Below are 72,089 nucleotides of genomic sequence, written 5' to 3'. Positions count from 1 at the left end.
AAAGTCAGGTGAGCTTAGCTTAAACTTTGTCTGCATGAGCAAGGTCACAGAAGCATGATGGGTAGGAATTTCTAGTGCAGATCTGTTGGTCCTTAGTAAAGGAGGAAGGGCACTGGGAATGAGGAAGTACATGAGATGAGGCAGTTCTCTGCTGAGTTTCTTGTACATTTCATGATAATATTTGGTTTTCTCTTCTCAAACTGCCCTCCTCAGGGGAATTTCAAATGACAACAGGTTCACCCAAAGTTAATGGTTTTCAGCAGACTTCCCATATGCAGATAACACAATTTGCTTGCTGAAAGTGAGGAGGACTTGAAGCAAATTGCTGATGAAGTTGAAGGACTTATTGCAGCTTTCAGTATGTATTACAACTCAATTTCAAGAAGACCAAAATTCTCACAACTGGATCAATAGCTGACATCATGATAAATGGAGAAAACCCTGAAGTTCTCGAGAATGTTTTCCTTGTTTGGATCAATAATAGATGATCATGGAAGCAGCAATCAAGAGATCAAAAGACTAGGTAAATCTGCTGCACAAGATCACTCTAAACTATCAAAGGGCAAAGATGTTAATTTGAGGACTAAGGTGGGCCTAACCCAACCCATGGTATTCTCCATTGTATCATACGCATGTGAAAGTTGGACATTGAATAAGGAAGACATTACAAGAATTGATGCATTTGAATCGAAAGCACTATGGACTGCTAGACACAAACCGAGCTGTATTAGAAGAAGTAAGGACAGAATGCTTCTAGAAGCCAGGATGGCAAGACTTATTCTTACATACTTTGAATATGTTGTCAGGAGAGACAAGTCTCAGGAGAAGACATCATGTTTGGTAAAGTGGAGGGTGGTGAAAAAGAGGAAGGCCTTCGGTTAGATGGGTTGACATAGTGGCTGAAATAATAGACTCAGGCACTGGAACAATTGTGAGCCTGGTGCAGGACCATGCAGTGTTTCTTTATGTTGTATATAAGGTCACTATGGGTCAGAACCAACTCAATGGAATTTAACAACAACAACAACAACAACACTATGTTCTGATCAGTTTTGCTTTTCAATGATTTTATCACTTTTATTTAGTGATTGAAGGATCCCTGGTGGTGTAGTGGTTTCGTGTTGGTTTGTCATCTGCATGGCTGGCCGCTCAAAATCACCAGCAGCTCCTTGGGGAAAGATAGGGCTTTCTACTCCTGTAAGCAGTTACAGTCTCAGAAACCCACAGAGAATTGCTGTGAGTCAGCATTGACTTGATGGCAGTGGGTTTGGTTTGGGGTTTGGATTTAGTTAATGAGGAATCAATGAGTTGCAAAGTCAGAAAGAGCCCTGGTAGTATAGTGATTACAAGTTGGGCTGAGATCCACAAGGTGTATAGTTGAAAACCACCAACTACTCTTGGGGAGAAAGATGGGGCTTTCTTCTCCTGTAACCAGATGGAGTGCAGTCAGATACATCCTTACCAGTTCAGCTGCCGGTGTAAGTGAATCACTATGGGTGCTTCTGCAAATTGGAGCTGTCCACGTCATAGGATGGCTCTGATTAGTTAGATGTGAGTAAACAAACATTCAAAGTCCTGCAGTGTCAGCGGGGCTTTGAATGAACAGCCAGAGAAATGACAATCACTAGCGAGATAAGGGGTGCTCGTTCTGTTACCTGGGGGGGGCAGCAAGATGTTACACCTCACTGGGGTACCACTCACCCATGTATAAGCCGAACCCCAGTTTTTAGCACATTTTTTTGTGCTGAAAAACTCGGCTTATACATGAATATATAAGGTATATGCTCATTGATTATGCTTTCCTCTTTCATTTGGCGTTATTATGTGTGGTTTGCGAATTTGAGGAGGACTTTGTAGATCATTGTTGGACATATGGGCTAATGTTGGACTTGTGGGCATCGACTGGACTGGGTTTGGATGCTTTCTTTCTTTTTTTGGGGGGGGGGAATGCTCTCTTAATGTACACTTACCTTTTATATAAAATTCTCTTATAAAACATGAGTGTTTATGAATTTTGTTTCTCTAGTCTATCCATACCAACACACTTTCTAATTAATGAGGATATGTGCTTGAAAAAGTTGTGTGGATGTCTGAAACCAGGACTTATATTGTGGTAATTATTTCTTTTAGGAGAATTACCACCAAATGAGTTCTAGACTAATTGGACATTGAACACTGAAGACTGAAGAAGAATCAATGCATTTAAAATGTGGAGCTGGAGAAGAATATTGAAAGTGCCACGGACAGTCAAAAGAACAGATAGATCTGTTTTTGAAAAAGTAAGGTCAGAGTGTTCACATAATCTTGTGTCAACTTGAAAGTATTAAGAGTGAAGGAGCAGAGCCATGACCTTCTCATAAGGAGAATTCTGGGTATATCCTCTCTGTGTTTCACCTTCCTGTTGATGAGTCACATTGAGCCATGCTGATGGCAGCCAAAGCACTGGAGATGCATCCACTACCATTGGATCTATAAGACTTTGCACACACTGGCCTATGATCTTTCTGCATTCTGCATTAAGACTACCTGAGTCTGAAGATGGATTTACGGGCTAATATCAGACTTATCAACTTTATCTGTACTGTGCTGGTCAGTCAGAACCCGAGACACAAATTTTGCAGTGACTCTCCTCATTCCCAAATTTTCCATTAAAATCACTTCCCCGTCTTTTCAATGGTCCCGTGTTGGTCTTCAAGCACAGGTGCATGAATTTTTTAAACATTTTCATTAGTTCAGGAAGTTGACGGATGTCCAAAATAAGGTTTGTCATCAAACGACATTTCACATTTTTTTAAAATGAGAAATCCACTCTTACACTTCAGCATTTCCCATAGTGCTATCCTTGTAAGCTGTGTTCAACATCACAAGAGGTTATGCAGCACTATTCCCCACATAGGAAACAAAATTTCATAGCCACACTCTGTTCTCTTAAATTGGCCATCACACAAAAAAAATGAGATTTGAATGAAACTTCTTTTACAAAAAAAATCACTGTCACCAGAGAACCTTCCCAGGTGGGTGCACTAACTCAGAGCAAATTGCTGGATGCTCACCTGGCAGGAAAAATGCATACTACTATGAAAGTTCCACTCAGCAGAGTTTTTTTCCCCATTTTTTGTGTGGGGCAGGCTACCCCCTTGAGTAACTCTCCACCTTTTCAATGATACCCAAATATAATAATCTATCTCCCACCCCTGGACTGTATATTAGTTATACAACTATGACCTGTGGCCTCTAGCAGGATGTTTCCAGTAGGCATTGCCCTCTTACTAATCTCAATCTGCCAGGCTTTACCCTAGGCCACTCCAGAAACAGTCATTCTCCTCTCAGTGAAAGCATATCATTCCTAACATCCATTACAAGTAGCAGAAACCAAGATTACCATTAAACAAAACATGTGGCTGATTTGCACCCTCTACTAAGATCAGGCCTTAGTCTCATCATATTTCTGTTCATTGATGGATTATGCCCTCCAAAATGAGACCATAGCCACAGGTATATGAGTCCAAAATTATAATATATTATGTAAGGGTTTATGGCTGGAAGGCGTATATTAATTAACTATATTTCATGGATCATCTCCAAACCCTTCAGGTTCTCAGAGTCAGCATGAAAATAGTGAGGAATGAATTCGTGTCATATAAATACTTTCAGGAAATCATTTTGTGTCATATAAATACTTTCAGGAAATCATTTCCATTTTTACTTAATCTGAAGATAGACTGAAGCAAAGAACCAAACCTCTACCCTCATTATATTGTTCTATTAGCATATAAAGACAATTTAATTTGATTTTCTTGTGCAAAAAGTTCCTAAAGCTTTTCAGAGTCCTTTTGAAAATACTATCTACTGAAAATTAGAATAATATTTTAGGGGGAAAAAGACTTAAAGTTCAAATATAATTTATAAATACAAATTTGTTACTCTTAGACAAGACAAATCATTCAGATGAGGGATACCATCTGCATGAGGCTCTAATGGTGACCTAGGAATCACAAAAATGTGACTGCTTAAATAGGACATGGAGAATGAAGTAGACTGCCACAAAATTGTGGTTGGCAGCAGATTAGTTCATCACAGTTTTAAGCAGGACTAGACATGGGGAAAGAGACTGTGATTGGGATCATGCACTATTGCAGATTTTAGAAATTTGCTATATTGGTTCAGGGCCGTCTGACCAAGGCAATCCAGTATGACATGAGAAGGCCCCTCTCTGGACTGGTTAGGGTGTGGTAGTAAACACACTGCCTGAGGACAAAGCTTTTCACAATGCTGGTCAATAGTCAGATAGAACTCATGGAGCCTGAATTTGTGTGGGGACTCAAAAATGCATGTAGACCTCTTCTTGCTGGAAAGCACAGCCTACAAAGACCTGGTGCTCAGAATTTAAACCCTAATCCTGCAATAAACTGGAACTCAGACTATACAATGAAACTGGTTAATACTGCTTCTCATTTAGACATCAAAAATGCCAACTTTCCCATCAGAGAGGGAAAGAGAGAGAGAGAGAGAGAGAGAGAGAGAGAGAGAGAGAGAGAGAGAGAGAGAGAGAGAGAGAGAGAGAAAGAGTATGTGGTGAAAAACAGAGTTTGTTGTCATATATACATGAGTTTACACCTTAACCCTATCACTTACAGCTGTGTAATGTTGGTCATGTCAGTTACTTTATCTGCTTTTGGCCTTGTTCTCTGTAATATTAACACAACATTACTTATCTTGTATGTTATGAAAAGGAGCCCTGGTGATATAGTTGATGCTCTGAGCTCTGATCCCCATGAACAGTAACAGTCTGGAAACTCACAGAGAGGTCACTGTGAGTCACCACTGACTCAATGGCAGTGAGAATGTTATGAAGTTTAATGAGATAGGCTTTTTTTTGTAAAATAGAAACTTAATGTCTGACAAATATTTAATTCTCTTTGAGTTGGTCCTTTCCTCATGGACACCTGATACACACTAGAAAAAAAATGCTGCCCAGTCCTTTGCCATCCTCACGAACAGTTATAGAACAGACTTTTGAGACCTGCTGCTTTGGTTAGTTGTCATAGATCCCAACTCATAATGACCCTACCCATGCACAGGAGAACTGCTCCATAGGGTTTTCAATGCTGAGAGATTTTGGGAGACAGATTGTCAGGCTTATCATGTTAGTCTGGGTAGACTAGAGAAACAAATTCATAAACATGCATATATGTATAAGAGAGAGTGTTATATAAAGGGTAACTGTACATTAAGAAAGCATCCCAACTCAGTATAGTCCAAGCCCATAAGTCCAATATTAGATCATATATCCAATACCAATCTCTTCAGACTCATGAAACACATGCAATGATACCGAATGCAGGCCGATTACAGGCCAGTGGGTAAGAAGTCTTAGGATCCAGTGGCCTTGTAAGCATCTCAGTGCTGGCAGGGGTCTCTATGTGGCTTCTCTGGCTTCAGAGGTCTGGTTGTATCAGGGTAGGTCCATGTGGCTTCTCCATCTCAGGGCACTAGAGTAATTCCATGTGTCTTGTCAGCTGCAACGTCTCCCAGGGAGTGAGCACAGAGAGGGAAGTGGCTCTTGCCTCAAAGAAAGAAATACAGGATTCCCCAGAATTCTCAGAAGGCCATCCCCACACAGAGGCCTCATTGGCTATGATCTATCTGATTGACAGGCTAGACTCCACCCCTACATTCTTAATCCTCAAAATGACAAATGAGTATATGACTACTACAGCATTCTAGGTGAGTTTGGACTATCAACCCTTCAGTTAGTAGTCAAGAACTTAACTATTTCTGCTACCCAGGGACTCCTACTATGAAACAGAACCAAACCCAAACCAAACCCACTGTCATTGAGTTATCAGACTCCTAGTGATCGTATATTTCTGAGAATGTTCAGGAGCAGACAGCTTCACCTTTCTTCCTTGGAGTGTCTGGTAGGTTTGAACCACTAACTTTTGAGATTAATAGCCAACACAGTGCCACCAGAATGCCTTATGATATTTAGTATATATTTAATAGATATTCATCTCTACTTACTGCTTTTCTTCTTGATAATGGGAAAGCAAAGATGCTGATGATATCGCAACCTCCCTGGCTAGTCCTTTCTTCCTGACCTGTGAGTAGATGATGATAATAAGCAATAAACCATTTCTGCAATCTGTCTGATTAGTCCCAGCCACTCAACATCCTTGCTTCTATATTAGATATCTATGTTATTGGCCAAAGGTTGGCCTTCAAATTCTAGTCTTCTAACAGCAGAGTTGTGAGAGAAGTTGGAGAATTATTCTCCCCTCTTAGAATAAAACGAATTGAAGGATCATAATGTGATTTGCCAAAGCAGCACTATGAATTTAGCATTAGTATCATCTGAACTTCTTCCAAGGAAAAACATCTAATCAGAGTGATTGAGCAAAGTGCTTTCCCCTGCTATGAAGATGAATTTAACCAGAAAGCATTAGGAAGCACTTAATAACATATATCGCTGTGATCGGTGCTCATAAGAGAAATATGTGTACCTGGCCCCTCCTCTTCCAACACTTGAAACATAGAGAAGTGTGTGTGTGTGTGTGTGTGTGTGTGTGTGTGTGCGCGCGCGCGCGCAGGGGCGGGCAGTGGGGGGGCGGGGCGGTGTGCGCGCAGGGAGCTGAAGAAGTAACAGGAAGGAAGCTAAGATTTCAAGAGTTCCTTATCTCACATAGGGACACTACATGTAATGTAATATTTATCATCATCCAGTGACATAGGTAACAAATGGTCAATTTTATAGATCAGGAAAGTGAGGCTGAGAGGAGAAAATGGCGGGGTAGGCGGGGTGGGGGGGGGGGAGGGCGGGGGGGACGGCAACTGGAATTCAACCTGGACTTTCTGACTTCAAGACTCTTCTATACCAGAGGCCCCAGGGACATCCTTAAGTAAGTTAAAAATAACCCCTGAGCTCAAACCAAACCCAGTGCCATTGAATCACAGCTGACTCACTGGTACCCTGTATAGGGTTTCTGAGGCTATAAAACTTTCCAGCAACAGATAGCCTCAACTCTTTCCCATGGAGTGCCTCATGGATTTGAAGCACTGAGCTTAGAGTTAACAGTCTAACACTTATCTGGCAGTACCATCAGGACACATTGTTGAAATGAAAAGAACTCTTAAAACAATAAAGCAACTCGGGGGCGGGGTAGGGAGGGAGAGGAAAATATGAGGAGTTGATACCCAGGGCTCAAATAGAAAGCAAATGTTTGAGCATGATGATGGCAACAAAGGTACAAATGTGCTTGACACAATGGATGTCTGTGTGGATTGTGGTAACAGTTGTATGAGCCCCCAATAAATGATTTAAAAGAACCAATAAAGCAACGAATTTTTATGGACAGAGGTAAAGATATGTATATCATACCATATGGTCAAGTAATCTAGCTTATCTGAGTTTTAGCTTTGTTTTCTGTAAAATGATCCTAAAACTAATCAAGTCATGAAGTGTTTTTTCACAAGCTCAAGGGAGGGAGAGGCTTCCTATACCTGGAGGCTGAGACACCATAAAACTGAGTTGGAACAATCAGAGGTGCAGTGGGTTCCTTCCTTTCTGGTGGGATTCAAAAGGTGGTACAAACCTGGGAGAGACCCTGGAAGGTCGGGCATTGGGTTGCTCACGTGCATGAATAGACATGCACTAGGCCAGTGGCAGGGCTGTTAGTGGTATCTGTCAGTCATGGGGAAGGATCCTATAGAATGTACTTGCCACTCTTTAGTGCCGGGTTCTGCACTTGGTATTTTGCCTAGTTGACAGAAGACAGGCCTTTACCTCTCCAGTGGGCATCAGGGGCAATCCCGGCTATACTCTGTCATTTGCTTCGTTCAGAGAGACAGTTCTATCTCTTTGGCCAAAGGGTCCACTGTCTTTGGTAGAACTACTGTGCCACCTGTCAGATGAGTGCCTGCTGTTCAGTGCTCAGTGGGCTAGGTCACCTGCGTGGGCATTTCCTGCTGGAGTGTGTGGGCTGTGATGGTGCATGGAATGTGACAATGTCCAGATGTCTTTCAAGAAATCTCCCTCCTACAGCACCCACTGACCCACAAGGCAGGTCTGTACTTTTCATGGTGTTAACCGCAGTATGAGTTCTTTATGTAACACCCAGCTACTCGTGTATTCTGGGGCTATAGGGCTGGGTTCATTTCATGCTCAAGACCATCCAGCAGCAGTAAGCCCAGCCTTTTGGCTGCTCCACCCCTCCCCATCATTGTAATGTAGGCTGGTTAGAAAGCCTCTGCTCTCTACCAGCGAAGGTTGCCTTTGGGCGGAGCTATCTGTATACCAGGCTTCCTCAGGTTTGGATCCTTTGCCATTGAGTATGAGGCATTACAGCATGGGCAGTTCTGCCCTTTGTGAATTATCTGCCAACTTGGTTACTGGCCCAAGGATCTAGTGTAGCTCAGCACTCAAGATCAAGTTCAGGGGACTAGTTGACAGGGTGCTTCTCTGCTGCAAGTGCACATGCCACTTTGTCAGGATACTGATCTGCTCCCCCCTGACTGTGACTTGGTGAAGTCTTTAACCCAGCTGTTTGGGTTATGCGCACTGTCACTGAGGCTCCCTCGGTGGTGTCTAGACAACACAGTTATTTGTTGACAGAACTGTACCTTGTTTTTGAATTCTCCCACAGTTTGGACCAAAACTCTAGGGAACATATTGTCCCTGTTGCCATTACAGACAGTTTCCAGACAGACCCATCAGCTGAGCTTAGCGACCAAACATGGTAGCCCCTAGCCATCCTGGAATTCCCCCAGCTGATTCTCATTCCCTCATCCCACCTCTGAGGCTCAGGGGCTTTTTCAGTTTCCTGGCTGCCTTGCCAATTGTTTGGGTGGAATGAATCTGAGAGATATTTATTTGTATTGGGGAATGTACAGGCCAAGCAAACAGTGCTGTATCCAGTGATGGCAGGCTGGCTAGGAATGGATTTGCTATGGGGGTAGTAGCTGTTGGTGCTTTTGAAATACCAGATAGTAAACAATTCTGCCTGATGTGGGTTACTGAAATTTTTTGCACTATGACATTAGGTGTCTGAAACTATTCGTTGGATTACTGAGAAGATGTGCACCTGATTGTTCCTTGTGAGAAGAAGAAAGGAGAAATCAGACTGGGAATGATGGCTTAGCTTAAGTGTGGCCATTTTCAGGCATCAGCCAACCTGCCTTCATGAGGTTAGGATCCCTGTTGGGTGGTACAGTGGGTTATATACTGGGCTGCATGGAAAACAGTTCAAACCCACAGGCTCCTCTATGGGAGACAGATGAGACTCTTTGCAGATGACACAACCTTTTTTGCTGAAAATGAGGAGGACTTGAAGCAGTTTCTGATGAGAAGCAAGGGTTGCAGCCTTCTGTATGGATACAATTCAATGTCAAGAAGACTTAAATCATTGTAATCAGTTCCCCCGTTCTCCTTCCTCTCCCCTCCACCCTCCCCATATTGCCACTCTTACCCCTGGCCCTGAGGCGTTCATCTGTCCTGGATTCCCTGTGTTTCCAGTTCCTATCTGTACCAGTGTACAGCCTCCGGTCCAGCCAGATTTGTAAGGTAGAATTTGGGATCATGATAATGGGGGGATGGGGAAGAAAGCATTCAAGAACTATAGGAAACACCCGATCTGATCCCACTACACCAAGGCAAAACACTAAGGGTGTGCAACAGAATAGCAAGGGGAACAGAGCAATGACGTTCCCAAGGAATACCAAAAATAGACTTTGGGGCTAGGGCTTGGCGCCCCATCAGACTCGACCGGAAAACACTCCTAAAGACCAACAAACAGTACTTGAACTAACTACAAGCTTTTCTTTCTTGTTGTTTTGTTTTGTTTCGTTACTTGGATTTACTCTGTCTTGTTTTTGTGCATGTTATTATCTCTGCAGGTCCATTTAAATAAGATGCGCTGGATGAACAATCTGGAGGAGAAAACAATAGGACTGACAGTTCCAAGGGGACATGGGAGATGGGGAGGTGGGGGAAAAGGAAGAGGTGTGAACAAACCCAGGGACAAAGGAACAAGTGATCCAAATCGGTGGTGAGGAGGGTGTAGAAGGCCTGGTAGGGCATGACCAAGGGTAATGTAACTGAGGGGAATTACTGTAACCCAAATGGAGGCTGAACATGATAGTGGGACAAGAGGAAAGTCAAAGGAAACAGAGGAAAGAGCTAGGAGGCCAAGGGCATTTATAGAGGTCTAAATACAGGCATGTACATATCAAATATATTTATATATGAGGATGTGAAAATAGATCTATGTGCATATATTTATAGGTTTGGTATTAAGGTAGCAGATGGACATTGATGGCCTCCACTCAAGTACTCCCTCAATGCAAGAACACTTTGTTCTATTAAACTGGCATCTCATGATGCTCACCTTCCCAACACAATCACTGAAGACAAATGGATGCATAAGCAAATGTGTTGAAGAAAGCTGATGGTGCCCAGTTATCAAAAGATGTAGCGTCTGGGATCTTAAATGTTTGAAGGTAAACAAGTGGCCATCTAGCTCAGAAGCAACAAAGCCCACATGGAAGAAGCACACCCACTTGTGCGATCACAAGGTGTTGAAGGGATCAGGTATCATCAGAACAAAAAATCATATCATTGTGAATAAGGGGGAGTGCGGAGTAGAGACCCAAAGCCCATATATAGGCAATTGGACATCCCCTTACAGAAGGGTGGTGGGGAGGAGAAGAGCCAGTCAGAGTGTGATGTAGCAAAGATGAAACAGAACTTTCCTCTAGTTCCTAAATGCTTCCCCCCATCCCACTGTCATGATCCCAATTATACCCTACAAATCTGGGTAGACCAGAGGATGCACACTGGTACAGATAGGAATTGGAAACACAGGGAATCCAGGATGGATGATCCCTTCAGAACCAGTGGTGGGAGTGGTGATACTGGGAGGGTGGGGTGAGGGTGGGGTGGAAAGGGGGAACCAAATTCAAAGATCTACATATAACCTCCTCCCTGGGGCTGGACAAGAGAAAAGTGGGTCAAGGGAGACATTGGACAGTGGAAGATATGACAAAATAATAATAATTTATTAGTTATCAAGGGTTCATGGGTGATGGGGGAGCAGGAAGCGAGGGGAAAAATGAGGAGCTGATACCAAGGGCTCAAGTAGAAAGCAAATGTTTTGAGAATGATGAGGGAAACAAATGTACAAAAGTGCTTGACACAATAGATGTATGTGTGGATTGTGATAAGAGTTGTACAAGCCCCCACTAAAATTATTTATTTTAAAAAGGGACCATCATGTAGGCATGGATTGTGATAAGAGTTGTATGAGCCCCCAATAAAGTGAAAAAATATATAAAAAGAAGACTAAAATCCTCAAAGCTAGACCCACAGGTAACATCATGATAAATGGAGAAAAGGTTGAATTTGTAAACGATTTTGTCTTATTTGGATTCACAAACAATGTTTGTGGAAACAGTAGTAAAAACAAAAAACTGGTAAATCTGCTGCACATTACCACTTTAGAGTATTGAAAAGCAAGGATGCTTCTTTGAGGAATAAAGTGTTCCTGATCCAAGCCATGGCATTTTCCATTGCCTCAAACACATGTGAAAGTTGGATATTGAATAAAGATGATGGAAGAGGAATTGATGCTTTTGAATTGTGGTGCTGGAGAAGAATATTAAAAGTACCATGGACTGTTAAAAGGACAAGCAAATCTGTGTTGGAAGAAGGCCAGAGCGCTTCTTATCGGCAAAGAAACCATCTTACATATTTTATATGTAAAGAAATCTCTCTAAAATAATAAGAAATTAAAAAACTAAAATCCAAACTAACTGTCATGAGCTGATTCTGGCTCATAGTAGCTCTATAGGACAGGGTAGAATGGTCTTTGTGGGTTTCCAATACTGTAACTCGACGTAGAAAGCTTGTTTTTTCCAAGGAGCAACTGATGGTTTTGAACTGCTCGACTCGTGGGAAACAGCCCAATGTGTACACACTATGCCATTAGGGCACCGAATTAAGCAAACGATGTCTGAACAACATATGACACTAGGTATTGTAGGCCAAAACAATGCAAGTGACAAGGAATTAAGGACATTTTACTTTGATGTTGGAAAAATCAGTGCCATATTATAACATTTTAGTATCTGTGATCAGAGCTCAAGCACTGTGCAGAGAACAGTGCTGACAGTAACACTTCGAGAAAAAGACTGAGGCTCAAAGTGGGGACTTCTCTTGGGGAACTGTTTGGTAGTAAAACAGATTGACCATTTCACTCCTTACTCCTATGTGTTTTGACCCAAGAATCTTGGTAAAAAAATCCTTCAATCTTGGGGAAAATAAAAGTGAAACCCTCATAATTTCATTACAAGGCTACGTTGATCTAAATTTATTTGAAAATCATTCAAATATTATTATGGATACCTATATAAATTTGAATACTTTTTCATTCTCCTCACATGTGGCTACAATCCCTGAGGTCTGCAGCCTGAAACCGCCTCTCGGGAGAAAGATGGGGCTTTCTACTGGTGTAAACGGTTTCGTCTTGAAAGCCCACAGGACAGTCAGCATTGACTCGATGCATGGCAGTGATGGCAGCGAGTGGCGCAGGATTCACCTGTTGGTTCTACCCATGCATCAGTAAAAATAAGACGAAGAAAATAAAAAAAGTCAACGTTTTAAAACACACCAGTATTGGCTCCGCCTGCTACCCCACGTCTCCAGGTCAGGAAAGAGCACACCCCTTCCTCTACGTCGCCCAATCGGGAGCTAGAGGGCGGGGCCATAGACAAGGCGGCGCAGGGGGTGTATCTGGGGAGGGGCCCACAGGTCCTCGAAGGTGACGTTTTTATTCTCGCGGTTCGCCCGGTGCCGGTGAAGAGGCCCCACGGGCCGGGGTTTCGGCTTCTGGCGTCGAGGACGACTGAACCCGGCAGGATGGAGGACGTGAGTGCACGGAAATGGCGGTGGTTGCCCCCGGGAACCCCCTTCCTGTGCTGCGGGGAGGGGTGCGGCGGCCGGCGGGGCGCCGCGCACGGAGAGCCGGGCCCGCCTCCGCGCCCGGGTACGGGGAGAAGCCGGCCGGCGACCGGGGACCGGGGACCCGGGACCCGGGACCCGGGACCCGTTCGCGCCGACTCGGCTGCTCTTGCGCGGAAGCTCGGCCTGTGCGCGCCCCTGGTCTGTGACCAGCCCACTTGCGGCGCGCGTGCGCGTTCCCGGAGCCGGGCGCTTCACGTGACGTGCGTGTGACTGGAGGGCGCCACGGTGGGGCGCGCCCCGCGACCGAGCCTCACGGAGCCGCGCGGGAGCCTGGGGAAGTCGCGGGCCAGGTCTCCCGCGCTGCCTACCCCCAGCCCGGCCCCGAGAACTGGAGCTGAGTTGGCACCTGGGGCCCCCCGCGGAGCCCTGTGACTCTCACCTTGGCTCACATGAAAGAAAATCTCGCCAAGTGCTGTTTTTAAATTTAGGTATGGTAGGATTGGGAAGATCACAGCTGGAACCCACCAACAGCTTCTTCGGAGAAAGCAGAACCTGTCTGTTGCCGTAAATATTTACAGCCTTCAACCCCTATATAAGGTCGCTGAGTCTTAATGACTTAATGGTATTGGTTTTTGGTACTTGAATTTGTGCCCAGAATCAATTAGGTTGGAAGGAAGAAATGTTTTTGTAGTATAAGGTGGAATCTTATACTAGATCATTGAGGGACCAAACCCGCTAGCGTAAGATAACTAAATTAGGGTTTTGTTTTCAGCTTTGTGCCCTAGAATGAAGGAGCATGACAGGGCTGTGCCTGTGTGGCGTGAAAGGTTGGGAGGTTCGAACCCTGAAGGAGAAAGATGAGTTGGTCTGCTTCTTGAAAGACTATACAGAGCCTTAGAAACCCTATATTTTTGGGTTGCTTTGAGTCAGTATTAACTGGATGACAAATGACAAACATAGGATGCTTGGGAGGTGCACATGGTTAATAGACTTGGCCACTAACTGAAAGGTTGGGGTTTGGAGTCTACTCATGGACTCTTAGAAAGAAAAGCTTTAGGGTTTGCTTTAGAAAATCCAGCTATTGAAAATTAAGCAGAGTCCTGTTCTATTCTGACACACATGGTCACAATGAGTTGGAATCAACTTGATGGCAACAGGTTGTGCTACATTTTGTAGGAATTCTCAGGTAGAAAAAAAATGCACTTTGACTTAGTATTGCAGAGTTACTTAAAAGACCTAACAGAGGGACTTCCACTCTTAATACTTCAAGATGGAGTTTGAAGAAACATGAAAAAACACATGACAAATAGGGTGTAAATCTGTTGGACATCAGGTAGTGATGCAGAGAGGAAAAAGGAGCCCCACAATCGCAGGACAAAGCCTCTGGGAGGTGAGCTGCAATGAGGGATAACTGCAGATTTGCCAAGTTCCCCCAAACTACTCAGCATAGATCAGGGTCTGTGCATTTGAGGAAACTCTACCAAGCCTGGAGAAGAACCACCTGGAACAGTTAAGGGGAACAGTACTGAGTGCCCACACAGAACCAGATTTAGTAGCCTGTCCCACCAACCTCAGGAGGTCTTACATCAGAAGTGGGAGTAAATATGACTTTGGTCTCACCTTGTAAGTCTTAAGAGCAAGACCAAAAGGACCAAACTCTTTTCAGGTAGTTCCAACTACACCCCAAGATTATGAAGTAGTAGTGTTATTTTACTGTATGTACAAAAAGTTAGGGACATGGAATGTATAAAATAGACCAATGGCAAACATGCAGCAGTGAAAACTAAAATGAACACAGGATGAAAGGTCCAGGAGGAACAGTGTTGGGGCTGGGGTGGGGGATGCTAGGAAGATGCAGTCTTGCTGAGGGGCTAGGCTGGGGAGGCATTGTAAGAGAGAGCAGTGAGCGGCATTCCCAGTTTGGCAGTCAGAGAAGGGTGAGAGGCCAATCTTGTAAAGCAGATAGCCAGACTAAGAATTTGAGCTTTGTCCTGGCATAATGGAGAAGTGCTTCAGGTTTATAAGGAGAAAGATGTTTGTTTTAGAATTCTGACAGAAGCAAGGGAGGTAGCTAAGGTCTGGAGACCAGGAGGCCAAAGGACATGAGAAATGACGAAGGCCTAAACTAAGAACACAAAGTAAAGGACAGGTTTAAGAGAGTGGTGATTCTTTTTATGGGGAAGGTCAGAGAAAGCAGGAGGTAGAGATAGTAGTGGCCAGGATTTATGGATTTTTTATTTGCAAGCATTATTCTAAGCACTAGAAGTACAATTTCGATCCAGATTCGGAGAGGGTGGGGTAATTCCTAAAATGGTATTTGGTTCTACTCTGCAACTCATTTTATTCAATGCCTAAATTTCCCGATTAGCTTGCCCTTTCACAATTTATAGTACTATGATAAATTCCTTTATTCTTCCCAACAAAGCTTTGCAACAGGTGCTATTATAATTTCTCTTAAAAAATGAAATTGAGGCACAAATAGGTGAGTTATTTGTATAACTCATCTTTGAATCCAGGTGATTTGCTTTTGAAGTGGTCAGCCCTTAACCATGGTGTTTGCTGCCTCTTAGTGGAGTTGAATCTCAGACTTTAGCTGAACTCTTAGGCAATACTCATCACTGACTTAGGGAATACTGGGAGAATAGATTTGTGACGACATTCTTTTAAGAAATGTTCACCACCTGATGACAGTGTGATACTGTTCAGTGTTAGGGTCATAAAGAGCAGGTGGTGGGGTGAGTGACCTAATAATGAGGTCTTCTGAGGAAGACCAATATTGATATCCCTAGTAAGAAAGCCACCTGAAGGCAGTGTGATAGATGAGCACAGAAAGCTTTAGATATGCATCTACCTTCCCTCTACCTGGACTGCCCACTTCTGTGGGCATGATCCAGACCTGGAGTGTCCAGGAAGACCAGCTGGAATGGATGACCTGCTAAGGAAAGGGCTGCAGAAGCTGGCACATTTACTAGCATTAGATGGAGATAGAAGAGTTTTGAGAACAGAAAGAATCAATAGAACCATGGTGAAGAGGAGCTCTGGTTGCCTAGTGGTTACATGTTGGGCTGCTAACTGCAAGGTCAACTGTGCTAAACCACCAGAGACTTTCTACTCCTGTAAAGAGTTATGGAAACCCACAAGGGCATTTCTACCCTGTCCTGTAGGGTCATGTGAATCTGTATCAGTTTTATGGCAGTTGAGTGTGTTTTTTTTGGATTGGACTGTGGTGTAAGTAGGAAGACAAATTGGGAAATTAGGCTTTAGAGTCATTGGATGGCACAAGTGTTTAAGTGTCTGACTATTAATCGAAAGGTTTACTATTTGAAAGAAGTGGAGAAAGGCCTTGAAAGACCTGGAAATGTCTTGTCAAGGTCACAGGCTGGAAAACGCTGAGGGCCAGTTCTGCTCTTCTCTGAGTTGTAGTTAACTCCACAGCCCTGGCCAGGTTGGGGAGTAAGAAGCGTTGCAGAGTGGTGCTGAATGCTGAGGTTTAAGTCGAGGAAGTCAGCCCAGATCTATTCATTTGCAGATTTATTTTGTACCTCTCTTATTTGCCTGTGTATCCCATTTTATTGGATAGTTGTTTGTTAGTCCTTTACGCCTTTCTTTCTCACCTCCTCCATGAAAATGTGCTCTCCTGGAGAGGGATTGCAACTTATTTTCTCTGGGGCTCAGTGCTTTATGCATATTGTTACTGCTATTGTGTGCTGTATAGTCAGGTGCAACAACATCATAGGACAGGATGGAGTTACTCTGTAGAGCTTCCCAGGCTGTAATCTTTACAGGAACACATCACACTTCTCTGGAGTGGCTACTGGGCAAATACATTTAACCATTGTACCCCCAGGGCACCTTTTATGTATGATAATATTCAGTAAAGGTCCAGGATCGAGAGATGCAGCAGGGATGTGAAACTTGTATTCTGGTCAAGACAACAATACCTTTAAACAAGATGCAGGTGGCGTAGTGAGTTATACGCTAGGAAGCTAATCACAAAGTCAGCTGTTTGAAACCACCTTTGCAAGAAAGATGAGGCTTTATACGCCCATAAAGATTTATAGTCCCGGAAACCCAAAGGGTTCATTCTACTCTGTCATGTAAGGTCACCATGAATCGGAATTGATATTTCTTGCCAGAATTTTGCAGCTTACACTATTCAAGTTTTGCTTGCCATTACATTGAAATTACAACTACAGTTGACTGTTGCACCACCCAGACTTGAACCGCACTTACACACAGTTTCTTCCCCTGTTGCTGTGGCGGGGAGCTCAGTTGTTGCAAATATCAGCCTAAGCCGCTGTGTGATATTAACAATCTGTATGAACAGCTCATAACACCTGTAAGTAGGCCTGTGCCCACACAGATCAGGTCTATGTTGATCAAGTGCCAACTGTAAGTCAGACATGGAATTTTTATAAATCTTTTATTGGGGGTCTTACTGCTCTTATAATAATCCATATATCAATAGTATCAAGCGCATTTGTACATATGTTTTCATCGTCATTTTCAAAACATTTTCTTTCCTCTTGAACCCTTGGTATCAGCTCCTCTTCTACAACCCTTGGTAAATTAAAAAACTATTATTTTCATATCATACACTGTTCGCTCTTTCCCTTCACCCACGTTTCTATTGTTCATCCCCTTAAAGGGGTGGTGGTGCGATTTTTAGTATTTGGGAGATAGCACCCCTTCCCCCATAAGTTGTTCATGGATCAACTGAAGTTGTCATTGAGAATCACATCTATAAACACTCATTGAGGATTCATCAGCATAGTCTGTTGTTACTAGTATTCCAGAATACTTCTGTCATAGCTGAAAGTTTCTTCTAGGCATGCTTAATGAAGCCTCCACCGCCTTTTGAACATTCTGTGGTACATAACCATATGTAATCATGTCATGAAAAATATGAATTATTTAAAATAAGTCATTATCTAAGTTTGGAGGACTTAGAGAAAATTCTTTAGTTTTAGCTTATGGATTGCCTCATTTGTGGCATGTGGAATTGCCTCAGTTGAAGTAGTTTGCCTTCCATTTGTTTTAAATCTTACTTTACCAGGTTGTATACAATAGAATTATACAGAGGTGGAGGGTGCACATTATTTTTAAAGGAATTTTTCTTGCCTTTAATTTGTGTGATGTTTTCTTAAGTTTTACAATTTAGTTGACTTGTTTAGAAACATAACCCAGAAGTGGTGATTATAATTTGCTTGTTTTCTGCAGGGTTCCTTGGATCTTACCCAAAGTATTGAAGATGATCCTCTTTTGGATGCCTACCTTCTTCCACATCACTCCTTACATGCTCATTTTAGATTAAGATTCCAGCCGCTGCCTACGGTCATCATAGCACATTTTCTCTTGTTAATACACGTAAGTGCCTGTGCATAAAGTGATGTCCCCCAAATAGCTACAAGTTTTACAGAGGACAGTATAGCTATTGTTATCAACATCTGCATAAAGAGTCACAGTGGCATAGTAGTTGTACATTAGAATGCTAACTGTAAGGTCAGCAGTTCGAAACTACCAACCAGAGCTCTGGCAGTGGATGCTAATGCTAGCTTTCAAATTTTTCCTTTTAATTTTTTAAATAAAATTATAAAATAGTATTTCCCTTCTATAACACTTCTTTATGACAAAATATTATAGAAGTGTACAAAAATAAAATTATAATCTTAGTTTTTCTCTACTTTTGCCTTTGTCCCTGAGTCAATTAATGGGATTAATTTGTTATATTTCCTTGGCTTTTCATTAGGTTCATATAAATTTACCTACAGAGATTAGGACACCTATACAATGAAGAAGTTTCCTTCATTTATTTATTAAAAGTGAAACTTAGATGATATCATATTACTCCATACCAGTGGTTCTCAAAACTTTAGAAGACATCAAATTCACTAGGCAGCCTTGTTAAATACACATTGCTGGGACTTGCCTCTGGGGGGAGCTTAAGGATTTGAATTCTTACAAGGTTCCCAGGTGATGCTTATGCTTTTAGTCTGAAAGGTACCCCTGAGAGCCACCGCTCTGCCACTTAGTTTCAGTGTGTCATAGACATCCATCTGGACCAATACACAGAGATAAGTCATTCTTTTTGTTGCTACCTAGCATCTTATAACACAACTAAATGTGCCATAATTTATCCAGGCATGCCACTATGGATAGACACATGCACTTGGGCTATTTGTTAGTGTTTTGCAAGTGTAAAGATATATGGTACATGCTTGAACCCATATATCCTACTTCCTGTGGCTTTCCTACTGATTACAAGAGCTCTTGAAGTAGGATTTCTGGGTCAACATTGTTTTCCAAAATTTTTTCCACCTTATTTTCCTAAGGCATTTCCCAGTCCAGGCATCAGTGTATGAGAATGCCTCTGTTCTGGCACCAGTGCTTCACATGTTGTCAAGCTGGTTGTGTTATTCTCTTAAAGCTATTCATTTAAAATAAGAAATATGTATCTATTTTAAACCATAATCTTTGTTATTTTTGAGATACTAAATCAACCTTTGTACTCATTTTGATAAAGACCAGTGGGTAAGAAACCACCTGTAATACTAAGTGCTCATCTCTTACATAGGAGGCACAGGTGATTTCTTTTCTTCCCCTGTGATTTTCTCTGTTTTCCAAAATTCCTGTAAACTTTTATATTTGGTTATGAAAAGTTCATAGAAATAATGACAGATAAGTGGTCATCCATTTATTTGTAAGAACTGAATAGAGTTAAAAATAGGAGAGGAAATTCTGGGATGGCAGTGATTATTTCTAAGTCCAAATACTGAGTTTTAATCTTACTGATTTTCTTTTACAGGTTGTGTTTGTCATTTTAGCATTTTTAACAGGAGTGTTTTGTTCTTACCCTAATCCACATGAGGACAAGTGTCCAGGAAACTACACCAACCCATTGAAAGTTCAGACAGTCATTATCCTTGGAAAAGTGATTTTGTGGATTCTGCATATAGTCCTTGAGTGCTACATACAGTATCACCACAGCAAAGTCAGAAACCGAGGCTATCACATGATCTACCGCTCCACAAGGCATCTTAAAAGACTGGCACTAATGGTGCACTCCGCAGGTGAACTGCCTTGTCTTCTTTAGCTTTGAGTGGCAACAATGACAGCACACAAAAAATGTGCCGGTTGATTTTATGATTAAATTGGTTCTGTCATTGCTGTGAGAGTGATGTGATCTTAGAAAATTGTATCAACGTGTGTCTTGCAGGGGGTCCTGGGTGGTGCTGACAGTTAAGTGCTTGGCTCCTGACCTGAAGATTGGCAGCTTAAATCCACTGTGAACTTCCATGGAAGAAAGGCTTGAGAAGCCACAGCCATTGAAAACCCAATGGGAAAGTTCTACTCTGAAACACCTGGGTTCTCCAGGCGTCAGATCAGCTCAGTAGCAACTGTTTGTGTGCTTTTGTGTCATAGAATATGTGCAGTCTTAATTTTTCATTTCAAGTCTTGTTATAAACATGTTATAAAAATGAGTGAACTATAGAAGTTTTTGCTTTTCTGACATCAGCTGTTTTACTCATCTAAAGGAAAGCTATAAATGCCGTTGCAGTGTGATATTTCCAGGGATAAGAAAAAGGAATTTTTTATATGAAATTTACTGCTACTTTTTGCAGTAGAGGATTATGGTGAAAAGTTTTGTGAAAAGTTTCATTGCAGGACAAGTCCCTAGAAAAAGGGGGGACTGTGCTGTAGTAAGATACATTATCCAAAAGGTGAAACTTGAAAAATACACTGATCATAATTTGAAAAGGTAAGATTGGAAGGGGCAAGCAGGACTTACAGTGTGTGAATGCCTGCTCTCCTGTTTTGTTGCTGGCCTGACACTAAAGACTCAATGAGATCCTGGAGCTATCATTTTCTTGGTGTAAAAGTGCCTCCCTTTGAGACCAGAATGAGCCTTTAAAAATCTAGGATCCAGGTTAGAAAAATGTAGCTCTACTGAATTGAAAAAATGTCTTTTCCATTCTGCATATATTTTCTTTACATTCTCTTATTGGAGTGCTTAGTACAGCTGAAGGGTGTTGCTATTGCAGAGCGAAGCAGGGCCATGCTATTCCTTTTTTTTAAAATAAAACAGTTGTATTGGCACTTTGTCCGTATATCATACAATTCAATAATTCAACTCTATAACAGCGATATTAAAAAGAGTTGTACAATCACCACCTCAATCAATTTTAGAACATCTTCCTTGTACTCAGTTATTTGTATAATTATTTTTTAATTGTGGCAAAAATATATACAACAAAACATTCTCTGATTTAATAACGTCTACATTATAAAATTCAGTGCTGTTGATTGTACTCTTTATGTTGTACAACCTTTATTAATATCCTTTTCCAAATTATTCCACTACCATTAACAAAAACTAAACTCCCCCTAAGCAAAAACTGTTCCTCTTTTTACCCATGGTCAAGTTTGGTTTCTTTTTTTTCCTTCAGTAGTTTTCTTGATATATTATTCACATATACTTCTGTCGTTAAATCGCTTTTTAGAAAGACTGCATACACCACCATAATCTGTTCTTGTGCTCTGTCCCCACTCCTGCGTTCCTACTTCCTCCCTGATTCCCTTCATCCTACCCCATAAACCAGGCATCCTCAAACTACGGCCCGTGGGCCACATGCAGCCCGCCAGATGTTTTTGCCCCATTTGTTTTTTATTTCAAAATAAGATACGTGCAGTGTGCATAGGAATTTGTTCATAGTTTTTGTTTAAACTATAGTCCGGCCCTCCAATGGGTCTGAGGCACAGTGAACTGGCCCCGTTTAGAGAGTTTGAGGGCCCTGCATAATCCATCGCATCAGTTATTGTCTATGCTCCCACTCCTGCACTTCGTAAGCTGGGAAACCCGGCAGAAACAACCATAAACAAAATGAAACCGAAAAGAATAACACTATAAAAAAAAGAAATAAAAATAAAGAGTAAGAGAAAAAACCACCAACAATATTTAAAAAGCCAGAGAAGAAATTTCTGTTGTGGAGCAAATGAGAGACGTTTGAGCCTAGAGCAATTTAAGGTTGGATTAAGAGGGAGGTCACCTGACCAAGTATCATATTATGCCATGGCTCAATGATCTCTGATAGTGAAAGTTGTTCGAGTCCTTTGCCTGCGGATAGAGGGGTTCCTTCAGAGGCTTAATCTGACTAATTCTCTGCAGAAGGATTTGGGGCTCCCACTGCTCTCCATAGCCTTCTACAAATTGGGTGCTCACAAATTGTGCTTCTTCCCTGTGGACTTAGTTGACTCCTCACTTAGATGGCTGCTTGTTTGAATACAAACCTTTAAGACCCCAGATACTATTCTGATTGTGAAAGCTAAGCACCATCTACTTTCTTTATCACACTTTTTGCAACACCTTTATTTTCAGTGATCTTTACAAGTAACCAAATATCCAGCAGAGCTGTGTTCTAAGGACTGACTTCTTGGGCTCAAGTTAAGTGGGACCCCAGAGTCCATCTGAGGCCAAGCTATTTCATAGAGATGAGTGAATGTAACTTGTCTTGGAGGAGGCAGTTAGAACTTTCTGCCTAGTCAAGGAAGGATAAACTAGAGGGGTGGGGTGGTATCATGGATCTTGTGTCAGACTGTTAACTCAAGGTCAGCAGTCCAAAATGACTAGCCACTCCACGGGGAAGACAATGTGACTATATTCCCCAAATGAGTTGAGTCTTAGAAACCTAGAGGGCCAACCCTACCTCGACTCAATGGCAGTGTGTTTGTTTTTTGGTTTTAAGGATATCTTTGGTTTGTTGAACCATTAATTGTGCAGTACTCTCATGTGGCCAGGAGATGTCATAACCTTTCCTCCTGCATATAAAGCAAACCTATTTGAACTATTGAAGACATACTTGCTCTCTTGTCACTAAAATCGTGTTCAGCTTCTCAAATTTTGGTCTAGAAAGAGAATTTTTCTTTTTCCTTTGAATGAGACTGGCTGGTCTTTTTTTCCTGACATTCAAATTCTTGTTAAACAAGACCCCTTCATTCCAAATTGCATCCCCTTTATGTTACTCAAGCACAGATAGTTGTGGCATATATTTACCTTATTTCTATTTTGAGTACTTTTTTCATATTTGAAGTAAAATAAGGTAAATTTCCTGGGTTGATAAACTTTTAACATTGTTCTCATTTTATTATGTAATAGTACACAGGATATTGATGAACTTGTGATTCTCTAGAACAGTGATTCTCAACCTGTGGGTCGCAACCGCTTTGGGGGATCAAACGACCTTTTCACAGGGGTCACCCGATTCATAACAGTAGCAGAATTACAATTATGAAGTAGCAATGAAAATAATTTTTGGTGGGGGGGTGTCACCACACCATGAGGAACTGTATTAAAGGGTCACGGCACTAGGAAGGTTGAGAACTACTGTTATAGAAGAAAAAATGCACATTTTTTTTTTGGGTGGAATCAGAAGACTAGGTCTTTTATCTCAAGTAACAAAATAGCTGCCTAATTTATGTTTCCCATCCTTAGACCCAAATATGTTTTAAATTCGATTAAATATGATTAATTACATAGAAAGTTACCTATTCATGTCCCCCACCACCACCCTGAACTGAAAACTAAGCTGTTCACTGAAAAGCAGTAATTTTCAACTTATCTGATGGTCTTGGACAAGCTGACTTCCTCTCTAACCTGAAGGGGTAAACCCAGGAATCGAGAACAATGGGAAGTTTGGGATAATTTACTCCAGAAGGTAAATTCTGGGAGGAGTTTTTAAAAGCAGCTCTAAGTGGGAATTACAGGAACCCTTGTTGTGAACGATCATGTCCTCCACACCCCCAATTTCTCAAGAAGACCTGAGGCTCTCAGAGCCTTTGAAGAAATGCCTCTGGAATCCTCACTGATGTCTGCCTGGTGCTCCTGGCCAGAGGAAAGGACCATCTGGTGCTTCAACGTAGTGTAGAGACCACAGCTCCTCATTGGATTCCAGGATGCCTGCCTCAGACAAGTGCACCTTGTCATCACTACTTCCCAATCTACAGCATCTTGTTTCATTAATGTGTTTTAATATATAGTAAATGTTTTAATTTTCTCCTGGACTCTGCCTATAATAGGAAAATGCAATAAAACAGCATTTAGGCTTTGTGTCTATGGCAATAAAAGCTTATTTTAAAAGAAACAAAGCCCCCCTAGTCCCAGTCCATATGTTCTTGTGATGTAGGAAATGTCTCTTGTGTTCTGAGAGGTTGAGCAAACCAGCACACAGACAGAAGTGAGATGGGAGGGGTCCTGGTGAATGATAGTACTGAAGTGGTTGGCCACAGCTGCACCATCAGGTGCATAGAGGCTTGGACAGGACAGGGCCACAAGCCTGAGGAAGGTGCTCAGATTTCTGAGACCTAAGAGCTGCAGAGTCTGTTTTGTCGGAGATGCTGCAAGAACTCAGAGGTGAACTAATCTTGACCTGAACGAAGAAAGTACCTTCATCATTGTCCTAAGCATTTGCATTTTAGGAAATGTTTTCAGTGTGCTCTTTCCACTGGACTGTTTGTCTCCATAGAAACCTATGAAACCCTAACAACCCCCCTGAGTGCTGGCTGCACTGCTCAAGAGAGAGAATCTTCTGAAAACTGTTATCCCTATGTGCAAATGTTTGTGTTTGCTATCTACCCCGCCCCTGCCCCCAGTATTGTAAATGGTATATTGTGTTTGATTCGTCTATAAGGCCAATTTATAATGAATTTTGCCAGTATGCTAATACACTGGTAAGTTGTAAGTATTTGGGGGCCACACAGCCCTTGTCTAGAACAGTGTTTCTCATAGTAATGCTGCATGCTCTGTGACTAAGGGAGGTGAGGTGACTACGATTCGCAAATGCCTGTGGACCTTGAAGAGTTGAGGACATGGAAACTTTTAAAAACTTGCTTTTAAAATTCACGAGGGATCTAAAAGAAATGCCATTGTTAATAATTCTATAAAGAAAACAAAATCCTTAGTGGTTAAGAAAGTTCAGATTTGTTTTTATTTGAATGGTGTGACATTAAGTCTTAAATTTCCCCCCTTAAAAGCTTAACAGTTGTTGGTATTTATCCTTCAGTTTTCTTTGTTATTAAGTATAAATGGTTCGTGTGTGTGCTCACGCGCATGTGCATGGCATGCCGTGCAAGTGCTCAGTGCTGGGTGTGTGTTTGTGCCTGTTGGTGCTGGGCATGAGCTGACACTGTGTCTGCTTTTCTTTGTCAGGCAACACGGCCCTCCTTCTCATACTGTGTGTTCAGCATTCCTTTCCGGAGCCCAGTACATTATATCTTGACCTCATTTTGGCCATCCTTGGTTTAGAACTGATAAGCTCCTTGGCATGTCTGCTCATTTACACAGGTGAGAATTACAGTGGAACTGTCCTTATAAACTCTGTACATAAACCTCTTATTTTCCTCTTGTTTTCCCTGAGTTTGAAGCTGAGCCCATTATCCCACAGACCTGGGCATTTTTTCCCTTTGTAACTAAGAACTTATTTAGTACCACTACTTTTCCTTGCTAAGCATTTCCAGACTTTTCTAATTTCAGATCAACAGAAAGATAAAACCACAGTGAGTTCCAGCTCTAATTTTCTGTCAACAAATGTTTGCCAACGAAAGTAAAAAGTTTTTATTATGAAACAAAGGAAATAATACCATTTTACTTCCTCACAGCAGGCACGTTTCTTCTCTGTCTCTCAACCGTGCAACAAAACTGCTCCCTGATGGCAGCTGATTCAGTGCCACTGAACTAATTGTTTTGCGACCATTCAATGCCATGTATCTCCAGATGACCATTTTTAAAAGTAACATTTTTCTAGTTATCAAAGAAGTGTTAGGAGTTTTAGCCTGTACCCACTAGTTTGGACCCACTAGTTCTCTTATTTGGAATAAGTATGACCCATTTCTCATTCTTTTTTTAAATCATTTTATTGGGGAGCTCATACAACTCTTCTCACATTCCATCCATCCATTGTGTCAAGCACATTTGTGCATATGTTGCCATCATCATTTTCAAAGCATTTTCTTTCTATTTGAGCCCTTGGAATCAGCTCTTCCCGCCCCCCCTCTCACCCTCCCCCACCTTCCCTCATGAACCCTTGAGAATTTATAAATTATTATTTTTTCATGTCCAGTACTCATTATTAATGGACTTTTTTACTCTGTACTTATCAGCTACAATTAGCAAAATTAGGTAGAAGGTTCAAAAGAAAAAAAGAGCACACCATCCAGTTTATTAAAAAGAATGAGACTTTAATTTTTAAACAATGGTACTTTTTTAGTATATGGGAAGCTGTTTAGAACCACAATAATGTGATTCAAGGGTCAGAAACAAATGACTGTTGAAACCCATTCTGTTCTATGACGTACTGCATCTGGTAGTTGCTGTAACTTGGGAGTTAAACTCAAAAAAACCATTACTGCTATTGAGTTCATTTCCATTTGTCAACCGATAGGACAGGATAGGACTATTCCTATATAAAAAAGATAATATTTAGCAGCATATCCTATTCAAATAAAATATTCAACAACAAATTCTTTATGAACTAAAGCAATTCTGATTTAGGAAGACAAAAATTTAATGTGAATATTATATGCTTAAGGAAAGTTCTCTTTTGGGGTTCAAATTTAGGTGTCCTATAACCCACCATCCAATCCTTTGCGTTCTCGAGACTTTCAGTCATTGTGGGAGCCTCATCTTTCTCCAGCAGAGTGGCTAGTGGGCTTGAACCACTGACCTTAGGATTATGTGGCTAGGAGCTTAAGACATAACTTACTATGCCACCATGGCTTTTAATTTAATTATAGTATTTTTACAACATTTATGGCAAGGGGTTCAAGCTTTCAGTGACGTATCAGGTAAATTAACTTTATGAAAGTATTTCTGACATAGAAGGAAGTGACAAGTATTCCCAAGATCCTGGGAATGTCATCATGTAACCAAGGGAGCATTTATCTGGGTAAAGATAGTCCAAGATTTCTTTTTCTAGGATTTTCTAAGGAATTTCTCTAGTGTTCTCTTAAAGGGTTGCTTTAACATTTACAATTCATCATATAAAACAAGATAGGTATTGGTTGAAAATAAATAGACCAAAAACCTGAGACCTTTTAAAAAGAGGTAATGGGCACAGATATGCTAAGAATCCTGAGAGGGAATGATTTTTATATTTGAGTATGAATGGATTTGTTAAAGGAACTCTGGTGGCACAGTCCAATAAGTGTTGGATTCTTTACTACTACAGGGTTAGCAGTTCAAACCCACCAGCTAGTCATGAGGAGAGAGAAGAGGCTGTCTGCTTCTGTAGATTGACTGCCTCAGAAATCCTTTATAGAATTGTATGATATGAATCAGTCAAGGGAGGTGACAGTGGATTTGGTTGGATATTCATGACATACCACCCAAATTCGAACCCCAAACCAGGATTTTTCTTCAATGTATAGCATTTGTATTAAATTGTTTTCTCCCTAAATTAGAAAGAATTGCTTTAGTCCATAGAGAATTTATGTATATTCTTAAATGTTGTATTTTAATAATATGCTGTTAAATATATATATAAATTTTCAATGGATATGCTTTTTAATTTAAAAAGAGGAACCCTAATGACATAGTGGGTTATGCATTGGCCCATTAACAGCAAGATCAGTAGTTCAAAATCATCATCTGCCCTGTGGGAGAAAGGTGAGGCTTTCTATTCTCATAAATATATACTGTCTCAGAAACCCACAGGGCAGTTCTAATTTGTCCTGTGGGATTACTGTGAGGAAGAATCGACTCCCTGGCAGTGAGTTTGGTTTGAGGATCCTTGGCGGTGTAGTGGGTTATGCTTTGGTTGCTAGCCACAAAATTAGCAGTTCAAAATCCACCAATTGCTCCTCTGGAGAAAGACAAAACTTTCCATCCCAGTAAAGAATTATAATCTCAAAAACCCACAGGGGCAACTACCCTGTCCTCTAGGGTCACTATCAGTCAAAGCTGCCTTGGTGTCAGTAAGTTTGAGTTTGGGTTTTAATTTAAGAGAAGCTGATAACTGATAAATCATGCTGACAAAATAGAGATTTTTATATAAGAAAGATTTGTAATATAACTCAATTAGTGCAGGGTTTCTACAGTTTTTCCCCTTGAAGGTTTAAGCATAACTGTTCTCCACATTGTGAATTATATGCTTCTTAAATTAAGGTATGCCTTTAAATGTACCATACGCTCTATTAGAAGAGAATTTAGAGGAGAAACTTCTAACAAAAATGGCTTTATTCATTGTCACAAATAATTTAACCCTAGTTATGCGATACATGCTCTCCCCCAACGACCTCCCCCCCACCCCTGGCCATCTCTTTACTAAAAGATTAGGAGCCCTAATGATAGAGTTAGTTGCGCATTGGTTTGCTAACTACAAGGTCAGCAGTTAGAATGGGAGAAAGATGCATCTCTTTGCTCCTGTAGAAAGTTACAGCCTCAGAAACTGAAAGGGAGGGCCATTCTACTCTGTCCAAAAGGGTTGCTTTATGAGTAGGAATTGACTTGATGGTAGTGAGTTTTGCTTGACTGATTTTACTAAAAGATGATTTTAAAAGAAAATTAGCGTTTGTAATGCTTGTATTAACGTTGGGGGCATGATTCTTTAATACAGTGATTCTACCTTAAACTGGACCTCTATTTGCATTGTAAGTACTTATGCTCTAGAGCTGGCCAAAATGAACTCCTCTCACTGCACAGCTATTTGCATGTATGTATCTAGAGGGAAATGGTATTTGAAATAAAATTTAACCCAGTTACATGCTAATATAATTGATTAGTTCTCCACTCATTTAAAAATAAGCAGATGAATCCGTAAACTTTTGCTATCAGTTATCATCCTTCCAGAAACCGATAAAGCTGTTTAGAGGTTCTAAGAGCTTCAGTATAGCATGAAAGAGAATGTAAATGGTGAGCAACCTTACCTTGCACTTTATGTGTTGTGATGGACTCATATACATACTTTCCTTGCCTTAAGATGGAAAGAACAGTGGAAAATTCTTCTTACATGTGGTTTGTGTTGGCATTACTTCTTGAACTTGTCTGAAAAATGCTGAGTTAATTTATTTTTAAAATTGCAGAGGTGGGTCTGAAGGTGGATTATATTCTCTGACTATGGGTGTGTCGTTTATTTCAGAGTCTTCACTTTTACTTTCATATTGCATAACTGCTATCACTTTTCAGTTCAAAACATTTCCGTGTCTAAGAGATTAATATGCTCCACGTTTCTCATTTATTAAGAAATTACTTTGTGGAAGGTACCATTTTAGAAAGATAATATGTAACATCAAAAAGTCATGTTCAGTTCACCAACAGTTCATATAAGATTTGGTCCTCAGCCCTCATCTTCTTCAGTCTTTCAGTGACAGTTGACACTGCCTATCCACTCTCTCCTAAAGGATCATCTGAACTTGCCCTGGGACTCTCCACTGTCCTTTTCCACTTTGAGCTCAGTGACTGCTACATCTTAATGCTTAGTGGAAAGTCCTAGTATGTAATAGATAATAAATAAATATGATATAACTGTCAATTTATAAAGCAGTTTTATGCACATTTATTAGAAAGGAACAACCAATTAATATAGTGTAATAATTGAAAACGTTAGATCATCTGACTAATAATGACTTTATTATTTTAGTGAAAATTCAAAAGTTTAATAAAGCTAAACCATGGCCTGATGTACTTGAAGAAGAAAAACTCTATGCTTACCCCAGCAATATTAACTCAGAGACTGGATTCAGGTAAGGTCTCACAGGTGAGAGGGAAAAAAATCATTGGAAAAGAGAATTTCCCCAGAAATGTAGAACCCATTCTAATACTTAGAATTTATGACTGTGCTTAGTTACATAAACTTTACAGTTTTATTTACTCCTTAGCGTCTGTAAAGATTTATGGTCTTGAAAACCCTAAGTAGCAATTCTAGCCCGCCCTGTTGGGACGGGAAGCTATGGCAGTGGGTTTGGTTTTTGTGTTAGTAATACATTGAATAAAGTGTTGTGGTATGTAATTTGGTGATATTATAATTTTCATATTGTTCGTGGGAAGCAATAAGCACTAAACATTTTACTTAATGTTTTTTTTTATTAATGAACAGTTTTAACAGTTTCTTAATATGGTTAGTGTGGGGGAAACCAGCTCCCCACAACGACTCATGGGTTCAGTAGGCGCAATTGTATGGTTAAGATATATAAAGATTATAGTAGAGTTATAGAGAAATGGGAGAGATGGGAGAAAGCAAAATAAAGTCAGAAACATTTCATGGTGGCATGCTCACCTCCTAGATGGCCATGATCTCAACAGAGAGGACAGGAGAGTGCGTCTTTATTGCTAATCCAGGCTTACTGTATATACTCGTGTATAAGCTGAGTTCTTCAGCCCAAAAAATGTGCTGAAAAACTGGGGTTTGGCTTATACACGAGTCAGTGGTACCCCAGTGAGGTGTAACATCTCACTGTCCCCCACCCCCCACACTGAGGTAACGGGACGAGCACCCATTATCGCGTGGGTGATTGCCATTTCTCCGCTGTTCATTCAAAGGCCCGCTGAAACTGCAGGGCTTTGAATGTTTGTTTACTCACATCTAACTAATCAGAGCCGTCCTATGACGTAGATGGCTCCAATTCGCAGAAGCACCCATAGTGATTCACATACCCTAGCAGCTGAACTGGTAAGGATGTGTCTGTGGCTGCTCTCCGTCTCTCCCCTGTGGTCTCTGTGTTAATTCACATCCTGCATCCCCCCACCCACATGGACTCCCCCCCCCCCTCCAAGCTAACATGTCGCACGGAGGGGGGTGGGGGCATTAACCATAAAAGTTCTTTTTCAAAGTCTTGTTTTTTTTATCCTATTAGAAATGGATACCTTTGAACCAAAACAAAAACGCCAGTCATATGAGGCTGGTTTCAAAATGAAGGTTGTGTCAAGAGCAGAAGAGAGCAATAACAGTATTGCAAGTAGGGAATTCTGTGTTGACGAAAAGCAAGTAAGGGAGGGGCGAAAATGAAGGCTGACTTGGAACAGATTCCTAACGCTAAAAAAGCTCGTTGTGGTTTAACGTTTTTTTATAGGGCTCTAGAGAGTGAATTGCGTAAATGGGTTATGGAGTGTTGTCAAAATGGTTACTGTGTAACATGCATGGGAATCTGCATATGTGCTCTACAAATGGCTAAGGATGACAAATATAAAGCACCAGGCACTGAAAATTTTGCTGTGTCAGCAGGATGGTGTACCCGCTTCATGAACAGGTTTGGCCACTTCTCTCTGAGAAAAAGAACAAAGATTTCTCAGAAATTGCCACAAGACCTTGAAGAAAAAATTATGTCATTCCAATCATTTACTAAATCATTTACTATAAAGCAAAGAAGGATTTATAATTATGACCTGGCAGATATTGGGAATATGGATGAAACTGCCATGACTTTTGATCTTCCAAGCAACAGAACTGTGGCAACTTTAGGAGAAAAAAAACATTTTTCTCAAAACCACAGGAAAAGAAAGAACAAAACACTTTACAGTTGTTCTATCATGTTTGACTAATGGAACTAAGCTGCGTCCTGTCATTATTTTTAAAAGAAAGACCTTGCCGCAAAGATCAATTTCCCATCAAGAATTACTGTGCGTGCACATGTTAAAGGCTGGATGGATGAAGATGGAACAAAATATGGCTGGAAGAAATTTGGAACCAACGACCAGGAGCAGCCTTAAAGCAAAAACCATCGTGACTTGTTAGGGATATGTTCAGAGCCCACCTATTGGATGACAAAAAAATTGGCCAAATCTAGTAAAATTATTTTAGCCGTTATCTAAGGTGGGCTTACATCTGTATTGCAGCCTCTGGATATATCTTTGAATAAGCCTTTTAAAGACCATGTGCGAAGGATGTGGCATGAATGGATGTCATCTGGTCAAGCCCGACTAACAAAAGGAGGAAATCTCATGAAGCCTGACATAGAGTTAATAGTAAAGTGGGTTCGAGATGCATGGGAAGACATTCCAGAAGACATGGTGTGACATGCCTTCCAGAAATGTTGTATTAGTAATGCTGTGGATGGCAGTGAAGACTGTGCTTTGTATGGAAATGACAGCAGTGATGGTGATGACGGCGATCTCAGTGAGGACAGCGTGATGACCTCACACCAGCTGAAGCTCTGCGTTGGGATACGGATGATGATGAGGAATCCAGTTTTGAAGGATTTTAACTTTCCATTTTAGCTTGGTTGCTGATTGAGCTCAGGGAATAGTACTCGTAAGGTATCATTGTTGATACCTTATTGTTTTTGTTGAACCTATTTTCCACTTACTGTGCTGGTTTGCTAATGTTAAATGACTTGTCCTTTTATTTATGTTTTTTATTTAAAATAAATATTTAAATACATTACCCCACTGATGTCTCAATTTTTAGTAATTTTATTTTCATTTGTTTTGATTATTGAAACTCACCAATAGCTTCTGCATTTTCCACCCTAGTCTTATACTCGAGTCAATCAATTTTTCTGGTTTCCCAGGTAATAATTAGGTACCTAGGCTTATACTCGGGTCGGCTTATATTCGAGTATATATGGTATATATCTTAGTGGCATGCATTTCCCCTAATTACAGGTAGAGCCATACATCACAGGAAGGGGTTGTACAATAGGCATAAGCTAATAGGAAGGGGATTTGCTAGGGGTGTACACTTATAGGAAGGGGAAGATCTAAGGGTATACATGTAACAAGATAGGTGGACCCTAGATTCATGATGGTGGCCCAGCCTTGAGTGGGCTAGATCTCCCTGGGTTCTCCTTCAGGGAAACAATCTGCTAATATCCTTATCAGAAGGGAGTGGGCCCTACTTAGGTGGGACAGACTATACAGTCTGGCTGATAACCATTAGGGATAGGATCGCTGAAGACAAATGGGTGCATAAGCAAATGTGGCGAAGAAAGCGGATGGTGCCCGGCTGTCAAAAGAGATAGTGTCTGGGGTCTTAAGAACAAGCGGCTATCTAGCTCAGAAGCAAAAAAGCCCACATGGAAGAAGCACACCAGCCAGTGCGATCACAAGGTGCCAAAGGGACCAGGTATAAGGCATCATACAAAAAAAAAAAAGAATATGTGTGTGTGTATATATATATACATATTTGTATATATGCATTCAATGTGGTATATATATATATATATATATATATATATATATATATATATATATATATATATATACCACATTGAATGAAGGGTGAAATGCAGAGTGGAGACCCAAGGCCCAAGTGTCGACCAATGGAGATCCCCTCATAGAGGGGCTTAGGAGAGGAGATGGGTCAGTCAGGGTGCAAGGTAGTACCGACGAAGAGCACAGCTTTCCCCCAGATCCTGGATGCTTCTTCCCCCCAACTACCATGATCCGAATTCTACCTTGCAGGGCTGGATAGGGCAGAGGTTGTACACTGGTACATATGAGGGCTGGAGGCATAGGGAATCCAGGGTGGATGATACCTTCAGGACCAAGGGTGTGAGGGGTGATGCTGGGAGAGCGTAGGGTGAGTGGGTTGGAAAGAGGCAACTGATTACAGGGATCCACATGTGACCTCCTCCCTGGGAGAGGGACGACAGAAGCGGGGGAAGGGAGACTCCGGATAGAGCAAGATATGACAAAATAACGATGTATAAATTACAAAGGGCACATGAGGGAGAGGGGAGCGGGGAGGGAGGGGGAAAAAAAAGAGGACCTGATGCAAAGGGCTTAAGTGGAGAGCAAATGCTTCGAGAATGATTGGGGCAGGGAATGTATGGATGTGCTTTATACAATTGATGCATGTATATGTATGGATTGTGATAAGAGTTGTATGAGCCCCTAATAAAATGTAAAAAAAGAAAAGGGAAAAGAAAATGATTAGGGCAAAGAATGTACAGATGTGCTTTATACAATTGGTGTATGTATATGTATGGACTGTGATAAGAGTTGTATGAGCCCCTAATAAAACGTTTTTTTAAAAAAAACAACAGAAAAAAAACCATTAGGGAGACTAACCCCTGCCCTGCTTTCGTTAAGTGTATAGTCATTTACCATGTGTAGCAAGCAGCTGGGTTTGGCATATATTTGGGAGACAACTTGGGAGAAATCATTTCTGTGTCCCACAGGTTGGTATTAGGGCAATAAAACTTAAGCTTATTTTACATTTCCCCTTTAATTTAAAGATTTTTTTGCAGTTCCTCTTTGAAAGTGCCCTAGTTTGAAAAATTTGAATCAAGTTTTAAAGAAGGTGGATGAAGCCTCACGTTTCTCTCTCCACCTTTCCAAGACCCCCACCAATATAGTGAAAGAATTAAAGAAAAAGACCACACTGTTCACACTAATAGAGAAGTTGAAATATAGACAGAAGATCAGTGGATGGGTGAATTTTAAAATGCATAGGCTAAGGAGTCTAGATGGAGGACTGATAAATGATACCGCTGACAGAAGAGGCTTCTTGATGAGAAACAGAACTATGGAGATGGTCATTGTATTTGGAGGGCATTAGGATTCAGAAATGAACAGAATGCTCTGGAGGGTGGGACATGGGTAGAGAACAGTAACATTTATTGGTAGTCAGTATATAGCAATTGAAGGAGCCCTGGCTGTGGGTTACCATTGGCCTGCTAACAGTAATGTCAGTGGTGCAAAGATTTACAGTCCCCCAAAATCCTGGACGTGGTGGTTTTGAGTTGAAATTGGCTTCGTGACAGTGGGTCTTACCTAGGAGTTGACACCACTCACCCTTCCCCAGTTCAATTAAGATAACTGGAAAGAATCCTACATACTGTTTTTATCAATGAGTAAACCTAGCTCTTCAAAGAGAGGTGAAGAATTCTCTAGTCTTGGAAACATCTAAGTAACAGCCCAGGTAGTTTAAATTATAAGGATGTGCAACCCATGGGTGACCAAGTCAGAATTCAAGCAGTTTCCGGAGCCCACACTTGGAACCATTACGTCAATTAACTATGCAAATATTTTATGTTTTCCACATAGGACTATTCTATGTATAGTATGCTTCACCTTGAAAATTTTCCACGTCAACATGTGTAGAATATGCAAGGAGGACATTATTTAGTATACTTTAGAATAGGCAGTGTTTTAGTCACAACATTAAACTTTGACCTAGTACATTTTGACATTTTAATTACTGTAATTAACCCTTAAACTATTGCCTTTCCTTAATGGAAAGACCTTTAAGACTTATAATCCATAAATGTTACTTCTGAGGGATGAAACGAAAATGGGCTGTATGAATGGTATAAGAAGGAGTTATCAGTTGTGTTTTATGCTCTGCTGAGATAGTTTAATTTGTTTCATATAGAAAAATAAATAAATATGGACTATGCATGATGCTATTAAAAATGCCACTTAAATCGATCACTTAGATTCAGTTACCATAGCCTAACAATTTAGAATGCTCTTAGAAAAATGATAATGGTCTGTTTTAAGAATTAGGGTATGCATTTGTAAAAATTTCATTTGCCATTTATAGAATATATTTGTTTTAAAAGTGGAAGTCATTAACATGGGTTGTAAATGAACTTCATTTGGGAAAATTGTCCTGGCTATAATATCTAAGAATGTGTTACAAAATACCAAGAATGTGTTGAAAATTAGTGTGGACCTATTTGCAAAGAGATTAATGAGCATTGATGAATATGTGTAAACCATTTATATCTTGATTATTTGCAGAACGATTTCTCCCCTAGAAGAAGTTGTTGAAAAGCAAGGAGATATAATAATATATCTGAAACGACACAATGCACTGTTGAGTAAGCGATTATTGACTTTCAAGTCCGCCGACCTTGACTATCATCCAAGTAAAATATGAGGTGTTCAAAATTAGCACAGTAATTACAAGAAGAATCCAGAGAAACTTAAGACTGCCTACTTAACAAGTAATCATAGGGAATTGTAACTTTTGCTAAATAACGTTTATAATTTATATTGGAAACCTGAAAAGAATATTATGTTTTGCACATTTTGAAATGATTTAGCTTCTTGACTTGCCCTAGGATCAGAGGTATGGTTTAAACATCTCTACGGCTAACACTTCTTCCTAATGGCCTTAAGACCTATGAATGTGAAGTTGATTTGGACTTATGGCAACCTTATGTTTTAGAATCATGCTTATGGAAGAAGTCTGACATGACAATCTGTTTGAAAAAATTTGGATCAATTCAGTTCTTCCCACTTTTAAATTGATGAGACAAGTCATTATCCCATTGGATTAATGTTTGTTTTTTTTCCCCTTAAGCTTTTTCTCATGTATTTTATGTTATTAGATGACAGGTTGGTTCTGGTAGTTTTGTTGAAAAGTCCTCAGTGAAGGTCTTAGGGATCTCATGAGGTGATTTACTATGTAAACACCTACAGTTTTGCTTTCTCCAGAAATAAAGCTTACCAATGACATGGATTGGTGATAGACTAGAACACTTCTTATTCATTGTTGTAGGTGCCATCGAGTCAGTTCTGACTCATAGTGACCCTATGCACACTAACATGAAACACTGTCTGGCCCTGCATCATCCTCACAATTGGTAATTTTAACTCATTGTTGAAAACACCGTGTCAGCCTATCACTTGTTGGCTTTCCTCTTTTTCACCATCTAAACCAGTGGTCCTCAACCCTCCTCATGCTGTGACCCTCATATAGTTCCTCATGTGGTGGTGATCCCCAACCATAACATTATTTTCATTGCTACTTCATAACTGTAATTTTGTTACTGTTATGAATTGGATGACCCTTGTGAAAGGGTCATTCGACCCCCAGAGGGGTTGCGACCCACAGGTTGACCCACTGGTCTAAACAGTATTTATTGCTTGTTAAATTTGGAGAATTTACAACTTTGTCTTTCATTTACCTTTCTTCAAGAAAGTGCCACGTATCTCACTACTGATTTTAACTTTGTTGGGCCAGTAAAGATTATAGCCTGGAAAACCACATGGGATAGTTAATTCTGTCATACAGAGCTACGAGTTATGAGTCAGAAATAGATGATAATACCCAACAAAGAAAAAAAGGAGACATTTTTCATCCTTAAGTTTATATTTAAAATTGTAATAAGTAAAATATGTCGATTAATAAAGATGTTAAATATGTCTAATTTTCTGGTTAAAATGAAGTATTTTTATGAGTACTGAATGGCCGTTCTATCCAGTGCTCCTGTGTGCCGCCTTGTAAATTTGCTGTCAGCACTTTCATATGTAGCCTAAGAAACATTTGTGGTTGAAACTTGGAATAGTAAGCAGGGTGTCTTGAGTGTTCTGATAAGATTAAGATGACTGTGTCATTTGCCAGTGAATCTCCCCAAATCACATTCCTAAGTGAAAGCCAAAGTTGTATTGCTAACATTCAGATAGTGTCCAAGTTTTCTGACGTCTTCATCTTCCCTCCGGCATTTTCCCTCCTTTCTGTTGAAGTAACACGTGTTTCAGGGACACTCACTGCCGTCTCAAACAGTCTGTCTCTGTGTTTCAGAATTGCTTAGAAACGTTGGCTTCACTTACTGTATTTTCCTTTTCAGGAGAACACTGGTAGTTGGTGATGAATTCTAATTTATTTTAAAATGTATTTTGAATCCCGAAGCAAATTCTGAGATTCACACAGAAAGGTAAAGTTGATAAGTTGGGATACTCAGGTTCTGATTTGATGCTATATGCATAATCAACAACTTTTCCCTAATCTCTATAATGAATGTTTCAAGAGTAAATGAAAATGAAACTAAGTATCCAGAAAGTGAATCGTGAAGCATTTCATACAGCAGGCATCACTGTGTTATATCTAAGGTGGCTAACAAGACGGTAGTAAGACAGATTTTGACCTACAGCTTATGTTCTGGGAAATGAGATATGCAGCGTTTCTAGGCTCTTTTGGTAAGTGAAATAATGACAGTAAGCTCAAGTTCGGGTAGGCGCTTCAAGCCCCTAGGAGAGAGAGTTTCATTTGTTCTAGGCAGATTCCTGAACAAAGAAATAAGGCAGCAAGCTACACATGTTCACACGCCCTATGCCTAGGTTGAACCCGCAGTGTGAGGTGATGTAAGAAAGGCATCTGGCAGCCAATGCTGTTGGTAGCCCTTGATGCTGCTTTTGTTAAGGAACCACTCCCTGTCCTGTTGACAGAGGGACAGGCAAGGGAGTGACAGAGCAGTTCTTGTTCTAGGAGCAGATTGCACTATGATATGGAGGAAGTATGGGAGATATATGTTCCTGAACTGGAGCAGGGGTGGTAGTGTTTTATTTATGTGTGTGTGTATGATTTTATTCAAATGACAATCGTCTTGTGGCTTATAAACTTGTATATTGATTTTTTTAAGTGATAATATTGAAAAAACACAGCAGAAAGAACTTGAAATTCCACTAGCAGGGATCGTATCCATTCATTTTGCTGCTTGTTTTTGCCCCCATCGATCATGGGTTTCGTCAGTCTCTAATAGGATCTCTAATAGCTTTAATTGATTAAAAAAGATTTAATTTCCATTTCTTTGAATATTAATAAAGTTGAGGGTTTTTTGCCCCTCTATATCTTTGGCATTTTATAAATCTTTTTTGATATGTACACCTCAGTTCTTTGTGTATTATTTTTCTGGAAATTAAAAAAATAATTTTATTAGGGGCTCATAGAACTCTTTTCACTATCCCCACATACATCATTTGTGTCCAGCACATTCATACATATGTTGCCATCATCATTCTCAAAACATATGCTTTCCACTTGAGCCTTTGGTATCAGCTCCTCATTTTCCCTCTCTCTGCCCACTGCCCCTCCCCTGAACCCTTTATAATTTATAAATAATTATTTTATCATATCTTATACCGTCCAGTGTCTCCCTTACCCAGTTCTCCGCTGTCTGTTCTCTAGGGAGAAGGTTATATGTAGACCTTGCCATCTGTTCCCCCTTTCTCCCTCACCCTCCCAATATCGCCACTCTCACCACTGATCCTGAGGGGTTCATCTGTCATGGATTCCCTGTATTTCCAGTTTCTATCTGTGCCAGTGTACATCCTCCAGTCCAGTTGGATGTATAAGCTAGAATTGGGATCATGATAGTGGGGGTGGGGGGGAGGAAGCATTTAAGAACTAGAGGAAAAATCTATGTTTCATTGTTGATACACTACACTCGGACTGGTTCGTCAACTCTCTGCAGCCCTTTGCAAGGGGATGTCCAATTTCCCCCAGATGGGCCTTGGGTCCCCACTCTGCACTCCCCCTCATTCACAATGCTATGATTTTTTTTGGGTTTTTTTTTGGTCTTTGATGCCTGATACCTGATCCCTTCGACGCCTTGTCATCTCACAGGCTGGTGTGCATTTTCCATGTGGGCTTTGCTCTTTCTCGGTTATATGACCCCTTGTTTATCTTTCAGCCTATGAGACCCCAGATTCTATATATTTTGACAACTGGGCACCACCAGTTGTCAAATGCTTTCTTCAACGCATTTGCCTATGCACCCACTTTGTCTTCAGCGTTCGTGTCGGGGTAGGCAGGTGTGCTTCTTTCGTGTGGCCTTTGTTGTTTGTTAGCTAGGTGGCCACCCGATTGTTTCTCTTATGGCTAGAGATCTGGAACATTTTCTCATATATTTATTGGCCATTTGGATTTCTGCCCTTGAGAGACTCCTGCTCAGGTCCTTTGCCCACCTCCTGAATTGACAATTGTTTTTTTTCTTGTTGTAGTTTAGCATTGTATTGTAGATTTTAGTAATAAGGCCTTTGTCTGATGCGTCATTGCTAAAGATGTTTTCTCATTTTGTAGTCTCTCTTATTACTCTCTTGGAGAATTATTTTGATGTACATAAGTGTTTTATTTTTGAGTATGTCCCATTGGTCAATTTGTGCCTCCTCCGTGTTGTGTCCTTCCCGATTTCCGATAGCCTATGTAATCCCTGTGCCAAGGTTCTCAGGTTTCTCCCAATTCCCTCATTGATGGCCTCAATAGTTTTGGGTTTTACCTCAAAATCTGTCATCCACCTTGACCCACCTGTGATCCTTCTTGTGCATGGAGTGAGGTAAAGGTCTTGCTTCGTTTTTCTACAGCTATGTATCCATTTTTTCCAGCACTATGAATTGAAGAGGGCATCCACTTCCCATTTCATACTTTTGGGCCCCTTATAAAAATCACTGGTGAGTATGCTGATGATTTTATTTCTGGGTTTTCAGTCCTTTTCCATTGGTCTGAATATCTATCGTTATACCAGTACCACACTGTTTTGACCACTGTGGCTATATAGTAGGTGCGAAAGTCGGTGAAAGCATGCCCTCCAACTTGGTCCTTCTTCTTGAGGAGTTCTCTGCTAATTCTTGGTTTCTTCCCTCTCCATATGAAGTTGGTAATGTGGTTTTCCAACACTTTGAAGAAAGTTGCTACAATTTGGATTGGGATAGCATTGAACTTACATAGTGCCTTGGGTAGAATTGACATCTTTACAATATTGAGCCTGCCAATCCATGAGCATGGGATCTCCTTCCATTTGTTGAGGTCATTCTAGGTTTCTTTTAATAGTGTTTTGTAGTTTTCCTCATACAGATCTTTTGTTTTTTGAGTCAGGTATATCCCTAGATATTTCAATTTGGGTTTGGCTATTGTGAAGGGTACCCCCTTTTTGATCTCTTCTGTGTCCTTGTCCGTTGTGTACAGTAGTGCAATAGACTTCAGTTTGTTGATCTTGTAACCTGCTACTCTGCCATGTTCCTCTATTGCTTCCAGTACTCCTTTTGTGGAGCTTTTAGGATTTTCCATATATAAAATCATATCTGCGTCACTTCTTTCTTCCCCAGATGAATATCTTTGATGTCCTTTCTTTGCCTTATATTGTTAGCTAGGACCTCCGGCACGATGTTAAATAGGAGTGGGGACAATGGACATCCTTGTCTAGTCCCCTTTTTCAGAAGAATTGAATTTGTCTTTTCTCCATTGACTACCATATTGGCTGTTGGTTTTTCATATATATCTTGTATTATATTGAGGAATTTTTCTTCCATTCTTATCTTCTTGAGTGTCTTAAACATGAATTGGTGTTGGATGTTGTCGAATGCTTTTTCTGAATCTGTTGATATTATGTGGTTCTTATATTTCTTCGTTTCAATGTGATGAATAATACTAATGGTCTTTCGTATGTTGAGCCATCCCTGCATCCCTGGTTTGAATCCCACTTGGTCATGGTGAATTATTTGTTTTATATATTTTTGTATTCTCTTGGCTAGTATTTTGTTAAGGATTTTTGCATCAATATTCATTAGGGAAATTGGTCTGCAGTTCTCAATTCTTGTGATATCCTTGCCCGGTTTAGATATCAAAGTTATACTGGCTTCATAGAAGGAATTTGGGAGTTTGCTATCTTTTTCTATGGTGTGGAAGAGTTTGTGTAGGATTGGTGTCAGTTCTTCCCTGAATGCTTGATAGAATTCACCTGTGAATCTGTCTGGTCCTGGTGTCTTCTTGGTTGGTAAGTCTTTGATAACCTTGTCTGTTTCTTCTATTGAAATGGGTCTGTTGAGGTTCTTGATGACCATTGGGGATAATCTAGGGGTGGATTGTTTTTCCAAGAATTCATCCATGTCTTCCAAGTTTCTGAATTCATCGGAGTACAGTCCTTCATATTGCTGTGTAATTATCCTTTTATTTCACTACGATCCATTGTGATATTCCCTCTTTCATCCCTCGTCCTTGCTATTGAAATGTGTACCTTCCTTTGGTCAAATTTACTAGTGGATTGTCAATTTGATTTATCCGTTCGAAGAACCAACTTTTAGCAGCATTGATTTTTCCATAGTTTTCTTATTTGCTCTCTCCTGAATCTCAGATCTAATTCTTATTTCTTTTCTTTTTCTGTTAGTTCGATGTTCTTGCTGACTCCGCTCTAGTTGCTGTAAATTTTGTGCCAGTGTATCAGTCATAAGCCTCTCCTTTATGTGTGCATGTAATGCTATGAGACTTCCTCTGATGACTGCCTTTGCTGGGTCCCATAACTTTTGGTATGTCATGTTTTCATTCTCGTTGGTTTCTAGAAATTTCCTAATTTCATCTGTGATCTGAGCCAGGATGCTCTCCTTTTGCAATAGAGAGTTATTCATTCTCCAATGGCTTGCCCTTGATTTCTTTATTTTCCTTTTGATTATTTCCAATCTTATGGCACATTGGTCAGAGAGGTCTGTATATCAATGTGCTTGAATTTATGTAGATTCACTTTATGCCCTAGCATGTGGTCTATTTTCATAAATGTACCATGTGGACTTGAATAGAATGTGAATTCTTTTTTGTTTGGGCGGAGAGCTCTGTAGATATCTATAAGGTCAAGTTGTCCAATTGTAGTGTTTAGATCGTTAGTCTCCTTGTTGAGTTTCTTTCCGAGTGATCTATCTTTCTCAGAGAGCTGTTTATTGAAGTCACCTACAATAATTATTGAGACTGTGATTTCTTTCTTCTTCCTTTACAGTGTTTGCTTGACATATTCTGCTGGGTGCTTATATGGCGAGTAAATGTTTACAGTGCGTATTGGTTCTTTATGTAATGCTCTTGAGCATTATATAGTGTCCATCCTTATCGCTTTTTATGGTTTTCACTTTGAGGTCAATTTTATCTGAGATTAGAATTGTAACCCCCACTTTTTTTTTTTAATTAGAGTTTGCCTGGTATTGTCTCCAGCCTTTGATTCTCAGCCTATTTTTATCTGTAATGTTGAGATGTGTCTCCTGTAGGCAACTGACCGAGGGTTTGTGTTTTCCAAGCCAGTCTATTAGACTTTGTCTCTTAAGGCCGGAGTTCAAACCATTAATATTCAGGGTTATGACATCTATCTGTGGACCCCGTGGTATCATTTTATCTCTCTTGTGTTGGGTGTTTTCCTACCTCCCATTCTTTTCTGTGGGTTGTGCATATGTGTGTTTATGGTTCATTCTTGCCTTCTTTCCATCGTTGAACCAGTTCTATCTTGGGGGCTGTTTTCCCTTTGATGGTCTCTGGGTGGAGTTGTTCTGTGTGGCGGTCTCTTGTATGTGCTTGGTGAGTGTTGTTCTTCTGCCCATACCTGGTCAGTGAGGATCTTTTGTAGTGCTGGGTTCCTTGTAGCATATTCTTTGAGGCTTTCCTTGTCCGGGAAGACTCTCAATTATTCATCAATTTTTATATATAATTTGGCCTGATAGCATATTCTTTGGTTTGTGTTATTTTTCTGAATTTTTCAGCATATACTGCTCCACTGTCTCTTCCTCATAGTGTCTGCTGATATATCCATATAATGTTATTTATTGATAGCCCTCAGTTTTGTATGTGCTAGAAACATTTCCTAGTATTTTTAGGATTCTTTTCGCCATGAGTCCGTACCTGCCACATCAGATATCTTGTTTTGTGAGAGGCACAAGTGGCTTCAGTGAATTTAAATATCAGACTTTCTATTGAATCATATATGTGTATAATGTCAGACATCTATTTAAGTCAAAAATATGCGTGTGTAAATGAAAACCTAATACATTTAGTACTGATCAAATCAATAAAGGGAAAAACCATTCTGGTAAAGATGGTGGGTCAATTGGGTATAGAGAAGCAAAAACAGTGAAGTGAAGCTTAAACACACACATACACACACCACTCTCCATCCCTACCCCCACCACACACCCCTTTAGGAAATGACTTGTTAAAGCCGGCAAGTACACACACACACACACACACGCACATACACACCCATCCATCCACTCACCCACCCACTGGAGGCGTGCAATGGAGCAGCGGGGGAAGCAGAGCAAGGAGGTCCCAAGGGAGTATAAAGGATGGACTTTGGGGCCAGGAAGTGGCACACCATCAGACTCGTCCGGAAAACACTCCTAAATGTCAACATAACAGACCTCGAACTACTAACAGGTGTTTTGGGGTTTTTTTGCTGTCTTTTTTTTTTTTTTTAATCTTTTTAATTCTGTATGGCAGTGGCTTTTTTGTTTGTTAGCGTGTCAGTGTTGCTGCTGTCAATGCCATGTTCTTATGTCCCACTTTGGTGCTGTCAAAGACATCCGCATTTTTTATTCACATATTACTATATCTGCAGGTCCACCTAGAGAAGATAGGCTGGACAAACAATGTGAGAAGAAAACAATGGGACCGATGGTTCCGGAAGAACATGAGAGTGTGGGAGGGAAGGGAAGGCAGGAGGTGTTGGCCAACCCAGGGACAAGGAAACAACGAGTGGTTCAAAACCAGTGGCAGGGAGGGGATGGGAGGACTGGTAGGGAGTGACCAAGGTCAAGGTAACAGAGGAATTATTGAGACCAGAATGAAGGCTGAACATTGTAGTGGGACAGGAGGAAAGCGTAAGGAAATAGAGGAAAGGAGTAGGAGGCAAAGGGCATACATAGAAGCCTAAATACAGACATGTACATATGTAAACTTATAATTATGGGGGAAATAGACCTATGTGCATATATTTATAGGTTCAGTAGTAGGATAGCAGGTGGACATTGGGCCTCCTCACATGTACGCCCTCAATACAATAGCACCTTGTTCAGCTAAATGGTCATTTCATGATACCCACCTTCCTAACATGATCACTGAAGACAGACGTGTGCATAGGAAATGTGAAGAAAGCTGATGGTTCCCAGCTATCAAAAAGATACAGCGTCTGGGGTCTTAAAGGCTTGAAGGCAAACAAGCGGCCATCTAGCTCAGTAGCAACAAAGCCCACAGAGAAGAAGCGAACAAGTCTAAGTGAGCATGAGGTGTTGAAGGGATCAGGTAGCAGACACCAAAGAACAAAAACCATCATTGCATGATCACCCTCCCCACATAAACGCTGAAGATGAATGTGTGCATACATAAGTGTGGTGAAGAAGGCTGATGGTGCCCTGCTATTGAGAGAGATAGCTTCTGGGGACTTAAAGGCTTGAAAGTAAAGCGGCCATCTAGCCCAGAAGCAACAAAGCTCACGTGGAAGCAGCACACCAACATGTGTGATCATGAAGGGCTGAGGGGACCAGGTTTCAAGCAACAAAAGCAGGGAAAAAAATCATATCGTGAATGAGGGGAGTGCATGATGGGGACCCAATACCCATCTGTAGACAACTGGACATCCCTTGCAGAGGGGTAGTGGGGAGGAAATGAGTCACTTAGGGTTCAGTGTAGCAATAATTAAACTCACAACCTTCCTCTAGTTATTAAACACTTACCCCCTCCCCCCCCAACTATCATGATCCCAATTCTACCTTGCAAACCTGGTTAGACAAGAGGATGCACAGCGGTACAGTTGGGATCTGGAAATACAGGGAATGTAGGACAGATGAACCCCTCAGGACCAATGGTGAGCATGGCGATACCGGGAGGGAAGTGGGGGTAGAAAGGGCGAACCGATCTCGGGGATCTACATATAACCTCCTCTCTGGGGGATGGGCAACAGGAAAGTGGGTAAAGGGAGACACTGGGCAGTGTAAGATAAAATAATAATTTATAAATTATTAAGGGTTCATGAGGGAGGGGGTAGCGGGGACAGGGGGGGAGGGGAAAAAGGAAAATGAGCTGATTTCCAGGAACTCAAGTGGAAGGCGAATTTCGAGAATGATGAGGGCAAGGAATGTATAAGGGTGCTTTGCTGAATTAATGTGTGTGTGGATTGTGATGAGTTGTATGAGACCAAATAAAATGATTTAAAAAAAGGGTTAAGTTTAGATTTATGATTAGGAGTATCCTTATGGTTAGGGGTAGGGTTGAGATTAGGGTTGCTGTTAGACTTAGCCTTGGGGTTATGGTTGGTGTTAGGATTAGGTTTAGATTTTAAGTTTAGGGTTAGAATTAGTATTAAGTTTAGGGGTAGACTACTTCCAGGAAATTCCTGAATACAAAGGAACAGAGAGTCCTACAGTTACCTGTGATATACCATTTTATTGCCTCACCATGGCTTTGGATTTTCATTACAATGGTGGTTCCAGCAGTTTCCTTACTATCTGATCCACAACCATTTTGTTTTAGAGATTCATGTATTTATGGGAAAGCAAAAATCCTGCAAGTCCCTGGGTTACACAATTGCATTGCCAAGCAGAGCCGCACATCTCTTAGGAAAACTCTTTGTCATGAAAGTTCCATTGCTTCACTACAACTTTGCCTTGTGGTGCTTCACCTGGCTCACCTCAATAAGGCTTCTAGACGTTTCACTTCTATCAACTCAACTCTTAGCCCCAGTTGATTTGGGGATACAAGAAAAACTGAGTTCAGTTGCCAGTGCTTCACAACGGCGTTGCCTCAGAGAGTGTTATGCTTCTCATTTCCAGAATGGCTCCAGAACTTCCTTTTTCTGTGGTGAACAAGTATTACCATGAGAATATGGGAAACCTTGAATCCTCCATGTTTCTCTGCCTCCCAACTGCATTAACCAGTGGAGCTTCATGTATCTTCTTGTCTTTCACAAGAAAGTTTGCTCACTGAGGAAGTGGTGGAGCAGCTGAGTGGAGACCCCGACGGCGCTTAGATGATTACCCTTTCACTGATGGTGTTCCCCCTGCAGTAGGCATCATTGCATCTGTTTTGTGAGATGGAGGAAGGCTTTGTGGATTGGTGGCAGACATATGGGTTAATGTTCGACTTGTATTGGACAGCACTGTGTACGGATGTTTTCTTGATGTGTACTTAACCTTTTTTTTTAATAAAACTCTCTCTTATTCATGAGTTTCTGTGGATTTGTTTCTCTAAAGTACCCAGACTAACACACTAACACGACTGAGAGCAACCCCTTTCACTGGTGCCTTTAGCCATTTTAACTTCCTTGAGCTAGACATTTTTCTCTACCCACAGCATTGCCAGGTGAGGATACTTGACTTCCCTTTAAAACACTTTTATCGGTGAAGTTCAGGTGTTTCCCCATGACATTTCCACAAGGAGTTGCTTTTACCTCAGTTCAATGGAGCCTCCAGTGGTTTTAGTTGTCAGCTCCAAACTGAATCTCCAATCCAGGAGATTCAGAATATAAAGTAAGAGAGGATCCTTCTGGCGCTTAGCCTGCCTCTACTCAATGGGGCCTCAAACAGTTTCACTTCTCTCAGCTCAACCCTTACCTCCTGGACTTTCTTGGATCTGATGGAAAACAGTGAAGCCTTCATTTCCTGAGTTCCCTTCTGCGTTGGCTCACCGAGGGTTATGTTTTTCATTTCAAGAGTGCCCCTGGGACTTTCTTTTTCTGTGGTCAATAAGCAGTACCATTTCCCATATTCATGAGAATATTGGAAACCTTGAATCCTGCAGGTTCCTGTGCCTCCTAATTGCATTAACCAATGGAGCTTCATGTATCTTCTTGCTTCACAATAAGGTTTTCTCACTGAGCTAGTTTATTGTCCCAACCTAGCTGATGAACACGTGGGGATTGAATGATGTGGGATAAATGGCTTGGTGAGTGTGTTAGGGTTCTCTAGAGAGACAAAACCAGGTTGCTAGTAATATATACATAAAACACAAGAAAATGAACCGTTAAGTTATATGCAGATAATACAAGAAATTAACAGTTAAATTATAAATTATAATGCAGTGAGACACTAGCAGTCCTTTAAGTCTTGAGAGCCACCAGTTCCATTTTTGTAGAGAGAGCTGGCATATATATATATATATATATATATATATATATATATATATATATATATATATATATATATATATATATATATATATATATATATATATATATAAAACATACATACATACCCAGGCAGCAAACAGCAAGGCAGGCCAACTGTCACCAGTTGTCTGTCCCCAGCTCCAGAGATGAACATTCCAATCATGTGGGCTTAAAGGGACTTTAACTTACAGCGACACAGTCCACAGGTTAGGCATCCCACAGGTAGTATACCCTTTAAATTGAGGCACAGAACAAGCAAGGCAGCCCCACGCAGGTCCGATGATTAAAAAGCAAGAGACAAGCAAGGTGAAGCTCACCAAGCCATTTATCTCTCCGCCTTTCAATTAATCCTACTTGTGTTTATCGGCCAGGCTGGCACAATAAACTATCGCAATCCACCCCTTGACAACCTGCACTTGTACACAATTCTTTACCTTATATACTTAAAATAATTTCCAGACATTAATGAAATCACACTCATACTGATCATCAATCATCTATCATACATGTAAATGAAAACACAGAGTCAAATTGTATCTGATATATCCGAAAAAAGGAAATATATGCTACAATCACATACAAAGAAAATACATTGACAGTTACAAACCTCACTTTTGCAATTGATCACGTGGTTGTAATTAATAGGTAGAACTACCTTCTACTACCCATTCTGTATTACCTTTGCCCTCAGTAAGCACCTCAGCTGGCTGTGGTTTTTTGCCTGGCGGGGTGACCCAAACTTTCATTCCTGAGGGGTCTGGGTCATTATAAGTCCTGTCAGGATTGGGTTGCTGTAACTTACCATTTACTTTAATAACAGGGCATGGTAACACTAAGAGTCGGCCTATGGGATCTCCTGGATTCCAGACATACTCTTTACCTCCATTATGTAGCACCAGTTCAATTTCTCCTTGGTAATCAGGATCAATCACACCACGTAGTACAGTGACACCCTTCCTGACCTGTTGATCCAAAGGCATGAGAAGCCCAAAGTGGCCAGGGGCCATTCTAAGCTGCCAGTTCAGTAGAGTCTGTGCTGTGTTTCCAGGTGGGAGAGTTCCTTTCTTCGGGACCAGGACCTCCAGGCCTGAGGAACACAGGGTTGCTGGGACAGGAAGCAAAAATCCTGCAAGTGGATCACTAGGAGTAAAAGTGAGTGGTGCCACTCCAGTTTCCACCCCTTGGTTCTTGGGCCCATGAATTCTGGCTATTGGAGACACAGCACCATATATTGGCCACTGGTTTAGAGCGTATACAGCTTCCTGGAGAACATTGCCCCAGCCCCGCAAGTTGTTGCCACCTAGTTGGTACTGTAATTGTGTCTTTGGGAGCCCATTCCATTATTATATCAAGCCAGCAGCTTCAGGACGATGAGGAACATGATACGACCAGTGGATTCCATGGGAATGGGCCCATTGCCGCACTGTATTTGCTGTAAAGTGAGTTCCTTGATCTGAAGCAGTGCTACGTGGGATGCCATGCCGGTGGATGAGGCATTCTGTAAATTCATGAATAGTAATTTTGGCAGAAGGATTGCATGCAGGGAAGGCAAATCCATACCCAGAGTAGGTGTTTATTCCAGTAAGAACAAAACGCTGTCCCCTCCATGATGGAAGTGGTCCTATGTAATCAACCTGCCACCAAGTTGCTGGTTGATCTCCCCGAGGAATTGTCCCATATCTTGGACTTAATGTTGGTTTTTGCTTTTGGCGAATGGGACACTCAGCAGTGGCAGTGGCCAAGTCAGCCTTGGTGAGTGGAAGTCCATGTTGCTGTGCCCATGCATAACCTCCATCCCTGCCACCATGTCCACTTTGTTCATGTGCCCATTGGGTGATAACAGGAGTGGCAGAGAAAAAAGGAGGACCAGTCTCCATAGCGCGTGTCATCTTATCCACTTGATTATTAAAGTCCTCCTCTTCAGAGGTAATCCTTTGGTGAGCGTTCACGTGAGATACAATTACCTTTACTTTCTTGGCCCATTCAGAGAGGTCTATCCACATACCTCTTCCGCACACCTCCTTGTCACCAATTTTCCAGTCGTGGTCCTTCCAATTCCCTGACCATCCAGGAAGCCATTAGCCACAGCCCATGAATCAGTATATAGTCTCACATCTGGCCACTTTTCCTGATATGCAAACTGAACAGCCAGGTGCACTGCTTGAAGTTCTGCCCATTGGGAAGATTTCCCTTCACCACTGTCCTTTAGGGAGATCCCAGAAAGGGGCTGTCGTGCTGCTGCTCTCCTCTTACGAGTGGCACCTGCATATCGTGCAGAGCCATCCATAAACCAAGCACGTCTTTTTTGTTCTTCAGTTAAAGTATGGCAAGGAACTCCCTAGGAGAGGCCATAGGTGCAGACTGGGAAAAAGGAGGCAATGTGACAGGAGTGGAGACTGTGGGCATTTGGGCCCCTTCTTCATGCAGCTTACTTGTTCCTTCAGGTCCTACTTTGGCCCAATCTCGTATATACCACTTCCATTTAACAATGGAGTATTGCTGTGCACGTCCAACTTTATGATTATGTGGGTCAGACAATACCCAGCTCCTGATAGGTAATTCAGGCCTCATGGTGACTTGGCCCATGGTGAGGCATTTAGTCTCCACCAAGGCCCAGTAACAGGCAAACAGCTATTTTTCAAAGGGGGAATAGTTGTTTGCAGAGGATGGCAAGACTTTACTCCAAAATCCCAATGGTCTACGCTGTGATTCACCAATAGGGGTCTGCCAAAGACTCCACACTGCATCTTTATCTACAATTGACACCTCTAGCACCATTGAGTCAGCTGGATCATATGGTCCTAGTGGCAAAGCAGCTTGCACGACAGCCTGAACTTGTTGAAGAGCCTTTTCTTGTTCTGGGCCCCACTAAAAAATGGAGGCTTTTCATGTCACTTGATAAATAGGTTGAAGTAGAACACCCAAGTGAGGGATATGTTGCCTCTAAAATCCGAAGAGGCCCACTAGGCGTTGTGCCTCTTTTTTAGTCATTGGGGATGCTAAATGTAATAGCTTATCCTTCACTTTAGTAGGAATATCTTGACATGCCCCACACCATTGGACCCCTAGAAATTTTACTGATGTGGAGGGTACCTGAATCTTCGTTGGGTTATTTTCCCAACCCCTTGTATGCAGATATTGTACCAATAAATCTAGAGTCTTTGATACATCCTCCTTAGTGGGTCCAATCAGCACAGTGTCATCAATATAATGGACCAATGTGACATTTTGTGGAATAGACAGGTGGTCAAGGTCCCTTCGGAGTAAATTATGGCACAGGGCAGAAGAGCTGGTGTACCCCAAGGGGAGAGTTGTGAAAGTATATTGTTGCCTCTGCCAGGTGAACGTAAACTGCTTCTGGTGGTCCTTTGAGACTGGTATTGAGAAGAAGGTATTAGCCAGATCAATAGCTGCATACCAAGTACCAGGAGAAGTATTAATTTCTCAAGCAATGTAATCACATTTGGGATGGCAGCTGCAATTGGAGACACCACCTGGTTAAGTTTATGATAATCCACTGTCATTCTCCAGGATCCATCTGTCTTCTTTACAGGCCAAATAGGTGAGTTAAATGGGGATGTAGTAGGAATCACCACCCCTGCGTCTTTCACGTCTTTGATGGTGGCACTGATCTCTGCAATCCCTCCAGGAATGCGGTACTGCTTTTAATTTATGATTTTCCTAGGCAATGGCAATTCTAATGGTGTCCACTTGGCCTTTCCTACCACGATAGCCCTTATTCCACACTTTGGGGATCCAATATGGGGGTTCTGCCAGTTACTAAGTATGTCTATTCCAATGATGCATTCTGGAACTGGGGAAATAACCACAGGATGGGTCCGGGGGCCCACTGGACCCACAGTGAGGCTTACCTGAGCTAAAACTCCATCGATAACTTGACCCCCATAAGCCCCCACTCTGATTGGTGGGCCTTCGGAACATTTTGGGTCTCCTGGAATTAATGTCAGTTCTGAGCCAGTGTCTAGTAATCCCCCCAAAGTTTGATTATTTCCTTTCCCCCAATGAACAGTCTCTCTTGTTTAAGGCCACTGGTCCCTTTGGGGAAGGCTAGAAGAAAGACTAACAGTATAAACCTTCAGTGATGTAGCAGGGTCCTCCTTCCAAGGGACCCAGCCTCCCACTCATTCAAGGGGCTGTGGGTCTGTAAACTGGCTCAGGTCTGGGAATTGATTAAGCAATTGCGACTGTCTCTTCTGCTGTTCACCTGATCTACCATTCTTTCACCTGTAGAGATCATGTAAATATTTAGTAGGTTTCCAATCTATTTCATTCCTAGGGACACTGTGGTTAAGTAGCCAATGCCATAATTACACATGAGACAGGTTGCTTTGATTACTATTGAAAACTTGTTGTCTATTATAACCACGCCCACTCTTTCTCTGTTGATTCTGTGCTGACACCTGCCCTCTACCATCACATGAGCCAATCAGCCCCTTTGTGGAAAATGTCAGAGTTCGCTTAGGGCAGTGCCCACTGTTAATCTTGGTGCACATAAAATAGCAATTACAGGAGTCTTAAGAGATGCTGAGGCCCACTTCACAAACTTGTTCCTTATGGTTGTGGTAAAGGGTATGTCCTCAAGACACCTCCTTTTTGGGTCTATGGGAATATCCTGATAGATCCATTCTAACATACCAATTTCTCTAAGCTTTTGGATGCCTTCCTCTACAGTGTACCAAGGTATGTCAGGTACTTCAAGTTGGTCTAATCTAGGCCATCTGGCAGTCCATGCTTCATTGAACCAACCAAATAAAGAATTAGATCCTTTTGTAGCCTGTCTCACAGAGACATTGAAAGAAGAGTCTGTGCTTAGGGGTCCCATTTCCAGAAACTCAGACCGGTCTAATATTACATTTCATTCACCAGTATCCCACACCCTTAGTAACCATTCCCAGGGATATTCTCCAGGCTTTTGCTTGTATGTATTTGAAAGCTCGAGCATGTCTTTATGAGTATATCATGCTCCTTCTTGGGTAATCATCTCAACCTCACCTTTAGGAGGTTTCTGAGACTTAATTTTAGTGACAGGTCTAGCGAAAATAATGGGTGGTGAGGGTGTTTCCTGGGTGCTCTCAGCAATATCTTGTAAGGCATCTTCCTCAGGTAATGCTACTGATGCAGGTCTACCTGGCATATCAACTTGAATAGTTTGGCTAATCTGCTCAGGTGTTTCTAAGGGTTCAATGTTCTCCTCTTCTGTATCACCAGCCCATATGTTCCCATCCCATGTTTCAGGGTCACAACTTTTCCCAATTAATGCCCTTACTTTGGTTTCAGACACTACTCTAGATCTGCAATTCAGCTGCCGTTGTAATTCATCCACTCGTATAATGAGACTCTGGACCTGGTTCCCAGCAATGCCATCTCTTTTACTAGAGGAGAGAGGGCTCTCCATTGTAGCACAGATGGAAGTTTTCAAATCCGTTAGTCTGCACCTGAGGCAAACTTTTGAGGCTCTGAGATCATCCCTCTCCTTAATCACACTTTCCATTGTAAGAAGGACCAGCCAACCAGCTTCCCTATACTTGTCATCATTACAAAACTCCGGGAAAATATCAAACATACGATCACCCAGAGCATCTCCTTTAACCAGCACCTCATCCAACAGTGGTGCTACTTTATGTATTATCTTTGCTATTTCACACCATGGACTAGTAAGAGTAGCAGATGTGTCCACGTTTTGGGGTGTTGAAGTGCTGTTAAGACTAATCAGGTTGGAAAGCCAATAAAAAAAACACCCATATTTATGGTTTATTTCTCTAGAAGCACTCCTGGTAACAAAATGTGTTAGACAGTGAGCCTCGCCTTTCAAGTTCTGGGTTTTCTTCCTTTGTGATGGTGGGACCAGGGTGCAGCTTTTGCTGGCAAGGCACACTTCCTGGAGGACAGCCCTGAGCAGAAGCCACATGGACCTACCCCGATGCAGCCCTGGGTGCTGGAGCAGCTGTGTGGAGGCCCACCAGTGCTGAGATGATTATCTTCACAATGACTTGGCTTTCCCCCTGCAGTAGACATCACTGCTTCTGTTTTATGAGATGGAGGAAGAATTTGTGGATTGGAGGTGGACACTAACGTAGCTGCATGCACATCCCTTCAATGGTACCTTTATCAATTTTTACTTCCTTGAGCTCCACATATTTCTCTACCCACAACGTTGCCAGGTGAGGATACTTGACTTCCATTAGAACACTTTATCAGGAATGTTCAGGTGTTTCCTCACAAGGTTTCCTTCCATAAGGAGTTGCTTTTACCTCAGTTCAATTGTGGCTCCAGCTGTTCCACATCTCTCAGCTCCAAACTTACCTCCAGGAGTTTCATGAATATAAAGTAAGAGAGAATCATTCTGGTGCTTGGCCTGTACTCCGTGGAGCCTCAAACAGAATCACTTCTCTCAGCTCAATGTGGGATTATAAAGAGACTTCCCCAGCCTTGTCTCCCACAAAGACATGCCAAATAGGGACTTTTGAATTACTGTCAGCATATGGTTGCTTCCAAAGATTACTCACACCAGAAGGTTTGCAGGGAGGTTGGGTGGGCTTCCCAAAACATCAAGATAAAAAATATGTATCTGCCCTTTGTCCCAGTTAGCCACATGGTTGTCATGGCACTGGCTCCTGGATAAGCTGTTGAGCCAGTGAAACTGTTTTAGCAGTAGATGAGGTGGCCGGTGGCCATCAGCGGAAAGACAATATCCACAGTGGGATTACTGTTATAATATGGAGCCACCTATATCACCTCTTGGACATTATCATTGCCCTGGGATCAGAATAACCACCCCAGAACTTGAATGCGCCTGATAGGTACACACTATTTGAGTCAGGCACTGTTAGCCCCTCTCGATCACTTAGTGACAACGGAATCTAGACAATGGAGTACCTTTACTTTCCAGATGAGAAAACTCACTCAAAGAGACACAGGTGTTGACCCACAGGCACACAAATGGTTAACAACAAAGGCACATTCACAACCAGTGTCTGGAGCCAGAGCTCTGAACCCCACATTCCTGTGCCCCATCGAGAAATCACTCTCTCCTGGACCCTCAAAAGTTCTGCGCAGATACTCCCCTTTTACCCCTGCCCCCGAAGATTTTATTTCAGAGGATGGCATTGACTCTGCAGCTCTGGGAGAGGGACATATCTGATCAGAACACAGGGAGCAGATGAAGGGGGAGCAGAGGAGAGTGGAGGACATCCTGGCCCACCAGGCCTTGTGGATGATGTTCCCACTCAGGGATGCCAGTCCACATAGAAGACCACATGGCCAGCCACACGATGAGACACGGCGTTCCTCAAAGACCCATAGCCCTACAGGGGACAACACTGGAGGCACAGTGTGGGAATTGCACCCAAAATGATCGTGCCACACGGAGGCATAATACTACGGGGGTGCAGCTGAAGAGCAAGGAAACGGAGCAGCAAAGTCCCCAGGGGATGCCAAAGGTGGACTTTGGGGCCAGGACTTGGTGTCCCAACAGACTGGACTGGAAAATACCCCTAAAGGCCAACAAACAGTTCTAGAACTAACTGAGCTGTTCTTTCTTGTCGAGTTTTTTTTATTTTTATTGTCATTGGATTTTTGTTGTTTTGTTTCTTTTGCTGCTTGGTTTTCCTCTGTCTTGTTTTTGTGCATGTTATGACCTCTACTGTATGTCTAAAAAGAGATGCTGGATGAACAATCTGCAGGAGAGAAACGGGACCAACACTTCCGGGGGGCCATGGGAGAGGGGGAGTTTGGGGGAAAGGAAGTGGTGTTAGGAAACCCAGAGACAAGGGAAAAACAAGTGATGCAAATGCATGGTGAGGGTGATGTAGGAGGCCTGGTAGGGCGTGATCAAGTGTAATGTAACCAAGAGGAATTAGTGAAACCCAAATGAAGACTGAGCGTGGCAGTGAGCACAAGAGGAAAATGAAAGGATTAGAAGAGCGACCTAGGAAGCACGGGCCAGTTCCAGAGGTCTAAAGAAAGGCATGTACATATGCTCAGCTATCAAAATATATTGCATCTGAGGTCTTAAAGGCTTGAAGGTAAACAAGCAGCCATCTAGCTCAGAAGCAACACATGGAGCAAGCATACCAGCCTGTGCGATCATGAGCTTTCTAAGGGATCAGGTATCAGGCATCATCAGTACAAAAATCCTTATCATTGCGAATGAGCAGGGAGTGCTGAGTAGAGACCCAAAGCCCATTTGCAGTCCACTGGGCATCCCCTTAAGAAAGGTTTCGGGGAGGAGATGAGATAAGACAGGGTATGAGACCGCAACGATGAAACACAACTTTCCTCTAGCTCCTAACTGCTTCTTCTCCACCCACTATCATGATCCCTATTATAACTTACAAATCTGGCCATAGCAGAGAATGTACACTGGGGCATATAGGAACTAGAAACAAAGGGAATTCAAGGTGGATGAGCCCTTTAGGGCCAGTGATATGAATGGGGATACTAGGATGGTGGAGGGAGGGTAGATTGGAATGGGGGAACCGATGACAAGGATCTACATTGAACTTCAACAGAAAAGTGAAGGGGGTTGAAGGGGGACATCAGACAGTGCAAGATATGCCAAAATAATAATAAGTAAATTATCAAGGGTTTATGTGGGAGGGGTAATGGGAATGGAGGGGCAACACGAGGAGCTGAGGCCAGGCACTTGGGTGGAGAGCAGATATTTTGAGAATAATGAAGGCAATGAATGTACAAATGTGCTTTACACAACTGATTTATTCATGGATTGTGAACCAAATGTTTATCCTTATTCGTTATCTGCTCCAATGAGTACACCAATATGTTCAGGGTCATCCCTGTTATCAATACATGACAAGTTAATGAGGCTTAATTTAAAAAGCAGCATTAAAGCAATTTAGGAAACTGAGGGATTGTCACGAGTCCTGGTTGTGACAGCATGTTTTGTGCATCATGGAAGATAACAGATTTGCCTTCTGCGGTATCTCATGTCCATCATCCCCAAACTACCAGCTCTTAGGGGTAGAGAGAGCGAGCTTGTCTTTGTAACAAGTGCCTGGGTTTGGTAGCTGCTCACAGGATGGCAGGTGTAATGTATTATGAGAAGGCAACAAGGCTCTGAGAAGATGGTTATTGGAAGGTCTGGCTGGAGGGCAAGGTCATGACTCCTGAAAGATTCTGGATCCAAAAGTCAAGTCTGAACTGGATGCTAGAGACTTTCTCAATCCAGCCTCCAAATATCCTGTCCTGCCCTTGTCTAGTCTTCTTAAATGCTTTCCACGCTGCTTTTGTTAGTCTGGGTGCATTAGAGAAACAAATCCGCAGAAACTCGTATGTATAAGAGAGAGTTTTATGTAAAGGGTGAATGCACATCAAGAAAACATGCCCGCATTTGCTTATGCACCCACATTGTCTTCAGCGATCATATGGGGGTAGGCTGGTGTACTTCTTCCAAGTGGGCTTTGTTGTTTCTTAGCTAGATGCCCTCTTGTTTATCTTCCAGCCTTTAAGACCCCATACGCTATATCTTGTGATAGCCTGCACCATGGTGCTTAACCACTACACCAACAGGGTTCATTAGCAAGTGACTTATCTCCTGCCATTCACACTAGATGCTCAAAATAGCAGGAAACCAGGTTTCTCCTTTGTGACCACACCAGGTACTGACAGAACCAAGAACAGAGACACAGTTAGTTATATATCTTGACTATCATTTGTATATTATATGCTAGGCAATCTGTAAGCCTTCGCTCCCCTGACCTTTCATAGCCTTAGTAAAATGAAGATAATAAAAATAGTGCTCTCATAAGCTTGGTAGGAGACTAAACAACTCACATAAGGCTACCCAGCCCATCAACCAGGAGGCAAGATGAGGCAGTGTTCGGCTGCTGAACCCACACCCTTCACAACACCTCCATTAAAATGACTGAGGGCTATGGGGAACCAGACAGAAGCAGGTTCACACCCAGATTTAGTCAATTAAACTGCCTATTGTGCCTGACCCTTCTATCTCGATCTTAGAAATGGGGTTAACAACAACAAAACACTATAGAAGAAATGTCCAGCAGGTGCTAGGCACACGATTAAAAAACAAAAAATAAATCACTTAAGTTGAAATTCTAACTCCTGGAAACCCCTCACATGCATGCAGAGAAGGATTGAGCCCCACACGGTGTTTCCAGTGCCCCAGCCTTTCCCACCTAAAATGAGCAGTTGAGAAGGTAATGCCTGGATTGTTCCAAGCCCAAGACTGTGGAGAACTAAAGGAAAACCCAGCATTATGAATCTTTGAGCACAGCCCTGCTGGGAAACCGCCCTGCAGCCACTTACTGTTGATGACTGGAGGAGGGACAGGAGTAGGGAGAACGGGGACTGAATGTGACACATAAGCAGGGATGGCCTACATTCCATAAAGGAAAAAAAACTCAAGGTCTGCTCTTCTGGTGCCGGAAAGTTAGAACCCATTCCGTGCAGTTGAAAAGGGGTTTGGGGGAGGAGATGAGCCCAAAGGATGAACTCCATCTGCAATAGTGTCACCAACTGCTTTCCCTTGCTAGCCACACAATATTTGTGGCTGGCCTGCTCTGCTTTTGTTATCAAGCCCAGAGAGGGCAAGAGACTAGCTCAAAGTCACACTGCAAGTTGGCAGCAGAAACAGAACTAGAACTCGGGATGCTTAGAAAGCTTCACACAGACCTGAGAAAATACCAAGGGAAGACCTGTTCGCTAACTGGGCAGCACTCACTGCATGCCAGCGCTGTTCCAGTGCCCCAGCCAGGGCATTGCTCCCCGTGACTGTGTGTCTTCAGTGATGTACACAGGTGACGAATTGGCTTTTAATAGCATGCTTGGAAGGTTGATTCCACCTAGCAGCACCTAGAAAGAAAGGCCTGCCAATCTACTTCAGACCAAGCAGCCTTTCAAAATCCTGGGGAGCACAGTTCTGCTCAGACATACAAGGTGGCCAGGAGTTGAAGTTGATTCCATGATGTAGTTGATTCTATGGTTACTGGTTGTAGCTATACCTAGAGTCACATCCACATTCATGTTTACATCTCTTCACTCCATGGGGTGTTCATGGCTGCAACTCTTCTGAAGCAGACCACCAGGATTTTTTTTATGGGGCCTCAGGATAGGTTTGAACTGCCAAGCTTTTGGTTTGTAGTTGAGTGCTAAACAACTTGTGCCATTCAGGGTGTTAAGCTCAGAAACTCAGTCGGTGCTTGATGATCTCAGTTGGAATTAGAGGGTCAGTGATGACCCATTGACTGCTGGGTAATTGTTGATGTAGTCTCCCTGTGCAGACATGTAAAGTACCTGAAAACTTAAAATCCAGCTCATCGAGTGCATCATCCTGCCGTGCTCCAGCCCAGCAGCGTTCTCTGCAGGGGACATTTGGCCATGCTTGGAGACATTTCTGCAGAAGGGAGTCGCACTGTCATCTAGTGGGTTGAGACCAGGGATGCTCGCTTAGCATCCTGGTGCAGGGAACAAGATGGCTCAACAACAATGATGTTGACCAAAATGTCAGCAGTGCTGCCACTGGGAAAATGGTCTAGTCCAAGCCCTGACCTTTGTAGAGGATGAAAGCCAATTCAGAGCAGCTAATTGACATGCTGTGGGTTGCACAGTCTGATTCCAAGCCCAGTACTCCATGCAAAGCTCTGTTACTGTGTCCAAAATTAAACAGCCATACCTGCCCAAAGGCCTCTTTGTTTGAGGACCAAGTCAGACAGTAAATGAGAAACCCCTTTGACAAATGTGGCATGATGCACAAATGAGATTTTATTACCCAGGATCTTTTGATATATATAAATAGATCTTGTACTATGTCAGTTAATTTTCTAAATACTCTATCTGAGGTTTCAAATGGCAACATCTATGTCCAACCCAGTAAAGGTCTCCAGTGCAGGCTGAGCATCCCTGGAAAACATCAGGCCTGGCTTCTCCCACCCCTCAGCTAATCTCCAAGTGATTAATAAGGGCTCTGACTATGTTGTGCCTCCCAGCTGACAGATGCTAGACTATCAATGCATTCGTATCACCTCCTTGATGCCTGAGGAGTAATATAGTTTAATGTGTAAGAGAAGCCACGAATATCTCCTTCTCACAACTGTGCAGCAAACGAGATCTCCCAATCCGATTTTCAGCCCTCCTGTCTTTCCAAGTGAAGTGGATGGTCCATTTCACGTTGTCTTAAGTCTCTGCACATTGCATGCCAACATCGCGATACAGGGTGCAGCTGTGGGTCTTAGTAGACAAAGCCCCCACGTGGACCCCTGCCCCCAAAGCTCCTTGGTCACCCTGCACAATGCAGGTTTAGCCTGACTCCACACTGCAAGGCGAACAACCCTGATTCTCCAGTGTGGCCATCCTTACACGCTCCCACATCCACCTAGAAGGACTGTAGATGAGAGATATTGGAAGCACCCTGCCTCATCTGCCTCCATCCCCAGAGTGACAGAGCAGCTCTAACTGATGAGGCAGGATGCAGCCTCGTCCCCAGTCCCCACCCTCTCTGGGAAAGCAGGGCTGTCTGGCACCTCATCCAAGGCCTTTCCCCTGTGATCTCATTACTGAGGAGCTGCTCCTCTACCGCCCACCTCCGTCACCTCATCTAAATACGGGGGAGATGACTATATCTTATTTGCTGCTCCTTCCCTGACTCCATCCCAGGAGCTCCCTGAACAGATCATCAATCACTTCTCATTACACCTGCAGCAGCCTTCAGATACTGCTGAAAAGAGACAGGTGCCTCCCCTGCTGCTGCCAGGCTCCAGTGCACATGTGCACACACACGTGCACACATTTTGTACAGGCCCACTCACATGTACACACATGCATGCACACACATGTGCACACACGTGTTCAGAGGTGGGAATTCTGCCCATTTTTGCCTCTAATATTGCAATTAGAGAGTGATAGAATAATGAAATATGAAGGTGGATGAAGGAAGATCTATTTATTCCCTTACTTGTTACATAAACCATTCAGGGCTCTTTTTTTTCCCATATGAAAACACCACCACCACCATCAACAATAATAAAGTAGCTGTCATGTATGTAGCGCTGCCATATTCAAGGTGGTTCTGAGTATGTGAGGAGGATTCTCTCTAAAGCACAGCTCTGAGGAAGTCTGTCTCCTTCGCCCTTTTACACAAGCAGGGAGAGGAGCCTGCAGGAGGCTCCGTGAGTTGGGTGAAGCCACACGATGAGTGAGGAGACCGAGTGTGAAGCCAGGGGAGTGAGAGCCCAGAGTTCACCACTTCACCACCATGCTGGTGTGCGGAATCGCTGAAAGGGTGGCTACCAACTGCAGGACAGAAAAAAAGTAAAGCATGTAACTTGTGGTTTTAGCTCTGGCTTACTTCCAAAAGGAATTTTTGTTGCTGTTCTAGAAAGCTTTATAACTCTATAAAAACAAAAAATTACTGCTGTCAAGCACCTTCAGACTCAAGACAGAGTAGAACTCTTCTAGTGGGCTTCCAAAACTGTAAAACTTCACAGAAACCGAATACCTCCTGTAGAGTAGCTGGTTGGTTCAAGCCAGCAACCTGGCAGTTAACAAGTAGTTCCCTTGTTCCTGTAATACCTGTATAAATTGTATTGAATATGAACTACTCTTGGTGCGTGATTTTAAATTGAATTATGGTGACTGGAACTTTTTTAATAGCTAAGAATGGTGAAATCAGACCCTTTAGAGGTTATGATAAGAATACACACTGCACAGGGCTTGGACCCATTTTAATTCAAAGGAAGGCAGATTTATTTTCTTCTGCTTCCCAGGAGGTTCCTTAGCAGAACGTGTGTTAAACAAAATTGTTTAGATATGGAAAAGAACAATCTCTTGGGAAAGTTACGGTAGAAAGGGGATTTGGTTATATATCCAGCTCAACCCAGCCCCAGAGGCCTCGTCATGTTTTATTTTGTTTTGCCCTTGATACTGAATATCTTGGGGGCTGTGGCCCCCGAGCCATGGCCAAGAAGTCAGGTCTTCTTGATGTAAATCCACTCATATCCCTTACTATGATTTTCAGTGCCAATGGTAAGCCCCACCCAGTGGCTGCAACATGCCCCTGAGCAGACACGTCAGAGCAGATGAGAGCATGAGACAGCATTTAAGAGAATGGTAGGCTGGTCCTTAGCTGTTCGGCCTCTCCTCAGAAATCATTTGTGACACTGACTGGCTTCAGTCATGGGTTTCATTAAGAACAAGTCTATCTTTACCAAAGAAAACTGCAAGGTAAGAGGACTTTCATCTCCAGCTACATATGTTCCCAAACTTACTTACCTATTGTCCTGTTTTGAGAAAATTTACTCAGTGCCTCCCTGGCAAATAAAAACTTTGGTACTACAAAACCCACAATCCCACATAAAGTGGAGGTATCTGCTTTGGCAGCTCCCCTGGATTGAGCTGCTCCAGGAGCTCTTCACAACAACCCTGTGAAGAGATGAGCAGTCACGATAGCCTAGTCTTTTCTGCAGAAAGAAGGTACCCCTGAAAAGTCAGTGGCTTAAAATCTAGAAGTTTATTTCTTGTTCATGCAAATTCTGACGCTGGAAGGGCAATTCTACAGGGTGTTTGTCCTGCACACAGTCACTCAGTGATTCGGGCTGCTTCACATATATGGTGCCACCACATCAAAAGGTGGATTCCAGGTCATCACAGCAGAGGAAGAGAGAAGTGGGGGTTGTGGATCAGTCTTTACATGCTTTGACACTTTAGATGACATAGTTCGCTGGATAGTGCTGCTTATATAAAGGTTATCAGTTCAAACCCACCTAGCTGTACCACAAAAGGAAGGGGTCACCTGCTTTCATAAAGGGTACAGTCTAGACAACCTCATGTAACAATTGTACTCTGTATCACAAGGGGCGAGCATGAGTCAGAACTGACTTGAAGGCAACAGGCTTTTTGTTTGTTTGTTTGGTTTGGTTTGGTGGTGGGAGGTGGTTCCACCTACAGCATATTAATCTGAACTAGTCACTTTAGTTTTTTTGTTTGTTTGTTGAGAGATGTGGAAAAGCTCATTGGCTTTCATGGAGAGTTAATTCTGCCTCAGACGGCCTCCTCAAAATTCCCCCCCCCTTCAGAAACTAGCAGAGATTTTCAATGAAAGAGTCCTGCTGGCACTCGCTGGAAATCTCCCTGCAAGGTCAGTCCTTTGGAGCCACTTGGAGGGAGAAAAATGAGACTTTCTATTCCTGTAAAGAATTCCAGCCTCAGAAACACTCAGAGGGAAGTTCTACCCTGTCCTCTCGGGTCGCTATGAGTCAGAATTGAATTTATGGCTATGAGTTGAGTTTTAATTCCATTCACTTACTGCTATTGACAGGTTGCTAGATTAGGACTTGTCTTCCCAAATGCCAACACTAAACGAAAATGAGCTGTCCGGGCCACAATAAAGGGGTTGGAAATAAATCAGGCAGATTAATTAGACATCTATGGAAAAATTCAGAACTGTGCATGCTCTGACCCAAGTCATCTAGGCCCAGGTGGAAGGTCCACCTGATCACACAGAATATGATATTACACAAGTGCGCCTAAATCAGCCAGTAAGATCGACCAATGCCCTCCAGTAGTGTTGGGAGATGATAGAAGTAGGCCTGGGCTCTTTGTTGCCCTCCCTTGTTCATGTGCTCTGCAAGTGGAGGGTGAGGCCCTTGGTAATATTCCTCCCATGAAATTGCAATATTCAGCTGCAAACTTTCCACCACCCATGTCATCAGCATAATGCTTATGAGGTTTATTCCTCTTGTAGTCTATTTCAGGACTTCATTTCTCTTTATGGCTGAGTAGTATTCCATTGTATATACCATAGGCAACATGTTTGACTTACCCATTCATCTACTGATGGGTATTTGGACTGTTTACACATTTGAGAGACTGGGAATATTGTTGCAAGGGACATCTGTGTATTTGTATCTATTTATGCTCTTGCTTTTAATTGCTTATATCCTCATTTCCTTTTCTTTCCTTGTTAGACCCAGTATGGTCCCCATCTTCCCATCCTCTAGCCTCACACCCTCTACTTTGTGTCTGACACACCAGGATCTCACCAGGAGCCTTAACACCAAGATTCTGAGCCCTGACTGAGCATTCTGATCATCCAGGGAATTGAATATTCTGGAGCACGCAGAGGATGAAGTCATAAAAACTCCTTATGCATAACCAAACAACTGGAGGGAGTGCTTTACTGGGCTTTGGGGCTGGGGATTATAGTTATAAGGGACAGCAGGGTCAATTGTCATAACCTAGACTGTAAAGACAATGTTCGACATCCACACTGGTGAGTAGCAGCTGGATCTTAGAAGCTCACAAGTGGCCATCTAGGGGCCAAGTATTGTCACCCTCACTCTGGAGGAAAGAAGAGTGGTGAATGGGCCACATGAACAGTAGACTTCATGACTCTGAGCACAGACTAACTAGATGATCTCCAACGATCAATTCCAACTTCTTTGAAAGGGATCACATCAAAAGGTCCTAGATAGTGAAGCAAAATTCACAGTCATAAAAGAGACCAGGTTTATTGGCTGGATAGGGACTAACGGAACCTCTGAAACTATGGTTCTTATTCACTAAGTCTGAAAATGAACCCAAACCTGCGTCTCAATATTCAGCCAAAGAATAGATTGGTCTATAATGGGAGCAATAACACACGTGAGGTACACAAACCTCAAAATAGCAAACCATTTGATCTCAAAAGGGCAGTATTAATCCAAGGATCAAGTTCAGAAGGGTAGGAAGGGAGGAGGAATGGATATAGAAGACACACTTAGGAAGTGGAATAAGTGATATTATATTGTGGAGATTGCAATAAGTGGCATAAAACAAAATGTGTATGAGTTGTTTAATAAAAAAACTGATGATCTTGATAAATCTTCACCAATTCACAATAAAAACTTAAGAGAGAGAAAAAAATACAAGCACCTAGGCTGCATTCTAGGCCAATAAAATCAGACTCAGTGGAGATGGGACAAAGATATCTTTTGGAAAGCTCTGTGGCGATTCCAATGAGCACACAAGGCTGGTACCCACCATCTGGAAACTATGGGGTAGCTGCTTCTCCGGTAATGCCTCGGGGGAGCGCTTGGGTCTGTCAAAGAATGCGGGATGCGGAAGGGGCAGAGGTCATCAAACCTCACCCACAGCTTTACACTGGGAGGCTGCTCTATGAGGAATCTGGGAAGGGTCCACTTGCATGCTTTCTCTCTGCAGCAGATCCAACAGACTCAACACCTTTCAAAAACTGGCAAGAAAGTCAGAGAGACTAGATGTGGGCACCAAGCTTTGAGTTTCCCAGAAGGCACAAGACAGAGCAAGAGCAGTCACAGGAACACATGTTCCTCCAGAAATGCCACGATGGGCAGAACATGCATCTATAATTTCTTTTCAAAGTCACTCAAGCATTCACTCCTTTTTACGAAAACCCAGTTTTTCATTTAAAATGACAATCTTCTGTTGAGCAAGCCTAAGAAATAACCTTTCTTTATTTTACATGGTTTAAAAATTCCATTTTCCTAGGCCGATGGGCTCTAGGGACAGGTTTTTTTTTCATGTACTAGACATGGCTTTCAAAGTTCTTTAATTGCCTAAATTAATAATGACTTTTTTTCCTTTGGCTTTTCTAAGGGACAAATTAATTTTAATCATTTTCTAAGGAAGTGAATCTCTAGCTATTTCGTTTGGATAACTTTCTGCCTTCAGGGTAGAATTTGAAAGAATCTGCAAGGTCACCCCTTCCCCACCCTGCCCTAGCAGCCCAATCTCTTCCTCCCAGCCTCCAGCCACCAGGGTTTGGTTGGGAAAGGAGATGCAGAAGGGAGTCTCTGGGCTTTTCTATCAAAAGGTTAGCCACAACCGCCAGTAGACCAAAAAGTACCCGCTATCTCCGGAAAGCACGCTGGGCTGCATGACATGGGTGGTGGAAAGTTTGCAGCTGAATATTGCAATTTCATGGGAGGAATATTACCAAGGGCCTCACCCTCCACTTGCAGAGCACATGAACAAGGGAGGGCAACAAAGAGCCCAGGCCTACAATGGAATTTTTATACCATGTAAAATAAAGAAAGGTTATTTCTTAGGCTTGCTCAACAGAAGATTGTCATTTTAAATGAAAAACTGGGTTTTCGTAAAAAGGAGTGAATGCTTGAGTGACTTTGAAAAGAAATTATAGATGCATGTTCTGCCCATCGCGGCATTTCTGGAGGAACATGTGTTCCTGTGACTGCTCTTGCTCTGTCTTGTGCCTTCTGGGAAACTCAAAGCTTGGTGCCCACATCTAGTCTCTCTGACTTTCTTGCCAGTTTTTGAAAGGTGTTGAGTCTGTTGGATCTGCTGCAGAGAGAAAGCATGCAAGTGGACCCTTCCCAGATTCCTCATAGAGCAGCCTCCCAGTGTAAAGCTGTGGGTGAGGTTTGATGACCTCTGCCCCTTCCGCATCCCGCATTCTTTGACAGACCCAAGCGCTCCCCCGAGGCATTACCGGAGAAGCAGCTACCCCATAGTTTCCAGATGGTGGGTACCAGCCTTGTGTGCTCATTGGAATCGCCACAGAGCTTTCCAAAAGATATCTTTGTCCCATCTCCACTGAGTCTGATTTTATTGGCCTAGAATGCAGCCTAGGTGCTTGTATTTTTTTCTCTCTCTTAAGTTTTTATTGTGAATTGGTGAAGATTTATCAAGATCATCAGTTTTTTTATTAAACAACTCATACACATTTTGTTTTATGCCACTTATTGCAATCTCCACAATATAATATCACTTATTCCACTTCCTAAGTGTGTCTTCTATATCCATTCCTCCTCCCTTCCTACCCTTCTGAACTTGATCCTTGGATTAATACTGCCCTTTTGAGATCAAATGGTTTGCTATTTTGAGGTTTGTGTACCTCACGTGTGTTATTGCTCCCATTATAGACCAATCTATTCTTTGGCTGAATATTGAGCCGCAGGTTTGGGTTCATTTTCAGACTTAGTGAATAAGAACCATAGTTTCAGAGGTTCCGTTAGTCCCTATCCAGCCAATAAACCTGGTCTCTTTTATGACTGTGAATTTTGCTTCACTATCTAGGACCTTTTGATGTGATCCCTTTCAAAGAAGTTGGAATTGATCGTTGGAGATCATCTAGTTAGTCTGTGCTCAGAGTCATGAAGTCTACTGTTCATGTGGCCCATTCACCACTCTTCTTTCCTCCAGAGTGAGGGTGACAATACTTGGCCCCTAGATGGCCACTTGTGAGCTTCTAAGATCCAGCTGCTACTCACCAGTGTGGATGTCGAACATTGTCTTTACAGTCTAGGTTATGACAATTGACCCTGCTGTCCCTTATAACTATAATCCCCAGCCCCAAAGCCCAGTAAAGCACTCCCTCCAGTTGTTTGGTTATGCATAAGGAGTTTTTATGACTTCATCCTCTGCGTGCTCCAGAATATTCAATTCCCTGGATGATCAGAATGCTCAGTCAGGGCTCAGAATCTTGGTGTTAAGGCTCCTGGTGAGATCCTGGTGTGTCAGACACAAAGTAGAGGGTGTGAGGCTAGAGGATGGGAAGATGGGGACCATACTGGGTCTAACAAGGAAAGAAAAGGAAATGAGGATATAAGCAATTAAAAGCAAGAGCATAAATAGATACAAATACACAGATGTCCCTTGCAACAATATTCCCAGTCTCTCAAATGTGTAAACAGTCCAAATACCCATCAGTAGATGAATGGGTAAGTCAAACATGTTGCCTATGGTATATACAATGGAATACTACTCAGCCATAAAGAGAAATGAAGTCCTGAAATAGACTACAAGAGGAATAAACCTCATAAGCATTATGCTGAGTGAAACAAATAAGCTTAAAAGGGACAAATTTTGTTTAATTCCACTTGCATGAAATATCTAGACTAGGAAAATGAGTAGAGACCATCATCTATCAATTGTTCCCAGGGATAGGTTGGAAGACATGTATGGTTGTTACATAATATCATAGCAATTGGATAACTAAGTGGGGTGGAGTCTTTCTTATACCTATATGAGTGTCCTTGGATTTATTTCTCTAGTCAACCCAGCCTAACACAGTAGGGCCTGGAGGGGAAGTGTCAGCCCTGAGATGATACTGAGATTCCATAAGGGTGATGGCATAATTTTGGAATGGGTAAGGATGATATTTCAACAATATGCAGAATGCCACTTAATTATAATCTTGTAGAGTGTGGAAGTGTCAAGTGTTTTGATTCATGTATATTTACTACAATTTTTAAAGAGTGTACACAAAAGAGCAATATGGCAAGTCTGCGTTACCATTTGCTGTTGCTCAGCTAAAAGCGATTCAGGTCTATGTAGTCCAATGGGAACCAAAAAGGCTCAGGAGGAAAGCTGATACCATCTGGAAACTAAGACTTGTCTGGCCAAATGCAGAGTCTCTCTTCAAGTAACTGACAGGTCAGAGGCAGCTCTTCTGTGCTGCAGAGCAATGATTTGTCTTAATTCCTAGACCACTGCCACAACCATGCCTTGTTGCCCTCGGTGCCCTCCTTCCCCACCACAATAAGTTACTAGAATGCCGTGCTTCATTTAAAAACAAACACCTTCTGTCTCCATCCTGGCACTGTTTCAGCTTAGCACCATAACATATGTCATCTGTTTCCCTAAAGAATCTAACATGGACATGGCATGATGGGACTGATGATTTAGGCAAATGAGAACCAGCCTACCCTCCGAACACACACGATGGCATTTGATTTTCTGTCAGTAGATGCTATCGTGTTTCTTCTCCTCTTTCCTGAAAAATAAATATGGAAAAGAAAGTGTACATGAAAAGGGCTGCAAGATGTTTAGCTCTGGTCCTTCTAGAAAGTCTAGAAAAAGTATGTGAACCTTGCCTGCCTTTAGATGCCCCACTCATCTGGCAAACAAGGATTGCACACTGACCATGGACAAGATATCTGGATCGGGGGCGGGGGGGGGGGAAGGAGGGAGGATATAACAATTTCACCCACTAGCAAAGAGCTTCCAGATTTACGGGACAGCACACGCCAGGGAGCATCTCATAAAGAGAACAAGAAGAATCGCAAAGGAGGGTGTGCTCCAGCAACACTTCGTCCAGCTGCAGACACATGAAGGAAAAGCTTCCTTTGCTTTGAGTCAAGTTTATTATTTCCACTGCATCTCTTACCAACACCTTCACAAAGATCAAGGTTCTTGGGTTGTTTTTTTCCAGGGCTGACATCTCCTTGGTAAAGCCACACTTTATAGACAGCTCATGGTCCAAGAATTCGACCTATATGTTCTGAAAGGGGCCACGCTAAAACCCCTGGCTCAGACTTTCAGGACTGGGCACAACACAGCAAACCCACCATGGGGACAGCGGGATTTGGTAACACTCTCATCTCCATCACAACCTGGACCTGGCACAGCCATTTTCTTCCACTCACCATCTTTCAATCAATATTTACTCAGGTATTAATTGCTCCCAGGCTCAACACCGGAAAAGTGTTCAAACGTTACCGAATTGTCCATCTAGTGGTAGAGGTCTGTACAAGGGAGAAGAGAGCAAGAGGCTCAGAGATGATCAGCGGGTAACGAGAGAGGGATTCACCTTTGTCTTTGGTAGAAAGCTCCTGAGGTTTAGTCTCATTAGCAGACTTTCCCTGGAGCAATCAAATAAAGCTGCTCCTGGTTCAGCTCCATTTCTGATCTGATCTTGCCATGAGACTATCCAGGCTTTGTCCCAAACCCACGTTCTGGAAACCACAAATGGAAGGAAGTGGATCTTGGCGATACCATTGAAAAGAAAGGGAATTAAAGAACACTTCATTGTACTCATATGGAACTTATACAGAGAACAAGAGATAGGTCAATGTGAGACTGTGAACAGGACAAGGTGAGACTGCATGGTTTAAAATCAGAAAAGGTGTGCATCAGGGCTGTATCCTTTCACTGTTCTTATTCCATCCATATGCTGAGCAATTAAACAAGCTGGTCTATGTGAAAAAGAACATGGTATCAGGATTAGAGGAAGGCTTATTTAATACCTTGTGATATTCAGATGACACCACCTCGCTTGCTAAAAGCAAGGATGACATGAAATAATTTCTGATGGCAACCAAAGATTTCAGTCTTCACTGTAAAGAACACCAATATCCTCACAAATCCATATCAAGAAGAGCAGAATCCACATAAAATAGGGAACATCATGACAGATGGAGAAAGATTAAAGTTGTCAAGGAGTCCATTTGTCTCACATCCACAATGATGTTCATGCACATGTTATACAAAATATTGCATTGGGTAAATCTCTTGCGTATGACCACGTCAAACTGTTGAGGGCCAAGAACAACACCTTGAGGACTACAGTGGACCTGACCCAAGCCATGGTATTTTCAATCACCTCTTGTACATGTGAAAGTTGGGTAAGAAATCAGAGAGATTGAGGACGAATTTATGTACTTGAACTCAGGTGTTGATAAAGAATATTGAAAAGTACTGTGGACTGCCAGTGAAACAAATAAATCTATCATGGAAGACATAACATTTAGTTTGCTTCTTAGAAGCCAAGAATGGAAAAACTTCATCGCACATACTTTGGGCATGTTATCAGGTGAGCGCACTCCTTGGAAAAGGACATGGAGCGTGTTAAAGTGGAGGAGCTTGATAAAGAGGAAGACTCTTATGGAGATGGATGAACAAAGTGGCTGCTTCAATGGACTAAACCCAACCCAATTCTGAGGATGGCACCGTACTGGGCAGTGTTTGGCTCTGTTGTGCATACGTTCGCTAGGCATCAGAACTTAATAACATGCGCTTGTTGGACTAGCAGGGATCAGCAAATGCAGCTCAAAGACATATGCAGCACTGAGTGTATGTACAGGTGACTCTGAAATAAAATGAATATTTCTAAAGGATATTATTCAGATAATGGGGATTTCATTTGTCTAGAAAATATATTTATGGCTCCAGAATTCTTTTTAAATGCTTGTTAGGGAGAGGATCAGCTCTTCCATCTCAAAGGCTTGCCAATCCCTGGTCTAGCCTAATGGTTCTTCCCTGCTCCAGGTCCTTAGTCATTCATTCCCACTGAAATATTCACTACCTGGTTCTTGTAGACCCCAAGTTCCTCTACAGTCCCGAGGCCCGTACTCAGTTTAAGGCCATTTTTCCATTTTCTCGGGGGTGGGGGGAAGATTGAACATAAAAATTGTCACTGTTCATATTATTCTCAGATAAGTTCTACATTTCTCAGAAACATGCAAAGTTATGATGCAAAGTCTCTCACCTAAAATAGTACCAGGTCTCTGTTCTGTGTTCCACTAAAAGAGGAGAAAGCTGGAAAACAATTGGGCTCAGACTCAGGCAGATCAAGTAGCCAGTCTGATCTGAACAGGGAGAAATATCTGGTGGTGAAAGTACTTTCTGCTCCTGGCTCTGCTCACCTTTTCCCAACGTCTAGTCTCCTTAAGATGAAATGAAAGAGACCCAGATGGACAAAATCAGGAACAGTGAACTCTGATCACAAGGAGACAGACTGTAGCCTAAAAGTTTTGGAACAGTGCGCTCAGGCACAGAACGACTTGGCATGGAAGGTGGTGATTTCCTTGGCCCAGAGGACATGCAAACAGCTAATAGATCATAAATGGGTGAAACAACTTTAAAAGGAATTGAAAGAAGACGACGGACTTTGCTCCGGTGTCAATTATGTGTCAAGCACTCCGTTTGAACTTTGTATCTGTTACTTCATTTAATACCCACCATAGTGCTGAGAAAGATGTTGTCATTTGCACTGTGCCCACGAAGCAACTATAGCTGGAAGGGGGACAACATTAAAATGCTATAACTGGTGAGTGGGCCTGATGCCAAAGCTCATCCTTTTTCTATTGGAACATACTGCCTCCTTAGCAGGGACCAGGGACAAAGTACAAGATTCATTTGTTCATATATGCAAATATCTTGGAGTTTCCACAGACTGGGGTGGACCTGGGGACACAGGGGTGAGTCCCTTGACACCAGTATCCTGGAAGGCAGTTCCAGCACCTGCTGCGCTCAGCACAAAAGGACTTGCCAAGGTAACACTCCTTTTCCTTCTGTGTATGTTTACATCACAACACTTTGCTATTGCACTCATCATGAGGGTTTCCATCATGAGGGTGAGTATCAAATACTAATGCTCCTTTTGACCAGCCTACTGACAAAAGCATATAAAAGATGTGCTCTCTCCCCAATAAAAAAACAAACTCACTGCCATCAAGTCAATTATAATTCATAGCAATCCTATGTGGCATGATAAAATTTCTCCATAAGGTTTCTGAAATAAAAAAACTACATAGGAGCAAATAACCTCATCATCCTCTCCTGGGGCATTGATCATGTTATTGACAGCCATATATTTAACCCACTGTATCACCAAGGTTCCTTGCATCTAAACAGGTTTACCCAAGGGAGAATGTCCCATTCTTTTTACAATTCATTCTCCTAGAAGCAGCATTTCCCAATGCAAGTCCCCAGAACACAGAGCCATAATCTGCTGCTTAGACTAAAATGATCGTCCAGGAGGTTAGCTTGCCTGCAGGTTGCTCTTGCCACTGGAATGTATCAGTAAATGTTGGTC

General features: G+C 42.1%; 1 protein-coding gene across 4 annotated transcripts; it reads left to right on the top strand.

Annotated features, from left to right (window-relative positions):
- Positions 1-12,788: 12,788 nt before the first annotated feature.
- On the top strand, positions 12,789-46,557 carry TMEM192 (transmembrane protein 192). 4 transcript variants are annotated; one of them, XR_012787254.1, is made up of 7 exons: positions 12,789-12,919; positions 18,176-18,322; positions 19,761-20,025; positions 25,158-25,292; positions 29,584-29,686; positions 35,628-37,549; positions 46,185-46,281. XR_012787254.1 is itself a non-coding variant. In XM_075564229.1 (6 exons), the coding sequence occupies exons 1-6, from the start codon at positions 12,911-12,913 to the stop codon at positions 46,336-46,338; spliced, it is 813 nt and encodes a 270-aa protein (XP_075420344.1). In that variant the 5' UTR covers positions 12,789-12,910; the 3' UTR covers positions 46,339-46,557. The 4 variants fall into 4 exon arrangements, 3 of the variants coding, with proteins under 3 accessions (XP_075420344.1, XP_075420345.1, XP_075420346.1); XM_075564229.1 differs by lacking the exon at positions 35,628-37,549 and having other exon boundaries at positions 46,185-46,557; XM_075564230.1 differs by lacking the exon at positions 46,185-46,281 and having other exon boundaries at positions 35,628-45,375.
- The last annotated feature ends 25,532 nt before the right edge of the window (positions 46,558-72,089 follow it).

Source organism: Tenrec ecaudatus, chromosome 12 (assembly GCF_050624435.1).
Source record: "Tenrec ecaudatus isolate mTenEca1 chromosome 12, mTenEca1.hap1, whole genome shotgun sequence".
NCBI classification, from domain to species: Eukaryota; Metazoa; Chordata; class Mammalia; order Afrosoricida; family Tenrecidae; genus Tenrec; species Tenrec ecaudatus.
The sequence above is the reverse complement of the archived record's forward strand: the minus strand, read 5'-3'. Positions and strand labels throughout refer to the sequence as shown.

Bases quoted from the DNA above. Each gene is read 5' to 3' on its own strand.
- TMEM192 (XM_075564229.1), top strand. The intron at 20,026-25,157 runs GTGAACTGCCTT...TTTCTTTGTCAG, and splicing joins ACTAATGGTGCACTCCGCAG to GCAACACGGCCCTCCTTCTC. The intron at 29,687-46,184 runs GTAAGGTCTCAC...TCTCATTTCCAG, and splicing joins AACTCAGAGACTGGATTCAG to AATGGCTCCAGAACTTCCTT.